The sequence below is a fragment of the Vigna angularis genome, chromosome 5 (genome assembly GCF_016808095.1).
Source record: "Vigna angularis cultivar LongXiaoDou No.4 chromosome 5, ASM1680809v1, whole genome shotgun sequence".
In the NCBI taxonomy this organism is placed as follows: domain Eukaryota; kingdom Viridiplantae; phylum Streptophyta; class Magnoliopsida; order Fabales; family Fabaceae; genus Vigna; species Vigna angularis.
This window is the reverse complement of record NC_068974.1, coordinates 32,459,006-32,531,094: the sequence shown is the minus strand read 5'-3', so window position 1 is coordinate 32,531,094 and position 72,089 is coordinate 32,459,006. Positions and strand designations below refer to the sequence as shown.

Below are 72,089 nucleotides of genomic sequence, written 5' to 3'. Positions count from 1 at the left end.
GAAACTGCAGTATTCTGAGTAAATGTTGTAAGTATGGTCAAACGTCATTCGTGATCGTTCGATTCTTCATGGAAGTGTATGGTTTTAACTGATTTCTCATACTTTAGGGATATTGTCTAAGAGTCATTCTGTAATACTCTGCAGAATTATGTAAACTGTAACCGAGAGTGAGTATTGGTCGTTCGGTTTCTACAGGGCTCGATCTTAAACCAAGCGCTCGGTCTCGTTTCAGTAATATATTATTACCATTTTTAAAATAAGAGTCTTCAGCCAAACTCAATAGCGTTCGTTTCTTCATAGTATCTCATCAGTTATTAGTATTTTGTGTCAAACAGTTTTGGTCTTTAAAAGGTGTTCGGCCTAGAGTCTTAGTACTCGGCCTAGACTTCGTGGCGTCCGGTTTGAACTCTTAAGGGTCTGTTCATTGAAGTGGATAAATTCGTAAATAGTGCTCGGTCATGTTAGTTTCTAAGAAGTGTTATTCCATTCGGACTTGTGCTATGATGAGAAAATGTGATCTTATTTCAGTTGAATATATTGATGATGAAGTATAAGAGAATTTGAAATGTGATGCGAATGAAATAGTTTGGTTATGAAAGAGTATTCTAGGGAGGAATATCTCAGAAAGTGGTTATTGATTGGTAAAGTATGAATGTGGGCAAAGCTTAGCGGGTGTTTATCCTGATATTCCGTGATTACTCATTCTCACGTAGAGAGGAGTAAGTCATGTGTGGGAATGGCAGGAGGTCCTAGTCCATAAGGTTAACTTGGACAGAACGGATTAACCTCGGGTGGCAGCTGTTGAAGGTATCCCAGTTACTACATCACCCGGGTGCACAAACGTCGTAGCTACACAGGATTCATACAGTCCGGACAGTCAGAGTCAAGTGGTCGGTCTTTGCATGCCATGATGTATGAATTATGATTTGGTTGTTGTTTAATTTAATCACGAAAATTGTATGTTTTATTGAATTAATTAAATTACATAAGCTTACCCTATTTATCATTTTGTCTGTGTTGTACGTTCGGTTGTTGTCCTGTTGCAATGATCATCCGTGTAGATGTGAGCAGAAGGAAAAGAGTTGTTGGAAGAAGTGAAGGCCGAACCTTAGTAACGTTCGGTTAGTTGTTGGCCTTTTCTGTTGTAGGACCGTTCGTTATAAGTTTATTTTGTAAATTGTTCGGTCTAGTTATAGCCATTGTACATTTTTAAATTCTGTAGGATTTTGTAAGGTCGTTCAACCATAATTGTATTTCCGATCTTTTGTAAGACTGACCTGTCATAGCGTGATTTTTAATGTGTGGATATATATTTTTAGTTTAGCTCGTATATGGTTTTTTGAGATTGTGTACTGAAATTTATTGGAATGGAAGGGTTTGATTTCCTTTCTGGGTAGTATTCTGGCTTTTCCTTTGAACTTTGTTGAAAATAAAGTGCAAAGATGTGTTCAGTATTACTACTATTCAGTAACAGTGTCAGTCATCTTTCGAATTTATTTCCCTTTCTTTTTTCATTTACATGACAGAGTACGTTTCAATTATGCTTTCCATGTTACTTTGCTGTTTGGTGGATGTTACTTTCGCACTTCCTTCTTCCTTCCCCATTTCTATTACACTTTATTCTTTTCTCCTATTAATTTATGTCCTTAAGCCTAACCTTCTCAATTAACATATTAACTCTAATCTATTCAAATTGTTTAATAGTTCCATAATATTATCTTAATACTGAGTTTATGTCCAACTAAACCAATTTATAAAGTGACTTATACTTTTCATTTATATATTATAATTTTATTTTATCTTTAATTGATACAAAATCTTTTAATAATTAAAATAAAATTAGTCAATAAAAAAAGTGTTTAAAATAATTGTGGATTTGTACAAAATGACTTAATCAATATTTTTGTTCTAATATTTCTGATTAATTTGATGTGATCCTTTATGTTTTTTTTTCTTGAATTCAGTTCTCATTTATTTAAAATAATTTAGTGTCGTGTCTAATGTTAAATTAATGTTAACAATGTTAATCCTAATTTAAGGAAATGAACCACATTAAATCATTATAAATAAAATAGAAATTGAATTGAAGGCAAAACAAATTAGGAAATCATATTGAATCAATTTGTCGAATATTATAACCAAACTACTAGCTAAACTAAAAATAAATATTACAAGCTAAAAATAAATATTAGAAAAAGTGAAGAATGTTATGAAGTATAAAACTAGATGATATTCAAAGTAAAATAGTGCATGAAACTAAATTTAAACACTAAATCTTAATTATTCAAATATTATGACTTGAATTATTAGAATTGTGTTTAATTTTATTATGAAATATACGAGAGTTGAGTATTTATCGATGAATATAATTGTGTATTGACTGAATTTTTGTTAAAGATTAATATATGTTAATCACAAACTTATAAGATGAACTACATAAAATATTGAATATGAAGCTAAATACATAGGTTTAAAATAAATATATAATACATGTGAGGTTTTTTCAATGGAAGATAGAAAGACTTGACACTATTATGATAGATATTAATAAAATGTAAACAAATTTACACAAAAAATCAAAATATTATTTCAACCAAAAACTTTAAAACAATACGTTTATGGTCATTTTACTTAGTCAACTTATTCTTTTTATTAATAACTTTGAAAACCCAAATTCCAAGCCATAGATGCATCTATGAGAAGTATGATGATAGATGTATAAAAAGAAAATAATGGAAAAGTTTCTAGCATTGAAAATAATAGGTTGGAATGAGATAATTGATGATTAGCATTGAGAATGGGGTAGGTATAGGTGGTGCTGAAGGCCAACAAGTTGGAAGGTTTAACATTAAAAAATGAGACATTGAAGCTTATTGAATCTCGCCACCATTGCCCCACCTAGTGCTTCTTCTAATATTTGGACTCCAGATAACAAAAATCTGTTAATAATCTCTTTTCTTCAACTTCATTGGTGATATGTTTCATTGGCAATGACCATACACACTAAGATGCATTGACTTTCGTGCTCTTTGTGTTAATTTAGTATTGGGAATGGAACAATCTTAGATGTTAATATGAGCTAGGTGAAGTGTTAGGCTTAAACTACTTTTGAAACGTGGAAGTCCAAATTACTCCTACAGTGTTTCTACGCCCTTTTATGTTAGTGAGATGAAAATTACTCATTCGTAAGGATGACTTTTATCGTCTCGCTGTTGTTTTTTTCTGCACTTTTTATATATTCCATTTTACCATTGAAATAGAAACAGTGACAAAAAAAATGGATAACTGTTTTTGAGTGGTTTCTACCAAACAAAATTCTTGACCACATGTATATTGTGGAGTATTTAATTTGTTTTTTTACAGCATAGATTGATTTTCAATCTATTAAATCCTAGCTTACACTTGCTTTTACAAAGATGGGGATGATTTTACAAGTTCAATTTTTCTTATTTATATGTTTAATACAGTAGAATATGTTCCTTTGTCCTAAATGTGTTCTTCTAACTTTTGTTCCTTGGGCGGGTATGCATAAGATACTTTGATATTCAATTTTTTTAAGATTGAGAATGAAGAATAAGTGTGTAATTAATGAAGGATTTATCATACTTATAGTCTCTTAATAAGCTTTTATCTTAATTGGTCCAAATTAAGTGTCCAAACTACCTTAATATACATTATTAGTGTTTAAGTGGGTGATCATCATCTTAGTTGTAGATTATATTAATAGGGATAAGATGGTAATATCCTGTATTCTTATATCATCAAGGAATTATTAATATCTTAAATAAAGTTTTTCATACTTAAAATTATTAATATACTAAGTGTAAGAAATTGAATATCTAAATATAAAATCGACATTTGAATATTGAGCTTGTAGAACTCAAGTAATCAAGATGAAGTGTGTTACGAGTAGCTAAACTTAATGGTAATTTCTTCTGATCAAGTGTATATACCCAAAAGAAGTGCATCACTTTCATTTACTGTTACAAATAATGTAGCATTAACTTGTACTGAATTTGATTACCTCCATGTAAATTTACATGTGTGCTGCAAGAAGATTCTGCTAAGGATTTCAATGTATCTACAAGTAACAAAAGATTGGTGATCACTACAAAATTATGGTTGTCAAATCATGTTGCAATGCCACAAAATTAAATGCTAGAAATTATGCCATTCAAGTGAGACATTGCAAGCGAGACAATCAAGTGAAAGGATACAAATACGAATTATACAGAAGGTTGTGCACTGCTAGACATAAAAGCATTGTTCGTAACCACTGTTTCATAGTTATACGAGGTATAAAGACATCATTTATCACTGGAGTGTATAATGACCATGTTCAACGACAAACCATGTCATACATTTCCATATAAATATATGCTTGAAAAGTGTATACAATTAAAGACAGTGATATTGGATTGTAGGGCTAAACCTTGGACCACAAAAATGAAAGAAAAAGTAAAAAATTTAACATGTAATAATCTAATTACGAAATTTGGACATCCAAATAATCACGAAGGGGCAAGTATATACATCAAAACAATACCTTTCTTTCACTCTTTGCTTGTATCCAAAAATAAGGTCTATCCAGTGATGCAAATTTTCTGAGAAAGTCTGGATCACGAGCTTCCCAATGCTTACTGATGAACTCTCGAGGGCTACCTTTGGCCCATGGAGGTAGGGCAGCATCCCCAGCCTGAAGAAACACCATAATAATTAAATTTACTATTCAACTCACCAGCATATTTGGCTCTTAGAATTTAAAAATAGAAAAAGGATACATTTTCAACAGGATGGCCTTCTTGCCGGACTGTTTTCTCTACAAATTCAAGAGTTGATTGATTCTCCAAGAACTGGGGAGTGTACAAAATTATAGAATCAATTCCTTCACATAAGAGGTGTTTCCCTTCCCAGCAACACCGGGCCAAGAATTCCTCATGCTATTTAAAAAGACAATCGGTAAGTCAAACTAGGCACCCTAATACTTTTTATTCTCCATACTAAATGAGGGCAGGTGGAGAAGATAGAATAGATCAATTCCAGAACTAGAATAATTAGATCCATACTGAAAACTTTGGGACCTCCAGATCATCCCAGCTCGTATCTAATAAAGCATGATTATGTTAATGTGCATCGTAAGGAAAAGAAACTAGCTTCTATCATCAGGTTCATGGTCAAGTTTCTCAGTTTTTTATGATTTAATTCCTATAACATCTTAGTTCCAGATAAGTGTAAAAATTTGCTGTCTCCTTGGATGTTACAATTTGTTATGTACCTGAGTACGTAAACTAGCCAAATACAACCTTTCACACTCTCTCACGTAATAGAACAATAAACGAATAACAATGGATGAATGGATCTCTTTTATTGATGGTAATATCTGAATAAACAAGGGTAAACAATAATTGGGAGCATAACCTCCTTCAACTACTTTGAGAGCATAACCTCCCTCACAAGACAATAATGTCTGTTACAAAACTCAATAATCAAAAGCATGTCTTTAACCCTAGACTCTAACTTTATTTATACTAATTATTTCCCGCCCATCTCTTATTAAATATTTCTCTAGAATATATCTGCATTTAATATAAATATCCTTATATTTAATATTTAATATAAATATCCCTATATTTAATATTTAATATAAATATCCCTATATTTAATATTTAATATAAATATCCCTATATTTAATATAAATATCTCTCCGTATATTATCCTAGCATATATCCTTAATTATAAATATCTTATATTGAATATTTCCCTAAATATATATTTATTTACTCTAATTAACTTATACTATATTTATTTACTCTAATTAACTTATACTAAATATTCTCTCTGCTCATATACTTTCCAACCCTTATTATTACCTCTACCTTATATCGTAACACAATTCTTGCAGAAACCCAATATTTCTAGTTCTCTTTTAATGGATCTAAATTTGATTGTTTGCTTTATGATGTTAAACTCATATACATTACAAGCACATCAATGTATGTTGAATATAGGTTTAACACATGAAAACCAGTAAAACATACAGCAAAAAATCCCCAAGTAATGCATGATAGCAAACAACACATATCATATATAATGAAAGAAAAATTGCAACATAAAACAAAACGACACAGCACTGAAAGAGACCAACCATTTTCTAAACTGATCTTCACCCTCAGGAGTCTGGCAGTGCACTGGTTAATAAAGCCTGTGAATTGTTTTTGGGTTGGACAAAACAAGATTTCCACTCTCATAATCAGCAAGGACTCATGGAAAGACTAGATAGACATTGGGGAAGATCACTGTATCCACGTCCTGAAAAGGTGTTTAGATGCATAAATCACTGGATATTGCTTATTTCTTTCTCCCTTATGACACCTTTTAGAAAAGGATTTGATGTTATCTTGAATGATGGGTACCCCGTTGCTTCCTTGTTTTAATGAGCCTTGTATCACAAAGAGTGAATATCAGATTCACCCAGACAGGATTTAAAATCTATACCGATGTTGCTTAGACAGAATATCATTCTTGTATGAGCAATAAATAATTGATAGACTGTACTTCTGTCAATTCCTGAATCATCTTGAGGGGAAGCAGAGGATAAACTCCTTTTAGGTTCACTAAGTAAACCAGCCACAAAAGAAGATCATCTTCCCCTATACAGACTAAGAATGATGGGAGGAAGCAGTATAAAATCGGCCAAATAGATTAGAGTTTTTGAGAACTAGCTGCCTACTTCCTCTTCAAATTGACAAGAGACTCTTTTCACCAGGAGCATCTTCTTCAACTCTACCATCTTTAATTGTCAATTACTTACATAAAATTACACCAACCATACCTGTCTCCAAGAATCAACCAAAAGCAACATATAGGAAGAGGAGGGGATCCATTTGCTTCTAAGATATCCACGTTTTAAGGGGAAGACGATGAACAAAGGAGGGATCACCCGTTAACTATTTTTTTTCAAATCTAGATTGAATACAAAATTCCTTATACGAATCAAAACTTTGTTGCCATTTAGACATCTGTCTCTTCAATAGATTATATGCCTTTAAACCTAGAGGTTCGAGCTTCTTCGCAGGAGCATCAAATCTCAATTCAACAGGGGAAAGATCATCAAATATCTCTTGGCCAACAGATTCAGTCTGCTCAGTGGACTTCTTCTCTGGGATATGAGAAATGAATGTATCATAATTTGCGTCACTATAAACAGACTTTTCACGTACATGGTCGGCTGCAGACAAGTTGAATGAAACTGGACGGTATAACAAAAAAGACTTTGGTTTCGAATATCCAGCCCAGGTTTCGTCTCTATCCTCAGCAAGGGAGACTGCATGATCATCAAGGTGTGTAGGCCCATAAGCTGAGACAGCAATCTCGCCAGCCACCTGCATAACTTCTTTGTATTTGAGGCTAAGCTCTGTTTCTACTGAAATTTCACCTTCTTCCAAGTTTGAGCACCCATTGCGATATTTATTAAGCACAAGAAGAACAGGAAAAGGAATAACTGGACCCACAATGTCATTATTGCCGTGCGGTGATGATTTCCTTGAAAAGAATGGAGGCAATTGAGGAAGTTCGGGAACAGCTAAAGACTCCAATGCCACCCTATTGTGATCCAGGTTTCCAATAACTTTATGGCATTCAGCACGACTCAAAAACGCCAACTGCAACAGTTCCATAGGTAAGTCAGCCCACATTCTTCTCCAAGCAACCTCATGTAAGCTTGCTGGTAGCTTGACATCATTAAAAACAGAAGTAACTTCAGGACAGGATCTTAGTTGACCAAATCCACAAGCATTTAATTTCTCACACAATAACTCATGCACTTCTGCGCTAAAAGGTTCTTTGTCATGAGCATCCTTAAAGTTTCTTTTTAGTTTTCTAACCAGGAAGCGAGTGAGTCCACCACTTGCATATGAGTCAAGGTAATCCAATTTTAGGTAGTTATAATTTTTTGGAAATTTGTAATCCTCATCACTCATGGGATACAATAAGTGTCTATTTAAACACAATACTTGATCAGGGCAATCTTCTAAGTTTCTGGTCGGAGCCCAAGAGGCATGATATCTCTGCAATTCAAACTTTCCCGATGAAGTAAGCCTTATCAGTGTAAAACCCCCATTTTCATCAGGTTCAGTGAGTAATGCAGCAAGTTTATTCCTTAAAATGCCAAATCCCAAAACTATCTCTTTCTTTTGCTGCCAATCAGTCCACTCAGGAAGTGCATCCTTCGAGAACTCTTTCCTTAAGAGACAACTTCCACAGTGACACTCATGACCAGACAAATTAATCTCAAGTGGAAGCTCCCAAGCACAAATGGCTGGGTTAATCGTTGAAGTAACAGACCCTTTGCGAAATGGTAATATAGACCCATAGCAGAAGATATTGAAATCACAATTCCAAACGGATCCTAACATAATACAAAACCCAGATTCAGAAGCCACCTTAAAATCATCCTCCTTCGAGTGGGACCTCAAATCTGACAACCTTAATACAGACATGAAGCTAGGCCCTTCAATCCCATGCACCCATTGCAAAATCGGCACCAAAGGCTTCCTCACATCACATAGAAGCAAAACACTAGTAGAAGCCACAGCAAAGTAAAAATTGTCCGGAGCAGCCCTTGACAACGCAAGAAACCGCTCATTCTCATCCGGAGCATACATTCGCAGTGTCTCGATATTCATCAAACAACTCACACTACACTCTTTCAGCCTCAAATCAACCAAGAAAACAGCATCCGAATGCGCAACAACCAAAATCCTGGGGTGCCAACTAAACTCACAACTCAGCCACACTTTACCCTCTGAAGAATCATTCCAGGGCACCTTCAACCTAGACCCCTTGAAACCAGCACCAGAGCCAAAACACTCCAAATCAAACAAAAACAAATGGCCACTCTCCAACAAAACCAAGCTCTCCTCCAATATATGAGGACTCCAACAAGCATGCGCCACAGGGCATGACTTAAACATCTTATCACCCAAACAGAGCACACTAGGTCTATCCAAAATTTGATTGTGCCTCACAACGAACCAATGAACGGAATACAGAGTAGTAGCCAGAAAATACCCGATAACTCCATCAACCTCGTCATAATCAGTAACAGGGTTAACAGAAATGTTCAAGATACGGTGCGAGGAGCCAGTAGACGCATAAAAAATGTCGCCATTAGTATCAAGCTGAGTATGGAAGCGAGAGTCCTCGAAGCGGAGCGTGAAAAATGCGAGCTTGTGGTCGTTGTCGCCGGTGGGAAATAAAATGAGGGCATAAGGGCGATGGGGGTAGGTGAGGAGGTGGAGGCGGTTGCGAAGGAAGGGGGAAGCGGCGTTGTTTTGTTGGGTGGAGGAGAAGAGGGAGGCGATGGAAGAAGCGGTGGATGGGAGAATGGAAGAAGGGTGGGAAGAGAGAAGAAATCGTGAAGGTAAGAGGTATGGAGTGTAGTGAAGAGAGGGTTGCAGAGAGGTGGAAGAGAAGATAAGGGAGAGCGAATTAGGGTTAGGGTTGAAGAGAAGAGGACCCAAAGGGAGAGAAGGGGAACCGGAGAGAAGAAGAGGAGCTACTGTAGAGCAACCCACTGGGAAGAATGATTTCCATTCTTCTGAGAGCTCCATTGCAATTGCACAATCCCTGTAACAGAATCATAAAAATAAGATTTTCAAAAAGAGTAAATTAATATTTTCGAAATTATTAATTCTAACTTGCATTAGGCTACATACAGAACCATTAAAACTTAAGAAAAATATATTTTCATAGACTTAAAATTTTTACCAGCTAGCCCATGGAGGCTTCAAAGTCAGTGCAAGCAAACGATGTTTTTAAATCTTTTTAATTTTACTAGCGGAAAACATGTGTGTATTTTTTTATTTTAGCAAAAATTTATTAAGTTATAAAAGCAAATAATTTGTATAACATTTTATAATTAAATAAGTTTTCATTAATAATTATTCAAATTTAAAAAGAGTATATATTAAGAGAATAAAATAATTAAATTTAGATTAGTGATTATTTGAAGGTAAAAATAAAAACATGACTATTTTAATTTAAGATAATAGTTAAAAAAAATTTATACAACAAAAAAAACTCCCCAATATACAATATAAATTACGTTAGCAAAAATTGTAATATTCTAATTTTTTTTTAACAACTACTAATAAAATAAGACGTTATAAAATTGATAAACAAAATAGATTTGTCTCCACTTAGCTATAGTATTAATAACATTATCTAAAATAAAATAACCATAATAATAATTATATTTATAAGCACTAAACTTAATCACTAGACAATCAAGAAGACATATGCAACATCATCATCCTCTACCCACAATACTTTAACACTTATCCCTCATATGCTTCCGCCAATAAAGTGATCATCATAAAAGAAACAAACAGCACACCAAGAACAACATAAGAGACAACAGGATAAGCTAGTGTTCAAAAGAAAACGTCATAAACAATTTAATACATCACATATTAGTTCAACATTAAAACATTCTATAACTTATATAAACATATAATCATTTGACCCTAGACTCAATTATCTGGATACAATGTTTTGACATAAACTTCAATAAAGGCTTGCACTCATAATAGTATTTATACTCTACAGAGTTATAAAAAAAGATAATTCGACCTATTACTCACGAGGTTAATATTTCACTCATAAGACTCAAAAGTTTAGGTAAAGACCTCCTGTCATTCTCTTTGTTACTACATTCATCTCTACATGAGTTGAATGATTGGTAAAATATCATGATACCTCATTTCAGAAATTTGTCTGTCAAACATTCACAACAAGTGTCTCAAACACAGAACTTCTCATTGAGATTCTTCTCACATTACATATAATCCATACTCACAATCACATTTATATAATTCATAAAACATCAATAATTGTAAATTTAAATATACTTTAAATTAATCAGAAAAACATAGAAAAAATAAACAAGCTAGAAATAAAAGGCGTCTAGCACCAGTTATATAGTGAAATTACAAAAAAGTAATATAAATGATTAAGTTGACTAGAAAATAATGGGACATCTTATATGATAAGAAGAGAAAACTTTTAATAGAAAAACCTATTTTATAACCATTGATGATTTTACCAAACATCAATTCAAGGATATAGCAGAAAGAAAAAACATCCATAGAAAGAAAAGAAATCTACTTATAAGAGCTTTTCCCATATCCGTGTAGATTTGACAAAGACACTATACTTAAGAAAAAGTACTTCCATTTTGACATGTTAACTTTACACTTAATCTTACAGTTCTAGTTTATGATAAGAAATGAAAACAATATTCCAAAATTTATAGACAATATCACAGTACTATCCTGCAAATAAAAACAAGTAAAACATGTTGTATATCCAATGAGAAGAGTAATATGGACAGCCAATAGGAAACTTGAATTCCCAAGATAGTCTGGATATTTTAATAAGTTAGTCGAAATAAATCATCAAGATATTTATCCTTCCTAATATTTCATCATCTCACTTAGGTGCTAGAAAACAGGGCAGATAGCATGGCAAGTTCCTTTGGCTTGGGATTTTTAATTTTATTTGACAAGGACACACAGGTGAAGGGGGAGTGATCTAGATTAGGAATTATTGGGCAATTGGAGTAGTAATGATGATGACAAAAACAAATAAACACTTGGAAGTGGTTGCTTATTTTAAACTAAATAATATTGATATGACTACTATAGAAACAGTAACTACTATAGAAACAATATCTCTTCTATCAGTAAAAGCATTCAAAAACTTTACTGACCTTAATCAGAAGCTGATTTACTACGCTGTCGTGAACTCCAGTACCATCCCGAGTTGAACCCCTTGACTGCACATGACATGAAAAGAAACAGAGTGATTATAGTACCACACAAATCATCATATACAATACTCATGAACATGACTACTCAAGAAACTACATATAAAATGCATTGAGATTATTCTGAGATGTTTGCATTGAGAACAAGCCAGCCAGTTCCAGATCCAGATATAGTCAAACTCCAAAAGATTTCCACACAAAATCAGCTGAATTATGGACTCTATTCTTGGCTTATCCTCAATAGAAAAGGTAAAAAAAGGTGAAGTTATTCAGAAAAGGCTCCCACGTTCTATACATCGCTTTCTAAACACAAAAGATTAGCTTTACTGCAAATTTCTATAACAGTTTTTTGTGTTTTTCAACTTTCTTCTCTTTTACTGCAAATTTTTTTCTGCTTTTTAAATTAAGTTTATCTTATGAAAACTGTTAACAAATAATTATTTTACTAAGGAAATATTCTTTTTTTAGTTTGAAGCAAATACATCAAAAGCCTTGAAGTGGATGTAACTTCCAAGACATTATTCATAATCATTGTTAAAAGTTTGATGCTGTTGAGAATGTCTGAATTAGTATTCGAAGGGGCTTAGCTATTGAACTTAAACTATTAAAGAGGAACTGGATCTCATTACATTGTAAATTTGCTTAAGACTCATAGATTATTTTGAACCCAAAATTCAAGATCTGCATGAATTCTAGAAAAACCATAAATTCATCTATGAATGGTTCAATGTGTTAAGTACCTGTTGGCACAGCGCCAATAATCTCTGGCTTATAAATATTGGTTATAATTGCTCCTGGATGAAGAGAATTTGCTGTAATATCTACCCTATTTTCCTGACCAATATGCAATGAGTAATATTAGATATAGCATAGACAATAATGAGGAAAAATCAAAAAGCTTTGCTTACAAACAGAAAAACATTAAAAAAAAGAGAAAATAACAGTGAGCAAAGTAAACAATGGTATGTTAGGATCAAAAATGGTCTTTGATTATCAGACGAACATTTCTGGTTATCATTAGAGCACTGTGCACAAGACAAATACAGCAAAAATTAGATCCAAGTAGTTACATAAATAGTTTGTCAGCTCATGATAACATGCTAGAATTCCTTTGAGCACTAATGAACATAGTAAGATATAAGAACAAAGTTGGTGAAATGCAAATTTCATATATGCAAGCATCCTAACAGTGCAAAACAGCAAAATTGGAAACCAGAAAGTTCAATTTAGACTTGGTTCTGCATTGAAAATCTCACACTGAATAGAAATAGAATTAATTTATAATATCCTTAAAAATAATATAATTTTTTGTTCAAAGTAAACCAATAAAATATAGGATAAGAAAACAGAAAACATATATAAAAGAACAGTTTGATTGAAAAAAAAAAAGCTATCAAAACATTTGTGAAAACCCAAAAATCAATATGAAAGTTCAGAATCTGTTCCTAAAAAGTTTAGAGAAATTAATTGAAGATAATAATGCCAAGCCAAATCTTAATGCCCATCAATAACATAATCAGCTACAAGATAGCATTATGGTAAAAACAATACTCCATATTAATCATTTTACAAAACATATTTTATGTAATGTGGGGATACCACGGTCACTATAAGCTTCAAAAGTTTGCTTTCATTATCTGATACGACCAGAATAATCCACAACCTCTACTTAGCTACCCAATTTGATGTTTCATTTAGCATTCGCTTAACCAAATATAACAGTATCAACAGGAGAATTAATGCAAAACACTAATCTGTGCCTCTGTGTGTATAGAGGAAGTGTGTATACACATTGCTATTAAGAAGACATCAAAGTTATTGGCAGAAGAAGTTGTTGCCTACCTCAGAGAGTAATTACGAAACAAAAACCCTTACTTCGAAAGGGGAACGAACACGCAGCTACACTTGCAGCATCAACCACATCTACCTCGGTTAGCTCCTACCTCCACGGGTCGAATCACTGTTTGGCCGGAACAAAAACTGAGGAAACCGAATTCAATCGGTGAAAAATGAAGAAAAAGGTAAAACAATCGGTCAAAAGGTGAGAAGATGAAGATACGAAGAAACCCTAGCAGTTGAGGGTGAAAGATGCTTACCGCTTGAACTGTGGCGAGAGCCTTCGATGATGGAGACGAGAGAAACCCTCTTGTGAGGGTACGCGAATGAGAAAATTTTTAAAGTGAGTGCAATGCAAGTGAACGGCGGAACGACAGTGAATGGTTCAGTGAACGGCGGATGATGGAGAGTGAAGAAGAGAGGAAGTGAGGAAGAATCGTTTAAAATTAAAATATAATTATTTTATTTTAAAAATAACAGTTACTTAAAAAAATAGAAAAAAAATATATGTATACGAAAAGCAAATTTTCTTCATATATAAATATAAAGTATAGATTTTGAAATTGTGATTTCAAACTTGATTTCAATTTTATTTTAAATTATGTGTGGAAACACGTTTTTCTCTCTCTTTTTTTCTTTTAAATATGATTTATTTTTTTTAACTTTTTTTGTTTAATTTCATTTTTTAATGTGTTAGTTGATTTTTAGAAATGGTTTTAACCGGCATTGGAAATTAAATTTGTGTTTTTGGTTTTTTTAATTAACTTATAATAGTTATAACTGTAAATAAAGGTAGTATGTTTTATTCTCTTTTTTTTTCAAGGTTTAATTATGTTTTGAATATGATAAATTTGAGAAATTTTAAATTGAGTTTCTATTAAACTTTTGTAACATATTGAATCTTTAAAATTTTAATTTTTTTAATTAAATCTTTCTAGATAAATATTCATAGTAATTATTTGATGTAAACCCTCTTGCTTGATCATATTATTTAGAAGTAGTTACATAGTATTTAATTAAAAGATATTATGAAGATAAGATATCCATTAAAAATTTGTTATATTTAACGAGACAATTTAAAATTTAATTAAAATTATAGTTTATGAAATTATAAAATATAATATAAAAAACTAAAAATATAAAATATTTAATTATAAAATTATAAAATATAAACAGTAATGTCAAGGTTGTATGTTTATTGTTCATGAATCTGTTTTTTATATGCGAGAGTCAAGAGACTTTAACTCCACCACAACTTCTACTCTATCATCACAAATTCACACAAGTCCTTTAAACCTTAATATCGCATTGTGGAGGACTGAAGTAAGATTGACATGATGAATGATCCAACAATCAAACTTGGAAGATTGCTCTGATTTGGCTAACTTTTGATCTAGTGTCTGTGTTAGTTCGGGGTCAAAACTCACAAGATCGTGCAATCTTGTCATCTTACTCGCGATCTTAACAACATTGTTCTCGATAATACATTGATCAATTTCAAGTATTTCACCAATACAATACAAGTTACACATAATTATGCATACTACACAATTTCAAAACTCAAATCAACAATTCACACATATAATTCCATGTAATTCATCATAATAGAGCATATAAATGATCATTCACAACTTAAAACACCAATATCACGTTTTAACAACATCAATTTATTAACTTAACATGAAAGTACTAATTTATCTCCTCTCACCTTTAAAAGATAACCCAACAATTCTAATAATCTAAAATTCTTTTAACTTCACATAATATTCTCTCTACATATAGAAATATCACAAGAATTATCAGGACATATGCAAGAAAATAAAAAATTAAAAAGACACATGCAACATAAATAAGAAATAAATCAAGAAAATGACTTAAATTAAACCTAAAAAATTAATCGATCCAAAGTAAAAAAACTTATTATGAGAATCAATCATACCATCTTGATTTTACAATCAGATATGCAAAAAGGAAAGTAGGCTTGATAAAAGCCATAAAATTCTAAAAAAATATTTATAAAGATTGTATTTTAAAATAATAAAACTCATATATAACAAAACTATTTATATTTAATTATTTTAATATTAAAATTATCAAGTCTAACTTTTTTTAAAATTATATCAATTTTAAAATATTATTTTCTATATCTTTATAATAATTATAACAATAATTAAGTTTTATTATAAAATGATATTATTGTATATGAAATCAAATGTTTACAGTTTATAGAATCCTATTAAATGATAATAAAAATTCACAATATTATTATTATAGTTATTATGAATATTATATTTTATTAATATTGGATTTATTAATATTAATTATAGTTATAATAATTGTTTCGGTTATGGAGGTGAGTTCACTAAAGTCCTTCACAATTTTGCCTTTTTGCCGTCTGGTCTCGTTTCAAGCTCCGCTGGCTTGCTCTTCGAGGGAACCTGTCAAAGATCCTACAAGCAACTTATCTACCACTTACCTTTAACATGTATTTATAGTTTTCGTCATGGGCTTGAAATTAGTGAAGAGTTAATCACGACCCAATTTTAGCCCAATGACTCTAATCGTTGTTTACCTTAATCATGATCTTAATGATCTAGAGAACTTACCGGCCGGTCTTAGTATATCCGTCCGGTTAGGTTGATTCAGCTATGTCTTTTTTGGATCGTTCGGTCTGTATGTTACAATAATAATAATTATTATTATTATAATTTCAACTAATTCAATGTACAAACAAGAAAAATCCTTTTATTAATGTTATAAGAAAATCCTCAATACTGTTATGCATACAACCAGCACAAGGGCTACCTCTAATACTAGGACGAGTGCACGTGAAAACTACCACTGCACACCATTTTGCTTTCAAAAGATCATCGGTTGCATTTTCTCATCTTATCCAAAACTCTTCAAATTTTGACACAATGAACCGCAACCAAACAATATAACAATATAAGATATCTAGATATTACATTAACTCAAAATTTTAAAATAAATTATTTGTAGGTCTTATATATTACTGATCTCATTTATTTTTATTCAATATTATACTCAAACTCACTTGAATCCTGACCATAGTTAATATTTTTGAGTAAGTTTAAGCATTGTTATATGATTGATATCATAAATTGATCTCAATCCCAAGGCTTCCTTCTGGAGTATGTTCAGAAATATCTATATGTTTTTCATATGCAAAAAATATAAGTGTACCGTACGGTTCCTTAGTACTATCGGGTCGAGTGACCAACCACCCAGGCCGACCACTCCCTAGGTCGACCACCTCAGGCCGATCACTCCATGGCGACCACTTAGGGCGACCATCTAGACCGACCACATGGTTAAATTATAAACGATAATAACTCATTAAGCGCCTAATGCCCTTAATGTAGATTAAGGTGTGATTGGATCGTCATTAGGTCAGCGAAAGGTAAATGTCCATCACAACTAGTATAAATAAAGGTCTTAGGTATGACTTTACGATCACGATGCACAATATATGCATTACTTGTTGTGTCAATCACTCGGTTACATTATTAACTTGAGCGTCAGAGTGCCTTTAACAAGTATCTGTCCACCCGGCTTGGACAAAGAGAAGGGAGAATGAGCAACATAACTTAGGGGATGGAGGACAACTAGGGAGTCTGTACGGTCTTCAACACAACCTAAAGTGCTTTGAGCAAGGTCCGTCCGGTTTTCAAGACAACCTGGAGTGCTTTAAGTAAGGGACTTCAATCCTATACCCGAAAAAATAAGTAATATCATAAATCAGAATAGCATTTGCAGATATGCACTCAAATATGTAGTTGTAATTTCTTCTTGTGTGAGACCATACTACATAATTACCTCAAATACATAATATCACTCAAATATATAATATCAGTGTTGGATCGAGATTAAGTCTTTCAGTATCAAGTGTCTTTTTACTCTTAGTTTAGCTCACAACTTAGTTTTATAGATGTCTTTACAACGTTCGGTGTGTTCAGATATCACGTTTGGTGTGTTCAGATATAAGGTGAAGAAAATATTCTGATGTTCAAGTTAATATTTATCCAAATAATTTTGAAATAAATATATAATAAAAGTGATTAACTATTTGAATATAAAACCTTATTTATAAACTTTTGTAATGAATTCAAATTAGAGTTAACGTAACTAGATCTATATATCCATAACTTGTTTTAGAATTAACTTAATTAATGATCGACTGTTTTGTTGCTTGTCGTCACTGCCTACAGTCGTACAATCAGTATTATACTAGTGTTCAGTAACGTCAACACACTAAGGAAAACAAGTAGAAATATGATAACAACTCACTACTTAACATATATTACCATTCCATTATTTAGAAGAAAATATTTGTTGCTGGTTTACGTTTCCATAGGATATACATGAACTGAGAAACGATGAAACAAAATGGTGCTGCAGAAAGCCATAACATGAATAACTAAGACATCAACAGTGCAAATCAGTCCTTGCATTAGATGAAACCATTAAAATCTAATATCTGTTAAATTAATCCTCACATAGTAACCTAGATTATTCTTAATAGGTAACCTAGATTTTGCTTTTTCGGCAATGTTCCAGCTCCATGCAGTCACTACTCGAGATTCCCATTTGTAGCTTCATCACATTTGCTGGTATCATTTCCAAGTACGATTACATAATATTGATTAGATAATATTATTATAGTTTTGAAATATTGTTCGCTTTAGAATTAAAAATTTCATTATAATTTTATCTTTAAATATTTTAAAAAATTAAAGAAGAAAGAAATATTTAAATTTTTATTAATTTTGAGTGTTAAATATTGGGTATATCCGAATAGCTTGTATTCCATCATAGTGGTAGTAATAAGTACATTAATGACTGCAATTTATTAATTACATGATGCTTGGAGTAAAGTGTGGACAAGTGAAATGAAAGCAAAATTAAATACATTTGAATGAACATTGAAATATATTAAATTTCTTCAGTTGTATAGTTAAAAGTAATGTTGAGAAGTAATTATGACAAACCTGTGACAAGTAGGAAAAATAGCTTGGTTTGATTTTAAATTCTGTGGCAGTTAGAATTTACTTCTGCATAAATAGTTGGAGATGTTATTATTCAGGACCATTCTCATATCAAAATCATAAATGTGCTTGGGTGAGGACCATTTTCACGTGTGATGCTCCAAGAACATGCAATAATTATTTTTCATTGTGTTTGGTAAGAATGAAATGAAAAAAAGTATTGCAGTGTAACTTTTTTATTAAGAATTTTGGAGGGAAAAGAGGGATTGTGGCAAACCAAAATCCAACACAATCAGCCCATAATCAAGCCGCCAAACACTGGCCCCAAGCCATCAACCACCAGTGATTCAGATAACTTAACGAGGCTTTTACTTTAAAAGGTTTAAGTAATTGATTAATTAATTATATTGGATAATCATCTTTATTACATGATGATCTAATAGTTACTTAAATCTGCCGTGGTGAATGATTATAACCAGTATCTGTTGTTGACTGATATCATGCAACTACCTTTTCATAGTTTCCTTTTTTCTTTTCTGAATGATAGAAAAAACCCTGCAATAGCAGACCAAGGCTAATGTGTTTAAAGTACATAATTATTTCCTATAAATAATGAAAAAGAAGCTTCAAAATATATGGTTGAAAGTAAACTAGATTAATTTAAAATAAAAAAAGTTGAGTATCTGTTGACCAAAATAAAATAATAAGTTTTCAAATTAATGTGTAAAGATCTTTGTATTCATTAATACTATAAGTGGATTTCTTTTACAGTCTTTCTATTGTTAAAAATAATGTAAAACCAATTAAAAAGTATATAAAAAAAAATCACTGCTCACTTTAATTTGGATATGAAAACTCAATTTTCACTCACCAAAGGGTTGTGACTTAAAATGCGGAGCCGAAAACTAAGTACATCTGCATTTGCTTGACATATGCTTATGAATTGCACAGAAAAGATGAGATGATAAGTAGATTAAGATTTCATTATTTGTAGGATTGAGTATGGTTGTGAATATACATATTTATATTATTAGTAGTAGTAGTAGAATTACATATAAAAGGCGATTTGATGGTATTAGTTGGAAAAAAATGGAAAGAAAAGAGGAACGTGGAAAATGGAGGTGTCTCCATTAATAAGAATCAACGAAAATGTCAGGTGAAGTGTGATGATCATCATCATATACAGCTTTAGCATTAGGTGAGGGAAGAAAGGGTGGAGTGGTACACCTCAGCAACGCCCAATTAACGCCGTCAAAAAAAGAGTGTTGCTTGATCGCAGAAGCACCCATCAGGGACCCTAGCCGCTTGCCGGGGTCCTTAACCAGCAGCTGCGATATAAGGTCTTTCATGGCGCCCGAACACGCCGGTTCCTTCGGGAACTCAAGGGCTCGAGCCACGATGTTCGCCAGGGTCAGCTCGTGGTCCATGCCCTTGAACGGTGTCACGCCGTAAAACAGTTCGAACATAAATATCCCCAAAGTCCACCAGTCCACCGGACTACCGTGGCCCTCACCGGACACGATCTCCGGTGCCAAGTACTCGTGGGTCCCGACGAATGACATCGACCGAACGTTCATGGGCTCCGCCACGAACGCAGGCCCGCTACGGAGCTTCTGCTTCTTCTTTCGCTTGCGTTTTGGCTGGAAACACGACGCCGTCGGGACTATGCAGTTCGGGATTATGCACGAGGACGACGACGCCACGCGCGCGCCTTCCACGTGGCAATGGTTGCGCGTGGGAAGGGGGTTTTGGTCGGAGATGATCTGAGCCGTTGATGTGGAATCGTCGCATTTTAGTGAGAGATCGAAGTCGGTGAGCATGATGTGGCCGTCTGATCTTATCAAGACGTTTTCGGGCTTCAGGTCGCGGTAGATTATCCCCAACATGTGGAGATATTCAAGTGCCAACAACACTTCCGATGCATAGAACCTGTGATTAACACCATAATTATTGAACAAGATTGGTTAAAATGACTAATCACAACTTTTGTTTGTTTGCAAGACAGGAAATGTGGCTTGGTTTTCAACTTGCCATGTGTTGTGCGACATTTTTGGGACAACATCGATAATCTCCATGCAAATGGAAGAAAATAAGAGAAGTCAACGACACAACCATATGCATGTTTAAGAAAAAAAGTCTTAATGTTTCATGTGAGAGGGAGACGTGCACATAATGACAAGAGAACAAAAGCAGTTAGTAAAGTGACTCTTCATGCAAAGGAAACATTTTCTTGTAATTTCACCCACAATAAAAATCAGGGGTAGTTGCACATGTCTCTGAAAGTTTCAGCTTTGTTTCCATTGATCTGTGCTGTGCTGTTTTCTAACACGTAAAAGCCTGCTCAATCAAAAGCAGAGAAGGAAGAACGAAGAAAATGAAAGAAACATTTTGACATGCATTGGAATCTTTTGAATCCTTGCCTAACAGACAACCTATTACCATCATTTTTTTTTTCTTTTTCTTTATCTCACCATATGGGAACATATGAGGGAACATTCAAAAAGCAAATTCCATTACATCACACAAAGATTAACAAACTAATTCATTGATTAATTAATTAATTAATTATACTCTGCACAGATATTTAATCAGGAAAATCCCATATCCCCTGGCCAAGGGGATTTATTTCCATAACAGGGACCACTGCAAGATTTTGCTCTCAATCAGTTCACTAATTTTAAGAAATAAAACGCAGAAATCCCGCAGAAATTATGAATCAAGTTTAAAATGTTTTATCTTATCCCCTAGATAGAGAAAAAAGCACGAAGATTCGTCAACAGGGGTAGATTCTCCCGTAAGAAAAAAGCTATGAACTTTTTCAGGTTAAAAAACTATGCGTAGTCCCCACAAACCTGTAAAATTTACATTAAGAAAATAAAAGATGGAGTAAAATTTATCCACGACTTCGAAGGGTGATCATGCGCACCTTATGGGTACCACAAAGTTTATGACAAAAAATTTGAACTACCAGCGTCCTTTGTCGTTTTGACTTTGAAAGTAATTTTACATAGAATGCATAGGCAATCACACCATCACGTGCCGCCATTTTCAAATCACTTCTCCAAAACGTCGTCATCATCACATTCTTAATTTCCTAAACCTACTCTAATATTACTCTAAGTGTTCTTTGTTTAAAATTAATCCACACTTCTTAACAAAACAGTTTTTGTAATAACTGTTTGGTTTGGTTGGTTAAGTTGTAAAAGTGAGACTTTAATATTTTTAATAAATGAAAAAAACACTAGATTAAAAATTAAAATGCATAATCAATTCCCTAATTCCGTGTTAATTCCTTGTGTGTCGATTGGGAAAGAAAAATTCTAATTTCACCTGAAAGCTTTCTACCATTTTCAAATGTAGTGGCCTTTTAGGAAAAGCACGTAATTTTGCTTAATTGAAGGTGGAAACCCATAATAATACTTTAATTGTATTTAGAATTTAGAATTATAATTTATATTAAATAATATTATAACTATTAATTGATATGATTGGTGAATGAATATTTTAACCCGAGGATTCTTCCCTCCAGAACAAAAAACCAAACAAAAAAAATCAGAGATTGCAATGATTTCACTGGAAGGAAACGGCGGGCGCACCTGACGGCGGATTCGAGGAAGCGTTTGTTGGGGAACCGCTGGCGGAGGACGTGCAAGTCACCGCCGGGACAGAAGGGCGTTAGGAAGCAGAGCCATTTGGGCGCGTGGATGGACGCGTACAGCGTGGGCAAGAAAGGGTGGTCCAACATTTCGAGAATTTCCCTTTCTGTCTTCGCTCTGCCTTCCTTGTTCCTCCTCGCCAAGTCCTCCTTCTCCATCACCTTAGCCGCGAACACGGCGCCGCCACCTTCTTCTTTGGGCTCCGCCAAATAGACGGCGCTCATGTCGCCGGAGCCGAGGCGGCGCGTGAAGCGGAGGTGCGAGAGGGCGAGGGGCCTCGTGCGGTGGATGAAAGAGGCGCAGGGGTCGGAGGAGGGCGCGTGAGGCTTGGCGTTCGGGATTGGCGCGTGAAGGAAGTGGGAGGAGGTGGAGGGCGTGACGGTGGTTGTTTCTGAGCTGAAACTTGTGCTGCGTTTGGTAGTGGTGGTGGTGGAAGCGAAGCTGAGACTGTGAAGGTCGTCGGCTAGATCCTCTGCGTCCATGGTTTGTGTTTGGGAATAGAAATGAAGATGAGAATGGAAGAAGAAGATGAAGTTGAAGTGTACGTGAGTGTGCGTGTGAGAGAGAGAGAGAGAGGTTGTGATCAGAGAAAGAGAGGGTAATTGTCGGTTAGATCCTTTCCTTTTTTATTTTCCAGAGCCACACGCGGCTTTCTATCTCGAAAGGGTTGGGCCGAGAATCTGGGCTTGGCCCACCTTCAAACATTATAACAAAAATACCTAAATTTTGAAAAAAGTCAAAATAAATTTCTCAAATATCAAATAAGTTTTTTTAGACTTAATAGCTTATTGTTTTAATCCTTAAAACACATGTCAAAATTATCTTTTAAGGAGTTAACTTTATAAATATTATATTAAATTTAGTTTTTTTTCTTTTTACTTCAGATATTATTATGACAGTGTATTCTCCTTGTAGAAATGTCTCCTTTAAAAGTTTAAATACGTTTCTAATTTTATTTTAAATCATTGATTTAGAATTTTGATTTTAAAAAATACTTTTATTTTTCATTTTCAAAAGAAAATCAAATTTTATTTGTTGGTTCATGTTATTGCGTAACATATGTTAATGATTTTTGTGTTTATTTAGCAGAAGTTTAGTCAGTAGTGTTTGTGGTATAATCTTAATATATGTTTTTTTTAAATCCTAATCAGAAGTTGTTTATTCACCTCGAAATCAATTTAAAGAAATGAAAATGGTAATTTTAAATTTTAAAATTTTTACAAACAAAACGATTACAAAATGGAAATTAAATTTTGTTCATTTTTAGGAACTTAGCCATTTTAGAGTTGTAGACATAAAATAAAATAAAAATACATTCATTTTATGAAAATAAAACAGAAAATCTTAAAATAAAAATTAAAAAAGATAATCTCAGTACAAGGTAATTAAAAAAAGAAGTACCTTCCTATTCTCTAACATTTAGACCATGTTTTCAGTAAACCTCTATACATGTTTATATAAAAGAATCATATATTAAAGTGAACTGTATATAATTTAAAATCCTATAATTTTAACTTAAGGATACGATAATAGTTCTTAACTAGAGTAAGAAGGAGAAGCAGTTAAGCAATTGCATAATATTAATTTACCGAGGAAGAAAAGAATGTTGTTTGTAATTAGCATAGAGGGTACATGGAGCAACAAAATAACAAATAAAACTACATGATTTAATTTGAGTTTCACTTACAACATTTAGGTGTCTTTTCTTTGTGAAGGAATGATTTGGAGAAGAGTGAGTAGATGTATTTAAGCATAAATTAATTATTGTTTATTCGAATAGATCTTGAGGCGAGTAAGAGTCAATTTAGAAATATTGTGAGAATTATGGTAGGATTTGTAAAAATTGAAGATTACCAAATACTCTTAGTTATTAAAGTAATATAAAATGATAATTGTTATTGTTATATTTAATTGTAAAAAGGTTTATAAAGAGAAAAAAATTAAAATTAATTATTAAAATTAATTTTAGAAATGTAAAAAAATTGTAATTTAGTAAAATGAAATAATTTTTTATTTTAAAAATGTATATATATTACTCTTCAATACAATACAAGGTTCAGAAATTATTTTGACATTCATAAAATGCTTTGCAATCTACATGACTAATAACAAAGGAAACGAGGTTGTATTGTCATCTAGTACATCGTTAGATAATATTCAAGCACTTGGGCTATGTATAACATCACACTCTTACCAAACTTTATAGTTAGCAAAATACATGTTATTTATATAATCATCCAACAACACTGGAAAGTTGGAACTGAATAAGCCACGCAGAAGCGAATACAACCACACACCATGGTGAACGAAAGGCTATAATCGAAGAGAGAGGGCGCCAAAGTCGAATACAAGTTGGTGTTCAATTCCTTCTACGTGCTGGAACCGGATACAAGAGCTTTGGAACCAAATACAAGAGCTCTGAATGAACCAAAATCACGCTTCTTCAACCCCTACTTCAACCTTTCTTCTTCATGTTCTCCATCTTCAACACATGTTCATGGCAGCAGCCACATATGTACGAAGGGCAAAAATGACTTTCACTCTCAATTCACTCCAAATCGCACCATATCAACGAGTGATAGAAAAAGCGTTCATCTAACAAATCCACTCAATTATGTCTTTGCAAAACTCCTACAGCGAATACAAAAAATCTCTCAAATCAATTTTTGCTTTTCGTCTTGAACAATAGAATCTGTTCAAGTGAACATAGTGTTAAGAATCACGCAAAACATCTTACATGAAAGATAAATAAATATAAAAAAATATTAAGTATAATTAAAAATAAAATGTCAAAAAAATGAGTTTAAATTTGATTTAAACACACGGATTTTAAGTGTTAAGCCGTGTTAAGTTGTAAAAGGTTCATGTTTTTATTAATATGAGTCAAACTCAATTTAGTTCATTTAATTCATCAATTAAACATATTTTAGTGTTTGAAAGTAGACTAACATTTAACTTATCTATCAACCATAACAATTTTATTATTTTAAATACTAGAATATGATTCAATAATATTTGAATTTATTTGTCAATTAAATTATTTATTTTTAAAAATTGAGTTTATTCAATCCATTCTAAATGTAATGTAATAATTATATAAGATAAATTTGAAAAATAAAACATGATTAAGTAATTTAAGTTACCAAATAAAAAAAAATTCATTAAAAATAAGTTAAAATATTATTTTTAAACTTTTTTTTTAGTTAACCGGAGATGAATCAACGTATATGAATTAGATTATTTCACTTTGACACTCTTAAATAAATCAACATATATAAACTATATTATTTCTCTTTTTGACACTCTTAACTAAAAAGTTTCACATTAAAAACAATGTCTTAATTTTTCTTTTATAAATTTATTCATGAGTAAGTTATTAGTATCAAGTTACATAACATGTATTTTTTTTTCTCACTTTTTTCTCACATTGTTATTGTTTCGGCAGGATTTAGAACCCTAATCCAAAACATTCAAAGTTGTCTGTTCCGATGTCCAGTTGTGTTTTCTTCTCTCTTCTCCTTGTCCAAGCCGCGGGAGAGGGTGCCTGCAAAAGACACTGCGACGCTCAAGTCAGTGACTTTGCGTAATAAGCTTGTAATCAAGATTTAGTTATCAGAATTCAAAGTTCAGTCAAAAGTTACCTGTGTTCTTTGTGATACAAATATTTATAAATTATAATAAGCCCGTTAGGTCTGACTCATTAATCACCCATAAATGAGATTATTAATTGTCAATAAATGACAATTATTTTCATTAACTTCCCGACAGTTATTACTATTGATTACCTTAACGACTCTTTTTACCGATCGAATCACTGATCTAAGAGATATCATCGGTCGACCGATTATTTTGCACCTTTACCGTTTAGTCGGCTATGAGCCCATAGTAACCGTTATCATAAAATCTTTTCAATAAGTTTGTTAAAAAATCTCCAACATATATGCCATCAAATTTATGTTATCAAAAGTCTGGCTATATTATAATATTACAGTATTATAATATTATAGCATACCGTATAATTGTCTAGTTAGTAACAGATCAGACAATCAACTATGAGTAAAGTGTTCGAACAAATCATCATCAAGTCCAAATGACGGTGAATCAGAACAATTAATCAAAAACAATTAATTCTAATCAAAATAACTTAAAATAAAATATGATTACTAATAATTGGACTGTTTATCAATAATTAAACTGTAATTAGGTCGTGATTGATTAAAAATCTATTTTAAAATCTATAAATAAAAATATAAGATAAAAAGGTAAGTGTTATATTTAATTCACCATTAATATTTAAACGGTTAAACTTTTATATAATTTTAACATGTATTTTGCATATACTTTCGAAATTGTTTTTGACAAACAACGACTTTGAGCAAAAGACCATCTTTGAACTACTTTAGACTTCGATCTAATCTCTAAAAACATAATATTATGAAAATGAAAAAAAATAAAGAACATTGATGTTGGATATTTCATACAACTGTAAAGGTTAGGTGAGCGTTAAAACATGAAGTAAATAAGCTCTGCATGCAATGCATTGTCATTTACTGTTCTCACGTGCATGAAGAAGCACCAGTATCTTCAGATTTAGGGTTCATTTATATTTTGTCTTTATAAGAGTTTTAATGTTAGTAACACTTAATTTTAATTTTTTTTATCTCTTATTTTAAGTTTCACGTCTCTAACATGCAAAAGTAACTGTATATGATAGTGAACACAATGGAAGAAAAAAAAAATGGCATTATTGCATTTTCATTCACAAAGCAAAATGTAGATTTAATTCATTTTACTTTGTATATTATATAAATTTTATAAATAATATATATATATATATATATATATATATATATATATATATATATATATATATACCTGTATCATTTATTTATTATTGTGTTTTTATGTTGTTTATTTATTAATCATTTATAATGCATTTGTTATGGTTTGCTAACTTTATTTTTTTGAGTGTCTTTGGAGACACGTCACCCTATGACGATAAATAAATGAAATGCAGAAAAAACATCACAAATTACTATGTACATAAGTAGAAATCAAAGTTAAAGAGTACATGATCATATATGTAAAGGAATAAATTTTAAGAATGGATTAAAATGTACGTTTGAAAACTTATATTTTTAAAATGATAAAATATAATGACTTATGGGAATGAAGTATAAATTTAGAGTGCATGTTCATGCAAAAAATAAATTTAAGGATTAATTAAGACAAAAAAAAAATTGGTGTTTATTGTTAAAAGAGGTTTTGTTTCCTAATTAAATTAGAATGACTAAGAACGCTTAACATTTTTTTTCCCGGAATTTGAAATTAAGAATGTTTTCTTTTATGTTTAGTTTATATCTTCAAAATTAATATTATCATAAAACTATTGATAATGTTTTGTAGTTAGATTTTCTCAAAATTATATGAAAATTGGAGTTAAAAAAATTTCATTGCAAAAAAAACATCGTATTATTTTATTACCAAATTTAATATGGTAAGTAATAAAATGTTTTTCGTCAAAATATTATGTTATATATATCATAATTTTATATTTAGTGAAAAAAACATTTTATTAATGAGTTCCTAGTAATTTTTGTCTTTTTATTTGTTTTATTAATATTGTTTTCTAATTTTCATTTTCATAATTCTTAAAAATAGTTTTATGATCCGTTTGAAAATAGATTGTATATTTGCTTTATTTATGTGACTTGTATACATTTACATTAGTAAAATATTAAATACAACACAACAAAATTTATAATTTAATTTTGATTCATAAATTTAGTTTGATAGATCTTAAATTCACAAACTCCTTTACGAGTCTATATCATAAATGAATGGACAAAAAAAGTAAAACAAAGTGAAGAAAAAAGGTTGCTTAGGTGAAATAATATAAAGTGAATCGAAAATAAAAATAAAAGAGATAAATCTTATTTGGTGTGAAAGAAAATAAAAGGTAACTTTTTATGCCATTTCCACAATAGCATTTTATGAGTTATGATATAACATCAATATAATTGTGAAGGTAATTTTTTGAAATAACCTTTCTTATTTTTAATCCTACAATATTACAAAAGTCTACTAAAATAATAAGAAACACTTATATTTCAATTGTGATTTTAGTGTTTCTTTGATTTTGACTTTAATTTTTATTATCAAGTGAGAGGGATTATTTCAAACGCTTTTCTGTTATTAAAGTTAATGATTTAAAAGGAATTTGAAATTAAAAGATTTCACTGAGTAAGATGATTTAATTTATATTTTTGTGTTTTTCAATATATTCTAACTATTATACATATTACTGATATTTTTTATTACTCATAAAAAAAATATAATTGTTCTTGTGGTTCGTTGTTCCTTTCTTCTTCTAGCTTCTTTAAACTTTCATATGTATAAAATGAACCTTCTAATTAATTTTTGTATCGTCTTTTGTGTAAAAATACTTTCAACATATTTATCCAATAATAATATAAATACATTTCCTTTATAGTAATTTTCTTACCATTATTCCTTCATTCTTTCTATTATCAATATTAAAAGGCATTTTTTTTTCATACATTATTATTTAACCACTATCATTTTGGTTAATTTTATCCTCAAAATTATTTTTCACACTTTTTTTTCAAGTGTTTAACGTGTTAAATTTATAATAAAGTGATTATATGTTAAAATTAAGAATACTAAATCGACATTATTGGTTGAATCTTAGTAAAACAAATGTTATTTAAATTTTATTTTATTTTTTGTGTTAAATATATTTTTAGTTTTAAAATTTGAATATAAAATTAAAACTCATTGTTTTAAACTTTAATATATTTTGATCTTTATATTTAAAAAAATGGTTAAATATGTTTTTCGTCCCTTAAGTATCACACGATTTTGGTTTTAGTCCCTACTTGAAACTTTGATGGTTTTTAGTCATCATAGTATTGAAACTATTAGTATTAGTCCTTAAAATTGGACGGCGTTAACTTTTGCACAAACGTGGCAAACGACGAGCCACTTCCCTTTTTACTCTCTGCCACGTTGCTTTTCTTTTTAAAAATTGATTGCCATGTTACCACTGACCATTCCAAGCTCGTGAACGTCCAACCCTTCGTCACCGGTTACCGCTTCGGCTTCGTCGTCGTCGCACACAATGGAAGTCCAGATAAAGAGCCAATTGCCCTGGGATGAAGTAGCTGATTGAGAAAATAGCAGAGCACCTTGCAGAGATGACATGGGAGGAAATTACAACCAAGGAACACCAATCTTACAACATCAACCCAAACGAGCAACTATTGTATGGATGGCATATATGTGTAGATAAAGGAAAGAAATCATAATTATTGATTTGATTTAAAGAAATCAATCAAAATCATATAAATTCGATTTGGTGTAATTAGGATCTGATTTAATTTCATTTTGCTTTTAGATTAGATACCACCCCAGAATCAGGAATCGCAATCACAACGGCAGAGGAGGACTTCCTCGACCTCTCTCAAGCCTTTAGCGATTTCTCCGCATGTAGCAATGACATCTCCGGTAAGCTGTACCGCCTTGCGACACTCCCATCACCGGAATGCGTGCAGAAGAACAATATATCTGGAGAAGTGGAGCCGGAGCCCTGCACAACTTTCCTACAGACGGAGAGCTTCTCCATGGAGATTATCGAGAGCATTTCGCCGGAGGATCTCCAGCCGATGGTGAAGATTTGCATCGACGGCCTCCAATTGCAGCCGGTGGCAGTAAAGCGCTCCGCGACGGCGAACCTCCGGCTGCTAGCGAAGAACCGCGCTGACAACTGGATTTTGATTGCGAAGTCCGGCGCGGTGCCTGTTCTTGTTCCTCTTCTCCGTTGTAGTGATCCTTGGTGAGTTTTTTAGTATGCTTTACTTTTTCTGTTTTCATTGATTCATTATTTAAGGAGCTATTTTGAACCACACAGATCCATCCCCTCAACTATCACCATACATTCGTTCATCTTCCCCATGCTGAGTTTCGAACAGAGAACGAAGCGACGATGTGACCAGAGGAGAAACCAACTGGGGAACAAACCCTCACATAGGGATGAAGGCGGCGATGACATGGCCAGCTGACGGTGCTTCCGGTCTCATCGTGGAAGCGAGATGCAGCGTTGGAGGAGATGAGATCCGTGAAGACGGTCGCAGTGTGGAAGTAGAGGCAAAATGGGCCTTAGCGGCGGCGCCGGAGGGACTTTTGTAGCGGCCAACGTTGCCGAAGACGGACTTTCTAATCGGATTTTCGGGGCACGGAACCTGTCAATTTTGTTAATTTTAGGAAATAATTTTTCTGGGTCGATTCTTGAGGGGATCTGTGAATTGGTTAATCTGAGATGATGAAAAGAAGAACTCAGCTTTGCCCCCAACTGAGATGACGAAGAAGTAACGTGGCAGATACTTAAGAAGAAGACGTGGCCTCGCCGTTTGCCAGATCAACTAAAAGTTGACGCCGTCCATTTTTAAGGACTAATACTAATAGTTTCAATACTATGAAGACTAAAAACCATCAAAGTTTCGAGAACTAAAACCAAAATCGTGTGATACTTAAGGGACGAAAAACATATTTAACCCTTAAAAAAATAATAAATAAGTTATTTTAACTCAATAATACTAATCCTTTTGTATGCGTTAAATTGTGTTCTAAATTAGCATACTAACGTGATAAATTATAACCACAAATATTAATCTAAAATACAATTTACCACGTAAACAAAAATTAATATAATTAAATTAAAAGAATTATATTTATATACATAAATACTTTATTATAAATTTAATTTATAAATAATTTTTTTGAAAATGAAAAATATTGATGATAAAAGATGAAAAAACAAATTCAAATGTTAAAATTCACCGATCAATAAAATAATATTACACTAAAATTGCACTAAAGCTAAAAAATTTATTCTAAGAAAAAGTAGAACTAAACAGGCAAAGATATTGTAGGAAACAAATGTTCTACCACAATTAAGCATGTTTTTACATATTAAACATCTCAGATTGTTATAATAAGAAAATAGCAAAATAGCAAAGAAAAATAGAAAAAAGAAAATAGAAAATAGATGTAGTTAGTTAAACATATAAAAAAGTTAATATAATAAGAAAATAGAAAATAGCACACTATAAAAGAAATTAATGAAAAAATATATAATTTTTATTGGAAGTTTTTTCTTTGTTGGTCTCATAAAAAAACGTCCTAGGAGAAAAAAAATTTGAAAACACTGTCATTAGGAAGAACGATGAATGTTATTAATTTACAGTTTTGCCACTCTTACTCCTCCATTCACCAAATCTCTTATGCATTGTTCCTTCTTTGCAAATCCCAAACTTCACTCTGAGAAACCCAACAACCCCATTTGCTATTTCCTTTCAAAAATCGTTTATTTTCTCCAATTTGTGCGTCGTGGCCTCCTCAGCCTCCGTCACGGAGAACGAAACAAAGCCATTTTCCGTTCTCTTGGTGTGCCTAAGCAACATCTGCAGAAGCCCCGTTACGGAAGGAGTCTTCACTGACTTAGTCAACAAAAAGAACCTCAATTTGATGTTCAAAGGTGATTCTGCTGGCAACATCAATTACCACGAGGTGGGTTTGTGTTGTGTTTATAACAAACACCTAATGTCATTTCATCCAAAAGATGATTTTTTGGACGAAAAATTGTGATGGGTTTATCTTTAGTTTAAAAGGAGTGAGCATAGTTTTTACATGGTATCTTAGAATATGAGTAAAGTTTAACTCAATCCCATCAAATTTGTTGGTGAGATGAGTGTTGTTTCACACTTGTGTATTTTCTTTGGCCTTGTTCCGGTAAATGTGTGACTTGGATACACCAACTGTTAGGGATTCAGGTAAGAAATCTAACTCACTCACACTCTTACGCTCACAGAAACAAACACCACACAGAATGGGATGAATAATGGGTGTGTATTCACAAGAAAGAAATAAGAATACATAATAGTCCAGAGCTTAACCTCCTTCACCAGGTGCTATGACCGGTCAACAAATCAACAAATGTCTAACTGCCTAACTGATACAACAAAGAGGTCCTTATATAGGCCTCTTTCCCAAACCCACTTAACTGACTAGCAGTTAAGTCCTCAGTTTTCCCTTTCTTCTCTCATAGACCCTCCATTCTCTAACACCAACTGTGTTTAGTGTGTGGATAATATGTTAGATGACCCTACAACTGATCTTGTCTATGCTTTGATATCATTTTAGCATTTGGGTTTAGCCTCATTCAACCCCACTAAATCATCTAGTAAGGTGATAGTTGTTCCCACAACTCAATGTGGACTTAAGATTTTCTCAATGTGGACTTGAGATTTTCTCAATATGGCCCACCAATCAAAATTCTCACTGCAATAATTCTTATGATGGGGATTATCATATATGTCATGTGTCATGATTGAATTTCTTTCTCTCTCACACATATATTTGAGGACTTTTGGATAAGTAGTATATGCATAATTCTGTTGAGGAACGAAATTTTCATTAATTCAAGATTGCATTTGATAAAGAATGACAGCAAATCGTTAAGCATTTTTCTATAAAATTCAAGAGGAAATTGAGAAGGCTTTGGGGGTGGAAATGACGGGATATAATATGAAGGATGTTGTTGGTTCATTCATTTATAATATATCTTCAATCACTAGTTATCATGGATGATAAGTTGGTTGATTTTTGCAATGAAATTTAAAAAGTTATACCAAGCATCTGCAGTGTAAAGATTTTCATACTACGTGGTATTTAAACTCTATAGATTGTTTAAAAAGGTTTTTAACAGATGGAAAGGAAAACATTCCTTACAGGATGATGCACATAAAAAGGTTAGTGTAAGGTCTTGCTCTTCTTTGGGGCTTTTGTTTGGTATGCTTTTTGGTCTAACCAGGATTGTGATGATGCCGGTAAGTTGATGTGTTCATATTGTAAGAAGCCTGATAAAAGTGAAACGCAAGAGTTTGAGAAGGTAATTATATTCATGTTGGTTATGGTAGTACTTGGTTAGCTTTGTATGTTGGAGTGGAGTGTTAATTCCTAGTGCTACGATAGTTTTGAATGATGGCACTACATGGTTCAATAAACTGTTATATGAATATTGCATGGTGGATCTTGTCTCAAATTTTTGATGATTCAATAAATGCATCTATTTTCAAAGATAACAAACACTAATGAACGAACTTCAGTAGAACTATTTACTCTTGGTTGATGCTTTGCTTATCATCGTCAAATTGGCACTGGCAGGTGTTCAACTTGCTAGAAGATGATTGCGGATCATTACTGGAAACCATTTTGGCAGAAAAGAAAAACATGTATAAGAATCCTAAAAACATGTACAGAAGATTCAATCTTGTGATGAAGTTATAGATCCATTTCATTTATTTCTTTATATTTTTTTTTTATAATAGCTATAGTTTATTTATGTTAGAATTTCTTATAATGGATTTGGAAAAGCACATGTCATAATATCTTCTTGTTTCAGTGGTTCATTGTCCTAAAGGCAACGATTTGTTATATATTGTTGGAAACTTCTTGCCATATTCATATAACAATCTGAGTCATAAACTGTCTTGAACGGGATGATCTCAGTTCTGCGGTTTTTTGTATGCCATTTTCAATTGATTAACCTGTGTGTAACACACTTGCTACTAAGTTGAATTTCTTCCAATTTTTTCAGGCATAATGGCATCCAAGCAACCAAAAAGGAAACGGTTTAAAGAGATGACGAATGAAACTGGTCCAGGGAGATCTTTCTCGCAAAATCCGAGCGCTACTCGCGATCCATCCCCACTTGGCCGTGCGTCCTCCTTGCGGTAAGAGACTAGAGTACTCAAGGAGATTGTCGCTCCCCTCGAAGCCGTTCATCCACCTTCTCCCGAACACATTACACCGGAGACAATTGTCATAGAAGACCCCCCACGGAAACTTCTTCCCGTTCGCTCCCCGGTCTTTGGAGCACGAACTCAGCTTTCTGTCTGAGCCACAGGATAGATTTTAATCTGGCCGAGGACGAGAAGAGTATATTCGAAAACATGTCGGAACAGCAGTTGGTCGACGCCTCTTTGGAAATGGCTTGCCGCGCGGCTGTAGTGAACCGGCACCTAGCCTATGCATCCGACCGAGGGAAATTGAGACTTCAACTGAAGGAGTCAGAAAATAAAATTGCAGCTCTAACACTGAAGTTAGGGGAGGAGACGGCTGCCCACTCCCTAAGTAAGCAAAAACATGTGGAAACTTTGACGGACCTCAGTAGGTCGGGTGAGGAACTTAAAGAAAAAAATGAGGAGCTCTCCAAATCCAACCAGGAACATGTTGCCACCATCCGATCTCTGAAGGAGGATAACCACAAACTGACAGATTACGGTAAGCATCTCGAGACCGCCTTCCTTAACATGAAAAAAGAAAAGGACGCTTTGAATGCTCAAATTCAGGCCCGAGATCTTCAAATAAAAGAGATGGGGAAGGCCATTGTCGAAGAGCACACCCTAGGATTCGAGAAAGCATTAAGGCATATTCCCCTTCTGCTGAATGTGTCGACCGAGGGGGTCGGGTTTGACATAATGAAGGATGTCTATCAGGGGCTGGTGCCCATGCCCATAAAGAATATACCTGATGAACTAGAAATAGATGATCCTGCCGTCCCTACTAAGAACGTACCCGAAGGAGCTACCGCCCCCACCGAAATCACGCCAGGAGAAACTGTTGACCTGGGAGAGAACTCTCAAGAAAAGGCTGGTGCCATGGTGACTGGTGCCATGGTGACTGGAGCACCCCCAAAGGAGGTGGAAGGTAGCAAGGAGGCTTCGCACCCATCTGCTGAAGAGAATGCTAATCCCCCTGTTAATGTAATAGACTAGATATGTTGCTTTCTTCCTGGGATGTTAATCTGAATTTTGTGGGCTCTGTTTGAACTGCTTTTGCTATCACTCTTGATACATGTTTCATTATTTTCTTGTTCTTGCCTCATGCTATGCTGTTGGCCAGCCCTTATCGTTTGAGTCCTTTGTTATAAGTAACACCTTATTACTTTGTTTTGCAATGAGCTAAGTAACCAATGCACAATTTAGTACTTACCTACCTTAAGGTTAACTCAAGTATTTATTTAGTGCATAATTTAGTACTTACCTGATGCAAAGATATCCCCTTGCCTTTTGCGTTTAACCTAGGCTTTGACCGGGGAGCTTCCAAGAGGGATTTATCTCACGGAAGGGGGATTTACCCTCGGCTGTTGTCGCGAGAGGGATTTACCTCTCGAGAGGGAGGTCGGGGACATCCCTATAATCACAAGTTGTTGATTGATGACTATTGGAAATTTAGAAATTAAAATAATGTTATGCTATTTTTTAGGAAAATAAAAGTCATGTTGACTGGTAGGATTTATTTGCTATTTTCTAGACACTAAGAGCACTCATTTGTTAGTGGTTATAGATGCCAACATTTACGTGTATTTACGTTCAGTTATTTGCTTTATAAAAGCAATAACACTCCTCAATAAAATATTAATGTAGTTTTATATTCCTGTGTTCCTCTCTCTCAACTTTTCCTTCAATAAAATAACCTACAAATTGGTATCAAGAGCTACATCATACGGGACCTATGGATGCTGAAACAAGTTTCTCTGAAGTTGCTCCTCCTATCTTTGATGGAGATAACTATGATCTCTGGGCCATAAAAATGTAGAACTTCCTAGAGGCTTTGGAACTTTGGGAAGCGGTGGAGGAGGATTACGATATTGCTCCGCTGCCCGACAACCCCACTATAGCCCAGATGAAAACCTACAAGGAGAAAAAAACCAGGAAAGCAAAGGCAAAGACATGTCTATTTTCTGGTGTTTCAAAACTAATTTTCACCAGGATCATGTCTCACAACACAACAAAAGCAATTTGGGATTACTTGAAGGAAGAATATGCAGGAGATGAGAGAATTAGAAGCATGCAAGTATTGAATTTAATGAGAGAATTTGAACTGCAAAGAATGAAAGAATCAGACACCATCAAAGAGTACTCAAATAGGTTGCTTGGCATTGCCAACAAAGTAAGATTGTTGGGCACTGTTTTTTCTGATTCAAGAATTGTTGAAAAAATTCTTGTATCAATACCAGAAAGATATGAAGCTTCTATAGCTACCTTGGAGAACACAAAGGATCTATCTAAGATCACTTTGGCAGAGGTGTTGCATGCTTTACAGGCCCAAGAGCAAAGAAGACTTATGAGGCAAAAAAGATCTGTGGAGGGTGCTTTTCAAGTCAAACTCCAGAGCAATGGCAACAAACAGAGGAAGAAGCAGAACAATGATACCAGACCTGGAAGATTAAACAAGATCAACAATAAGAGTAATAATACTCAGGTTTTTCCACCTTGTCCTCACTGTAAGAAAACCAATCATCCACAAAAAAGATGCTGGTGGAGACTGGATGTAAAGTGTCATAAGTGTGGGCAGCTAGGGCACATGGAAAAGATTTGCAAATCTCATCAACAACAAGGAGAAGTTAAAGTTGCTGAGGATCAACCACAAGAGGAACAATTGTTTGCTGTTACATGCTTTGCTACCAATAGCTCCACAGAAAGTTGGCTCATAGACAGTGGTTGCACAAATCACATGAGTTATGATCGAGAACTCTTTAAAGAACTTGACAAAACTGCACTTTCTAAAATCAGAGTAGGTAATGGAGCATATATTGCAGTAAAAGGCAAAGGAACAGTGGCAATTGAAGGTCAAACAAGTTTGGAACTGATTTCAGATGTTTTATATGTTCCAGAAATTAACCAAAACCTGTTGAGTGTTCCTCAATTGCTTGAAAAAGGTTATAAGGTGTTGTTTGAAGACAAAAACTGCATGATTAAAGATTCAGCAGGCAAGGAAGTATTTAAAGTTAGAATGAAAGGAAAAAGCTTTGCTTTGGACTTCATGAGTGAAGAACAAGCTGTAGTGCACAAAGAGGTCAGCAGTACAATACTTTGGCATAAAAGATTGGGCCATTTTCACCACAATGCTCTAATATTCATGAAGAAGAATGACATGGTCAGAGGCTTACCTGATATAGAAGAAGTATTTCCTACATGCATTGCTTGTTAATATGGAAAGCAAACAAGACTCCCATTTCCACAAAACAAGACTTAGAGGGATATACAAAATCTACAATTGATACATACAGATGTTGGAGGTCCTATGAGCACACCATCATTGAATGGCAGTAGGTATTATATTATTTTCATTGATGACATGACAAGAATGTGTTGGATATATTTTATGAAGTTTAAATATGAAGTTGCTGGCGTTTTTTGGAAGTTTAAAACTTTGGTGGAAAATCAAAGCAAGTGCAAAATGCAGATGATCAGATCCAACAAAGGAACTGAATATACTTCCAAAAAATTTAACAAGTTTTATGAAGATACAAGTGTAGAACACCAACTTACAGCCCCTTATTCACCTCAGCAAAATGACATTGCAGAAAGGAAAAATCGGACGATTATGGAGATGGCTAGGTGCTTACTTCATGACAAAGAGTTGCCTAAAAAATTCTGGGCAGAGGCTGTAAATACAGCAGTATTTTTACTCAATAGACTGCCAACAAAAGCTTTACAACAAAGAACGCCTTTTAAAGCATGAGATGTGAAATTCTTGGAGTTTGATTGTTGGAGCTGGAAAGACAACAAATTCCTTGAACAATTTGATTGTTTGAACTGGAAAGGCAACAATGAGCTTGGATTGCAGGAGGAGAATGAAGATGTGGATGATGAATCTGTCAGAGGAACAAGATTGCTTTCTGACATCTATCAAAGGTGTAATGTTGCGGTCATGGAACCTAGTGGGTATGAAGAGGCTGCGACTGACAAGAGGTGGATAAATGCTATGGAAGAGGAGCTTAAAATGATTGAAAAAAATCATACGTGGGAGTAGGTGGATAGACCTAGTCATAAAAAGGCCATTGGAGTAAAGTGGGTTTATAGAACCAAGTTCAATCCTGATGGTTCTGTGAACAAATACAAGGCAAGACTTGTTGTCAAGGGATATGCTCAGATGTTTGGGGTGGATTTCTCTGAAACATTTGTCCCAGTTGCCAGGCTAGACACAATAAGGTTGCTGCTAGCACTAGCTGCACAAAAAGGTTGGCTTATACATCAATTGGATGTAAAATCAGCATTTTTGAATGGATATTTGGAAGAAGAAATTTTTGTGGAACAGCCAAAAGGTTTTGCTCTTCAAGGACAAGAAGACAAGGTTTATCTATTGAAAAAAACATTATATGGTTTGAAACAAGCACCAAGGTCTTGGTATAGCAGAATTGATGCACATTTAATGAGCTTAGGCTTTGTGAAAAGTCTAAGTGAGTACACCTTATATATTAAAAAGGTGAATGAAGATATACTTATGATATCTCTGTATGTTGATGACTTATTTGTTACAGGAAATTGTAAGGAGATGATTGACAAGTTTAAAGAAGAAATGGAAAATATCTTTGAAATGACAGACCTTGGAAAGATGACATTTTTTCTTGGTATGCAAGTGCAACAAAAGAAAAATGAAATATTTGTGTGCCAAGAAAAGTATGCAAAGGAAGTCCTTATGAAGTTCAACATGGAAGGGTGTAAGTCAGCTGCAACTTCAATGAACCAAAAAGAAAAGTTTTACAGAGAAGACGATGCTGAAAATGTTGATGAAAAGTTGTTTAGATCCTTAATAGGATGCTTAATGTATTTAACTGCCACGGATATCATGCATTCAGTGAGTTTGTTATCAAGGTACATGCATTGTGCTAGTGAAATTCATTTTCAAGCAGCAAAAAGAATTCTTAGATATGTTAAAGGTACAATTGATTATGGTATATGGTTCAACAAAGTTGAAAGCTTAAGTTTTCATGGATATTCAGATAGTGATTGGGCAGGATGTGTTGATGATATGAGAAGCACTTCTGGTTACTGTTTCTCTCTTGGTTATGGAGTTTTTTCATGGAGTTCCAAAAAGCAAGAAATTATAGACCAATCAATAGCAGAAGCAGAGTATGTTGCTGCTGCAGCTGCTGTCAATCAAACTGTTTGGATAAGAAAGATCATGGCTGATTTACATATGGAACAAGAAGATAGCACAAAGATTTTTGTGGATAATCAAGCTGCAACTTCAATTGCAAATAATCCAGTTTTTCATGGCAAAACAAAGCATTTTAAGATAAAGCTTTTCTTTTTAAGAGAAGTTCAAAGCGAAGGACAAGTGAAACTAGTTTACTGCAAAACAGAAAATCAAGTGACTGATATCCTAACCAAGGCACTTCCAAAATCTAGATTTGAGTTCTTGAGACAAAAGCTTGGAGTTTGCAGTTCCAAAGTCAAGGAGGAGTGTTGATTGATGACTATTGGAAATTTAGAAATTAAAAATAATATGTTATGCTATTTTTTAGGAAAATAAAAGTCATGTTGACTGATAGGATTTATTTGCTATTTTCTAGGCACTAAGAGCACTAATTTGTTAATGGTTATAGATGCGAACATTTACGTGCATTTACGTTCAGTTATTTGCTTTATAAAAGCAATAACACTCCTCAATAAAATATTAATGCAGTTTTATATTCCTGTGTTCCTCTCTCTCAATTTTTCCTTCAATAAAATAACCTATAGGGAAGGCCATTGTCGAAGAGCACACCCTAGGATTCGAGAAAGCATTAAGGCAGATTCCCCTTCTACTGAATGTGTCGACCGAGGGGGTCGGGTTTGACATAATGAAGGATGTCTATCAGGGGCTGGTGCCCATGTCCATAAAGAATATACCTGATGAACTACAAATAGATGATCCTGTCGTCCCTACTAAGAACATACCCGAAGGAGCTACCGCCCCCACCGAAATCACGCTAGGAGAAATTGTTGACCCAGGAGAGAACTCTCAAGAAAAGGCTGGTGCCATGGTGACTGGAGCACCGCCAAAGGAGGTGGAAGGTAGCAAGGAGGCTTCACACCATCTGCTGAAGAGAATGCTAATCCCCTTGTTAATGTAATAGACTAGATATGTTGCTTTCCTCCTCGGATGTTAATGTGAATTTTGTGGGCTCTGTTTGAACTGCTTTTGCTATCACTCTTGATACATGTTTCATTACTTTCTCGTTCTTGCCTCATGCTATGCTGTTGGCCAGCCCTTATCGTTTGAGTCCTTTGTTATAAGTAACACCTTATTACTTTGTTTTGCAATGAGCTAAGTAACCAATGCACAATTTAGTACTTACCTACCTTAAGGTTAACTCAAGTATTTATTTGGTGCATAATTTAGTACTTACCTGATGCAAAGATATCCCCTTGCCTTTTGCGTTTAACCTAGGCTTTGACCGGGGAGCTTCCAAGAGGGATTTATCTCACGGGAGGGGGATTTACCCTCGGCTGTTGTCGCGAGAGGGATTTACCTCTCGAGAGGGAGGTCGGGGACATCCCTATATTCACAAGAAACCAGACAAGGATGCAGTTTCACCATTAACGTCAAAAAGCTTTTACTGCTTTACAGATAAATATTTTGATATAAATTCTGTACTATATGAAATATACCGATCAGAGTTAATGGTCATTCATGCGCAATTATCAGGTATTAATAGGTCAGATTACCTTACGCTCTACAAATATACAGTATTAGTTCTTGATTATTGGGTTTGATTCCCTAAAATTATACTACACTGATAACTAATCAATGGACTTGAATGCCACAAACTCTATAAATAATACAACTGATGTCACGTACCATGATCTTTCTCTATCCTAATAAAATATAGACCTCTTTATGAAACATATCTGACTTAAGTGTCAGAGTGTCTTCTGCACGTCAACAACCCATTGGAGTGGATCGCGTTCTCGGAGAGGATTGAAGATCAAAAGAGAGCAGAGCAAGGAAGGACGACCGACCCTCAGACCAATTCAACCGAAACATTTTTGGCGCCCACCGTGGGGCCGAGCGGCATCCCCATGAAGACATGAAGAACCAGACGCGCTCGGCCTCGACATCGCTACTTCGGATCAACATCACGTTTTGCAATAAGAATAAAAAATTCATAATAATTCCTAAAGGATGGTTCAAGTTGCTTTCAACCTTGCGAGGTTTATCGATTCTTAATTTTGAATTATAAAATATTATGCACAAGATGGTTCAGAGCTGCGTTCAACCTTGTCAGGTTCTACCAACTCTTAATTTTAAATTATAAAATATTATGCACAGATGGTTCAGAGCTGCGTTCAACCTTGTCAGGTTCTACCCACCCTTAATTTTAAATTATAAAATATCCTGCACAGGATAGTTCAAAGCTGCGTTCAACCTTGTCAAGTTCTACCAACTCTTAATTTTAAATTATAAAATATTATGCACAGGATGGTTCAGAACTGCGTTCAACCTTGTCAGGTTCTACCAACCCTTAATTTTAACTTATAAAATATCCTGCACAGGAAGGTACATAGCTGTGTTCAACCTTGTCAGGTTCTACCCACTCTTACTTTTAAATTATAACATATTATGAACAGGATGGTTCAGAGCTGCGTTCAACCTTGTCAGGTTCTACCAACTCTTAATTTTAAATTATAAAATATTATGCACAGGATAATTCAGAGCTGCGGTTCAACCTTGTCAGGTTCTACCAACTCTTAATTTTAAACTATAAAATATTATGCACAGATGGTTCAGAGCTGCGTTCAACCTTGTCAGGTTGTACCAACTCCTAATTCTAAATTATAAAATATTATGCCCAGAATGGTTCAGAGCTGCTTTCAACCTTTCCAGGTTCTACCAACTCTTAATTTTAAATTATAGGTTCTACCAACTCTTATTTTTAAATTATAAAATATCCTGTAGAAGGTACAGAGCTGCGTTTAACCTTGTCAGGTTCTACCCACTCTTAATTTTAAATTATAAAATATTATGCACAGCATGTTTCAAAAGCTGGGGTTCAACCTTGTCAGGTTCTACCAACTCTTAATTTTAAATTATAAATATTATGCACAGGATGGTTCAGAGCTGCGTTCAACATTGTCAGGTTCTACCAACTCCTAATTTTAAATTATAAAATATTATGCACAGGATGGTTCAGAGCTGCGTTCAACCTTGTCAGGTTCTACCAACTCTTAATTTTAAATTATAAAATATTATGCACATCATGGTTCAGAGCTGCGTTCAACTTTGTCAGGTTCTATCAACCCTTAATTTTAAATTATAAAATATCCTGCACAGGAAGGTACAAAGCTGCGTTCAACCTTGTCAGGTTCTACCAACTCTTAAATTATAAAATATTATGCACAGGATGGTTCACATCTGCGTTCAACCTTGTCAGGTTCTACCAACTCTTAATTTTAAATTATAAAATATCCTGCACAGGAAGGTACAACCTTGTCAGGTTCTACCAACTCTTAAATTGTAAAATATTATGCATAGGATGGTTCAGAGCTGCGTTCTACCTTGTCAGGTTCTAACAACTCTTAATTTTAAATTATAAAATATTTCGTGCAGGAAGGTTCAGACCTCAACTTGGTCAGGTTATAATGGCCGCTCGGGGGAAGTTAGAAAAATGACTTCAAAAATCCCCGCTCAACGCAGGAAGTCAGAAAAATACTCCTGTCTCAAACCGCTCGGGGTGAGTCAGAAAAATGACTTCAGAAATCCCCGCTCAACGCAGGAAGTCAAAAAAATGACCCATGTCTCAAGATCACTCAGGGAGAAGTCAAGAAAATGACTTCAGAAATCTTCGCTCATTGCAGGAAGTCAGAAAAATGACTCCTGCCTCACGATCGCTCGGGGGGAAGTCAAAAAAATGGCTTCAGAAATCCCCGCTCAACGCAGGAAGTCAGAAAAATGACTCCTGCCTCAGGACCGCTCGGGGGGAAGTCAGAAAAATGGCTTCAGAAATTCCCGCTCAATGCAGGAAGTCAAAAAAATGACTTCTGCCTCAAGCCGCTCGAGGAGAAGTCAGGAAAATGGCTTCAGAAATCCCCGCTCAACGCAGGAAGTCAGAAAAATGACTCCTGCCTCAAGACCGCTCGGGGGGAAGTCAGAAATCTCCGCTCAACGCAGGAAGTCAGAAAAATGACTCCTGCCTCAAGACCGCTCGGGGGGAAGTCAGAAATCCCCGCTCAACGCAGGAAGTCAGAAAAATGACTCCTGCCTCAAGCCGCTCGGGGGGAAGTCAGAAAAATGACTTCAAAAATCCCCGCTCAACGCAGGAAGTCAGAAAAATGACTTCTGCCTCGAACCGCTCGGGGGAAGTCAGGAAAATGGCTTTAGAAATCCCCGCTCAACGCAGGAAGTCAGAAAAATGACTACTGCCTCAAGCCGCTCGGGGGGAAGTCATGAAAATGGCTTCAGAAATCCCCGCTCAATGTAGGAAGTTCGAAAAAGAACTCTTATCAGTCAACTACTCAACAGGTTCAGTTTTGTCAGGTTCCAATGCCTTTTCATTATAAAAATAAATATTGAAGCGCTTACTTTATTTAAAAACATATTTTTTGGAGTGAAAAAATCTTGCAGAGGAAAAAGTTTCAAAGAGAACTCTTAGCATTTTCTGTTCAGTCTAAGGAACAGATCCAAAGAGAACTCCTACAGTTCGCCGCTCGGTACATAGAGCAAATGAAGACTTAAAACATCGAAGATAGACTCCCTAAATACAACATGAGCGACCTCTTTTAAAGCTCATAATAATCCCTACGTACCTCTTTTAATAAAGAGCTTGCTCGGACTTGGGGGGCTTATGTACTATATGAAATATAGCGATCGGAGTTAATGGTCATTCATGCGCAATTATCAGGTATTAATAGGTCAGATTACCTTACGCTCTACAAATATACAGTATTAATTATTGATTATTGGGTTTGATTCCCTAAAATTATACTGCAGTGATAACTAATCACTGGACTTGACTGCCACAAACTCTATAAATAATACAACTGATGTCAGGTACCATGGTCTTTTTCTATCCTAATAAAATATAGACCTCTTTATGAAACATATCTGACTTGAGCGTCAGAGTGTCTTCTGCAGGTCAACAACCCATTAGAGTGGATCGTGTTCTCGGAGAGGATTGAAGATCAAAAGAGAGCAAAGCAAGGAAGGACGACCGACCATCGGACCAATTCAACCGAAACAAATTCATTTTATTACTTCTAAACTGTTTCAGTATTTGGGGTCCGAGTTATATCCTTTCATAATTTCCAAAGTCTTGTACTTTGAGGTTCACTTAATCCAATCCGAGCGGGGGTGGGTACCTGTTAAGATACTCTGACGTTCAAATTAGTTCTCAATTACTGTTCGGTTAACACAATTCAGTCTTAAATGCATAATAAATATGTCCCCCTAAAGATTTTCATACCACCAAGCATCTCCAGTGTAAAGATTTTCATACTACCATGGTCTTTAAACTCTAGATTGTTTAAAAAGGTTTTTATCAGATGGAAAGGAAAGCATTCCTTACATAATGATGCACATAAAAAGGTTGTTGTAAGATCTTGCTCTTCTTTGGAGCTTTTGTTTGGTATGCTTTTTTGTCTAACCAGGATTGTGATGATGCCGGTAAGTTGATGTGCTCATATTGTAAGAAGCTTGATGGAAGTGAAGCGCAAGAGTTTGAGAAGGTAATTATATTCATGTTGGTTATGGTAGTACTTGGTTAGCTTTGTATGTTGGAGTGGAGTGTTAATTCCTAGTGCTACGATAGTTTTGAATGATGGTACTACATGGTTCAATAAACTGTTATATGAATATTGCATGGTGGATCTTGTCTCAAATTTTTGATGATTCAATAAATGCATCTATTTTCAAAGATAACAAACACTAATGAACGAACTTCAGTAGAACTATTTACTCTTGGTTGATGCTTTGCTTATCATCGTCAAGTTGGCACTGGCAGGTGTTCAACTTGTTAGAAGATGATTGCGGATCAACTGAAAACCATTTTGGCAGAAAAGAAAAACATGTATAAGAATCCTAAAAACATGTACAGAAGATTCAATCTTGTGATGAAGTTATAGATCCATTTCATTTATTTCTTTATATTTTTTTTATAATAAGTATAGTTTATCTATGTTAGAATTTCTTATAATGGATTTGGTGTGGTCCCTATGCTTTTTGTATTCTCTTATTTTTATTTTTAATAATATTTTTTATGTGATGACAAATGGTAGATGGACTCTAAGGTATTATCATAGTTGAGATGTGAAAGTTTATAGTGATACCTAACAAGAGCTTATTTGAAACGTTATAAATCCATTGATTGTTGGAAAAGCACATGTCATAATATCTTCTTGTTTCAGTGGTTCACTGTCCTAAAGGCAACTATTTGTTATATATTGTTGGAAACTTGTTGCCATATTCATATAACAATCTGAGTCATAAGTTCGATTCTCTTTGTTTTTCTTCTGGTAGTCACCTTCAATGCCGAAATTCAGCAGAATATAGCAGAGGTATGTAATGATATTGGTGGCTATTATGTTGAGGTACATGTTCTTGAATTCTTGCATGGGTGAGGACTGATTTGTGGCATGTTTGGTTCTGTGTTTACTGGTGTGCTTTGCACGTCTTTTCAGAAGCTATACTTTTGAGGCAAACACAGGTTAGTTGTGTAGGCCTTTCAAATGATGAATATTGTTATTAGCTGTTAGATGCAACCACTGAATGGAACCTAAAATTCAGATTCATTTAACTTGGTTGTTTAGTGGCATGTTATGTTACACATCTTTTCAGAAGCTATGGATCAAAACTTGTACATTTTTCACATACTGAACGTGATTTTATACGTTTAAGAAGAGTGTCCAAACAAATATTAGTTGTGTAAGCCTTTCAAATGAGTCACATTATTAGTTGTAACATGCTACAACATTCAACCCAAAAGTTCAGATTCATTTAACTTGGTTTGTCAAGGTTTACCTACTACCATTGATTGGGAGTAATGAGGTGGTGAATGCATTTAAAAGTTCAATTGAATATCATGCAGTAGGCACCAAGTTGATTTACTTTGAAGAAAATTGCAAAAATGCATTTTCAAAAATTGTCAAGGCTGTCTGCTTCGGAGGAGGGAAGATTTTATTGGTGGGTGATATTGATTAGATGTTTTGGTTGGTGTAGAGGATAAGAGTTTCCAGGAAACATTTTCAATATTCTCATTTCTTTATTACAAGAGTTTATTTAAAATTAAAATTTGTTCATTTTTTAATACTTATTCATAATGTATTTTATATTATTTATTCTGTTAATTAAGTTATACATCTCTCATAATTTATATATCTTTAATTAATTTTTTTTAATTTATTTATTTATTTGATAGTAAAAAAAATTATATTTTTTAATTGATTTTTCGTCATTAATTTTCTTTTAATTAAGTGATGTAACATTACCTTATTGTTTGTGTTCTCGTTTTCACATATTAAAATACGAAATATTTTGTTCTTGTTATTGGAGGGGAAAGACTAAATAAGCGAAAATTAGACTCTCCCCCATTTTTGTGTTCTTCCCAATAAATTGAGTCAAATATCACAGCCCCTTTCTTCCCTTCCGTTTCTTGTTGAAGATACGATCAGTTCTGTAATTAGACAAGTGCAACAATAGTGCCAACATTGTTCATGAAATGCCACCTTGTTTGAAAAAAGTACAAATAAATAATGCCATTCAGCTCGTATCAGAGTTGCTCTCATTCTATTATCATTCCACACACAAAAAAAGACATCCCGTAATACCAAGAAAGAAATCAAGAATAAGCAAACTTTCGAGCAAATATATGAAACTTTGAAACTAAAAATTCCATTAAATATACAAGGAAGAGGGTGTACAAGGAAGATTATGTTAAAAAGAGAGATTCTGGCATTCTTCATAAAACTAAAAATAAGATAAAAAGAAAATAGTCATTATATCATGACTGCACCCCTTGACTCTGAAATGTGACTGCAGTGAATCAAGGTCCAGCTAATTTCATGAAACATCCATTTGATCATTGTCATTGTCAGCTTCATAATATTCATCATCGCGCTGGATGTGCTTGTCTTGAGTGTGCTCTGAAAAGAGAATTGTCATATCCATAAACCAAGATTTGGCACAGGTAAAGAGAGGAAGGGAAATGCCGCTTTTTTACTTAATCACACTTTTAAAGTCTAAATTCAATTTTAATAATTACGGATATTTAGTCATTATGATTTTTTAATTAAGTTATTTGTCCCAAAAGTTTATCCACACTGATTAATATAATAAATAAATAAATAACAATGGAATTTTGACGCATAATAAAAAAGTGATATGTGACAATATATACAAGTTGTATACAAAATCAAATTACTCCTAGAGTAATTTTAGAGTTACTATTACGGTATAAGGTAGGGGTAATAATAAGGTTTGGAAAGGATATGAGAAAGAGAAGGAAGGTAGGAGGGAAATGAGACCGAACGGTATTGACCGTAAAGGCCAAACAGTAGCCGAACGGTATTGACCGTAAAGGTCGAACGGTAGCCGAACAGTGGAAGGCGTGGAGAAGTCTAGCGAAACAGTGGAAGGTGGTGAAGAACTGGAGCCGAATGGTAAGAGGCAAGTGGAAGCAAGCCAAACAGAGGAAGGCGAGGAGCGACCAGGCCGAACAGAGGAAGGCGAGGAGCAACCAGGCCGAACGGTGGAAGGCGAGGAGCGACCAGATCGAATGGTGGAAGGCAGATAACAAGCAGGCCGAATGGTGGAAGGCAGGGAACGAGCAGGCCGAACGATAGACAAAGGAGAGTGACCAAGCCAAACGGTAGGAAGCAGTGAATAACCTAAGCCGATCGGTTGAAGAGTGACTATCCTAACTGGGACAACAGTTAGGATAGGCGGAAAATATTTAGAAATAATTATAATAAATAAGAATATATCTTAGGGAAATATTTTATTTAGCACAATATTCAGATTTTATTCTAGGGAAAGATTTTATTCTAGGGAAATATTTTATTTAGAACAATATTCATATTTTATTCTAGGAAAATAATTTATTTAGGAAATAATTAGTATAAATAAAGGGAGAGTATAAGATTAAAGGTATGCTTTTGATTATTGAGTTTTGTGACAGACATTATTATCTTGTGAGGGAGGTTATGCTCCCAAATAATTGATGGAGGTTATGCTCCCAACTATTGTTTACTTTTGTTTATTAAGCTATTACCATCAATAAAAGAGATTCATTCGTTCAAGTCCATTTTTTCATTATTCTTTTGCTTGTTGTGAGTGTGTGAGAGGGTGATTTCGTTACGTCTCCTACTCAGGTACGTAACAATTGGTCCGACCTGCCGGATCGTTAGAAAGGAGAAAAGGACGTGAGGAAGTTATCTGTCGGATTGAAGGAGAGGAGTGTGTGGCCAGCCGGAGTAACAGAGAGGAATGAGAGACATCATAGAGGGAAGGATGAATGCAGTTGAAGGGAAACTGGAGAGCATGGGGCAGAGACTGGAGAGCATGGAGTTGTCCATAAGGAGGTTGAAGGCAGAGTTGGGTGGAATACACCATGAAGCACAACCCAGCTGGAAGAAATGGGTAGTTACCCATTTTTGACAGGGTTGATCCATTGAATTGGATCAATAAAGCTGATAAATTTTTTGAACTACAAGGGGTGTCGGAGGAAGAGAAGGTGTGCCTAACCTACATCAGTATGGAGGAAAAGGTCAGATACTGGTTCAAATTTTGGAAGGGGAAAGCCAAGACTTATTCTTGGGAAGGTTTAAAGGAGGCGATGGTGATCCGATTCGGGGTTAGTCTTCAAAAGACTCGCGGCCAGTAAGCAGTTAGGGACCGCGCAAACTCCAAATGGGAAAGGACGTCTGGAATCGAACGCAAAAGAACTGCCAAAACCGAATGGTAGCAGACTGCTAGATCCGAACGTAAGAGAATGGGCGGAACCTAAAGAGGGAGGACTTATCGAGCTGAACGGGAAGGGACTACTGAAACCGAACGGTAGCAGACTGCTGGATCCGACCGTGAGAGAACGGGCGGAACCTAAAGAGAAAGGACTTACCAAGCCGAATGGGAAGGGACTGCTGGAACCGAACAGTAGCAGACTGACGGATTCGAACGTGAAAGGACGGCCATAATCGAACGTGAGAAAACTGCCGGAATCAAACGGGCTAGTACTGGAAGGAAGAATGGAGGCTTTGGAAGGAAGGACAGATGGAAGAATCAATACCCTGGACTGAACAATGGATTCTGTAAGAAGGTGGGTCAGCGAAAAGAACAGGGGGTTTGTAGTTTTTGATACACCAGCCAAAGGGAGAGAGCGACGTGAAGTATTAAAAGACATCAAAGACCTATTCCTCAGGGCTTATGATTCTGGAAAAGTGGTGACCAGAATGTTGGATGAAGAATGGAAGACATTGGAGGGGGTTTTACCACTACCCAAACCTTCAGACCTCAATTGGAGGGCAACAGCCAGTGAGTACCCTTCATATGGTAACACGATGATGAAGAGAAGTCAGAAGATCAAGTTTCACAATACGATGGAAGGTGGTGAAGACCTGGAGCCGAACGGTAGGAGGCAAGTGGAAGCAAGCCGAACGGAGGAAGGCAAGGAGCGACCAGGCCGAACGGTGGAAGGCAGATAGCGAGCAGGCCGAATGGTGGAAGGCAGGGAGCGAGTAGGCCGAACGGTGGACAAGGGAGAGTGACCAGACCGAACGGTGGGAAGCAGTGAATGACCTGAGCCGATCGGTTGAAGAGTGACTATCCTAACTGGGACAATAGTTAGGATAGGCGCAAAATATTTAGAAATAATTATAGTAAATAAGAATATATCTTAGGGAAATATTTTATTTAGAACAATATTCATATTTTATTCTAGGGAAATATTTTATTTAAGAAATAATTAGTATAAATAAAAGGAGAGTCTAGGATTAAAGGTATGTTTTTAATTATTGAGTTTTGTGACAGACATTATTGTCTTGTGAGGGAGGTTATGCTCTCAAATAATTAATGGAGGTTATGCTCCCAATTATTGTTTACTTTTGTTTATTCAGCTATTACTATCAATAAAAGAGATTCATTCGTTCAAGTTCATTCTTTCATTATTCTTTTGCTTGTTGTGAGTGTGTGAGAGGGTGATTTCGTTACGTCTCTTTTTCAGGTACGTAACAGTTACTCTCCATTTTAACCCTCCTCTTTAATTTTATTTCAATCTAACTGATAAAATTAGTTGCTTGCAGAAAATAAAGGATTGAGATGGACAGTATCTCCTCTGCTACTCTCTCAAAATTTTTACACATTTTTCTTGGTTAATTTATATAAACCAGTGATATGTTGCATCTCTATTATTGAAGGGAAAAATTGTGGTTTACGACTTATTTGAACAATTAGAGAAATATAAAGACTAGATATGAGCAATCCAAATTAGACATTCCAAAATCACAGATCAATATAGAGATCAGAAATGCAATTAATAATTATTTTCTTTTTCCTTACGATCAATACGCTCATCAGGGTTCTGCTCATCTTCATCGAAATCTGGAATGTAGAAGTCAGGAGGGACCTGTGATCCACAAAACATTAGTTGATGCATTACTAAAAGTAGTTGGATCCGACATCATCAAATGAGTTTGAACCCAAGTCCAAAACAATTCAACAAAGAATGGAGAGCGACAAGAAACATTTTGAAGAATTAATTATTAGCGAGATTCCAAGTTTACTAACAAGGATAGCCTAAATAATAGATTTCAATAGTCCCAATGCCCAACTTCAATGGCTACCATCCTTCAGTTTAACAATTTTACAGAATCAGTTGATAAATAGTTCCTGAAATTCCACCCAACTTTAGAAACCTTCACTCTCCACAATCTACCAACGATTCTCGTCTTAATTTAGAAGCATCATAGGAAGGAATATTTTTCACTTAAAATGCTTAAAGGTCCAAGAATTGATTAGTAACCATTGGCAACAGATTATTAATACAAGAAAGTTAAAGAGCTTCTAACACAACACCTCTAAAAACAAAACATTCACAAGAAACAATTTTATGATAAAGTAATTGAGTCTGCTCACAAGATGGGGTCCTCCTATTTCAAGGATGAACTCACACTCACCTCCTGCATTTGAACACTTGGAGCATGTTGGATGCAACGAAGATTTTCCAAGACTTGCATTTTAATAGTGCTAAGATATGATTTACTATTTAGGTTTTCCTGATCAATTTAAAGGAAAGATTAGTACAAGCAATATTGTAAAGAGGAAAGATACCACTAGATGCAAATTAAACATTCTAATGAGTATTTTTTAATCCTATCCAATGAAATCAGAGACATTAAATGTCAAAAAGAAATCCAAATCATCAAACAAATTAAACTCAATAGAAGAGAAACCCCAACAAATAAATACATACTATCTGCCCATTTGGAATCTTCAAAGAGAATTCTGGTGCAAAATATTTAATATAATCATTTTCCGGAATCTCTGCAAGTCAGAACAAAGCAAGTAAGAAACATTTCCAATCTGAAAACAATAGGACAGAATTTAAATCTGGAATGCGGAATCGACTATATTGGACAACACATGTATGGTATTGTTTAGGGACTCGTAGGGTTAAGGAGGATTATACTGTCTACCAGGACATAAACCTAAAAAGCACAAACTTATAACTAAGATAGAAAGCATTTTGGGGATAAATTACTCTCCGGGCAAATGTTGCAAAACAAATATAATGCAACAGTTACTAAATGTAAAGCAAACTCTACTATGCTCCTGAGGGAAAATCGGTATTGCGTATTTTTTTCACCCATTCCAAGTGTTGTGTGCAATTACCGAAATCCTATGCTCATAGAAATTATGAGAAAGGAGCAGAGCAGGGGTTTTGGTCATAACAATAAACAACCTTGCCTATGAGACAAAGAGGGTAGAAAGGAAGGGGAAACCATTTGAAGTAACAAAGATAATAAAAGGGTGGGAAGCGCAACATAGAGGAGATTCAGTATTCGGTGAATTTGAGGGGTGGCTTTACTCAGTTAAGTTTACAGAGCCTCAAAGGTCTGTAGTGTTTAAATAACCATCACTTGACAATTCACATGACAATAGTGTTTTAGTTTCACTTTGAAGCATGAACAAAATAAATATCCAATCCCATTAACAAAAGAAAATAAAATCTTGGTATAAAATTTCATAATTCAAGACTTGAAAAGAGGCTGACTAATACCATTAGGAAGCTCTGTATCCAGAAGAACTCCTGTTTCAACAGTCCAACATCGAGCAACATTTTCTTTTGTGTATCCTCCACCTCCAGTGACCTGTGACAAGTCCATTTTAGTAAAATCATCCATTGTGCATGTGAGTGGAAGGCAAACATAAACTAATATAAACTCACCAGCAATGGCAAATTGAATCTTTTTACAAAGCTAACACATTCGGAGTGACCTATTAAAGAAACATCGAAAAATTAAATTTTCTAATCAAGCTAAACCATCCACTAAGCAATAGAGACCAATATTTGAGAAGACAGACTGAGAACATAATCAAGCTTTATCCCTAACATTGAATGGTGATATTTTCATCAGAAAGGAAATTTACAGGGAGATAAGCACCATCAATAGAGAGATTGAAGCAACCCAAGCGATCTCCAGCAAGCGAATCTGCTCCACACTGGAGAACTATTGCACCAGGTTGATATGTTTCAACTACTTTGGAAATAATCTATGGCACAAGTATTTAAAAAAGTTCAGACAAATTACCACCAAGCAGAAATAATGAAATTAGTATTGAAATGAGAAGCTTTATAATTTAGGTTGAAGTTTGGCAAAAAAAGAAAAGGAAAAAAAAATTGAACTTACAGTCTTGAAAAGTCGTGTGAAGCTAAGGTCATCTATTCCATCCTTCAGTGGGACATTTATCGCATAAAACTTTCCTTCTCTTTCTCCTATTTCCTTTAATATGGTAAAATCAGTTCAAATCATTCCAATCTATAGAGTATTTAAAAAGCTTTTCAGAAAGCATAGAGCATTCCATTCAGCAGATTACAACATGGGCAACAGTGAAATCCAGATTTAGAATATTAATATTAATGTAATAATAAGGTTGTGATAGTCTGATAGAATAGACTGATTGGCACAACCAAAGATACAAACAGAATAAAGAAAATCACCTTAGCATCACCAGTACCCGGGAAGAACAGGTCTCCATACTTATGAAAACTGACAGTCATCACCCTGTAATGAGAAAGTTTACCATTTAAAAAGGTAGAGAAGTCACAAGTATGGCTAAACTCCCTATATTCTCAATCATTAATAGCTTCACCTCATAAGCCAAACATGATATTAAACACCAACTGACCTATCAGTGAAGTAGAAGGCTTCTTCTACGCCATCACCATGGTGCACATCTATATCAATATACAAAACACGGGCATGATATTTAAGAAGCTCCAAGATTCCTAAAACCAAGTCATTGATGTAACAAAACCCAGATGCCTCGCATTTCTTTGCATGGTGAAGTCCACCAGCCCAGTTTATAGCGATATCACAAAGTTGGTTGTTCAATCGACGAGCAGCATCTGCAGGCACATGAGTCAATCAGCATACATATGACAAACTAGGCATAACAAAAATTCAGAGAAGCACTATTATAAACATATCATACCTATAGTTCCGCCAGCATAAATCTGACAAAATTCAAACAAGTTGTCAAATACAGGGCAGTCTTCTCCAAGATTATCTGACACATGATTAAAAAAATAAGAGAAACCTGATATTAGTCGGAAGCTAGACGATAAGTTAATAATATATAAGAAAAATAATTATATAACCATTGTGGTTGGAAAACATTAATTTCAAAAGTCAAATATCAATAATTTATAGAAGGGACTAGGGAGGAAACCACATATTTGATCAAAAGTAACAGGAATTATAGGTAAAACATTTACTATATTCTTCAGTACTTTCAAAATCCCTCCCTTTCCCCCTATACTTATCTGCCATGAACATTAGGGTTAGATAATGTTAATCCAAAACATTTATGGAACTATCCTCCTCTGCCCCCTCCCCCTCCTCAGGCAAATGTTTTTGGACATGGAACCCTAATTTAGTGACAGCTGCATCTAGGACAAAACACGTTCAGTATTTGGGTTTCATCGTAACTCTCTCAAAATTACATCTGAATGCATTTAAAACTGAATAGCATACATTTCGTCAGTTCATTTAAGAACAAGTGTTGAGTGTCAGGCGTAATCCTGTGCAAAAACTCAACATAATCAGCCGAGTGAAACTGGGCAAGCTCAACAGGATAAGCCTTATGTGGACGCTGGATCATACATAAAATAGAAACCATCAGAACAAAATTATGCAATCAACAACTTAGCAACAAAAAAAAACATAAATAAAATGCAGAACAGCCTATATATGTAACTAACATAAATCTCCATTTTCTTATGAAGGTCATATGAGAGAACAAGATGATGAGTCATGCAAAGCCGGTGTGGCTTCATTGGATGCTTTGCACCAAAGTAAACACTACCAACATCGCCTGCAATATGTAACATTGAAATACATGAGTAGATAAAAAACATGCAAAGAAACAAAACCTAGCAGATAACGTAAATATTAATCCGGCTGTCATGACTGTTAAGGACCCAAAAATAAACAGACAGTAAATGGAAATAAGCAAAGCTTTTCTAAGTTCTCAATGAACTAAATATTGCACTTTCATTAAATAATTTCACTTTTCAATTTATACTTTCCTAAAAAATGTGGTAAAGGAACTTCTTGACATGAGCCAAGGTTTTAAATTGAGGTTGCAGCTACCTTCAATTCGTCATATTGCAAATAAACGCGGCTGGTGTCCTCATTTGTGAAAACCACAAAAACCTTGATGTTGCAGCCACAATTGCAAATGTGCACCAAAATTTAAAACCTAGAACCCGAAAACTAATTGGTATTCAAGATCGAACAGCTCCTCACAGAACTCGACTGTCATTGCACGTGCTGATTTTCTTACTGAACAGCATGAGTAATAATAAAAAAAAAATGTAAAACTAAACTCCATAGTGACCGCCAAATAGAGTTTTTTATAGTGCAACTATCCAAAATCCTCTACATTGAATCTTTCAGAAAAAATACCGAGCAAAGCATGGAGCAGAATCAGAAACCTAAAACAGTTCTAAAGACAGATTCATATCCTTATTGTACAGGCGACTTCTTTGGAATTTAAGGTGAGTTGAAACTTCCACGTTGATAAAATCAAGTAAAATGAATAATATATAAGTAGAAAGAACTATAATCCCATATTCTTGATTTTAGGTTGAAAATAGTTCCTATACTTTTTATATAGTATTGCTCACAACTCGTTGTTACCGGTTAACGAATCTTCGGTATCTCGCCATGAAAAACCTCACATGGCTAGGGTTTCGATATTCAAGAACGAACTGAGCTAGGAATTTGAAAATCGCGTGATACGAAGAGCGTTGACGAACATCACGAGTTCAATTTCGTGAAAGAAGAATCGGACAAGAAAACAAAGAAACGAAGGAACGCAATTAGAAGAATATGAGGAAAAAACGTACCGTCATAGAAGTAAGCGATTCTGTCCTTGGAGCGCATGTTTTGTAGAGAGCGTTGAAGAGTAGTGGCGGGAATTGATGAAAGAGAATATGGCTACCATGGCAGTGTCAATGGCATTAGCTTTCCCTGTTGTGACATTTCGCCTCTTCTTTTCGGTATCTCTTCTCTCTGTCACTGAATGACCGTGTTTTTGTCTGGTTTTTTATTCTCAGATAAATAATTTAACCTTTGCTTTTAGTTTACCTTTAATAACTTGTTTTTTACAACTCCTGTTTTTTTAGTTAGATATATTTTTTCTTAAACTATTATAAAAAGTGTATTTTGTTTTTAAATTATTTTTTTTTGTCGAAAAAGATATTTTATGAGTTTTATAAAATTCTGAGACTGAATATTTTATAATTTAGTTTAAAATGAAATATAGTTTTTTTATAATATTTAGAGACGAAAAATAGTTCTTGTTTTTATAATTAATATTTTGGCAAACTTTAACATGAATATGATTAAGAAACATAAATTTTAATTCTTATTGTGTTATAAAAATATTTTTAACTGATTGTATATAAGAATAATTTAATCATACTTTTATTTAAATGTTTTAGCGAAATTTCTAATTTTTAAATAGTAAAAATATAATTTTTATGGTGACAGAGTGTGTGAATATAAAAATCAAATGATAAACTAAAAATATTAACGTAGGTGTTTGAAGTTATCAAGCTTCAAATGAAGGTAAATCGATTTATCATCTTGAGAAAAAAAACTTATCCCTTGAATAATGGTGTAACATGATAACGATAATGTAAGAATTAACTCAGTATCCTTGAAATATTATAGATTAATAAAAATATTATAGATTAATAGAAGTAGAGATGGGGATCGGTCCGGCGCGGATAATACGTACATATATTATAAATTTTAAAAATAAAATCTAACATAGATTACAAAAAATATAAGATAAAATATAAATCTAATTAAATATAAATTAAAATTTAATTTTAAATAAATAAATTATAAATTAAATTTAAGCTAATAAAATATAATTTTAATCTTAATTTTTTTGTGAAAAATGGTATTCGTAAATATGAATACGATGATAGACACCAAACGTTTTAATAAAAAATATTAAAATATTTATTATGCGTGATAAATAGATAGTCATGGTATTTACTATTGAGTGTAGATTTTATTCCCGTATATCCACATATACAAGTAAGTTCGTTATTCCTATATGAAATAAACGGTGACAAATAAAGAAGATTTAAAAAAAATTGTCCACAATCAAATATTGTTTCTACGGACATTTTATGTCAATTTGCATTCGATCTTGTTGAAATTATCCTCTTGATCATGGATCACCTTTGAACACCTTGCCCATGACGAACCTTGTGACCTCACATTATTGGTTAAAGGTCCTCGTTAACTTTTTGTAACTCTTCTGGTGACTTGATTGTTGTTAGGTACAAACAAAGTTTCATATCGGATAAAATAAGAGACGGAATTGGGTTTATATACACATAAGATACCTTCATTAGGGAGAGACATTTTGAAGTGGTACCAAAAGCAAATCTGTGAGGGCTTAGCCCAAAGCGAACAATATCTTACCAGTGTGGAGATCTATGTGTGTGTTGTCCCTCTCTACAAATGGTATCAGAGCCCATCCGCTGTAGGGGAGGTGGAGAACCGTAGTCCTTTGTTTGAGGGGAGGATTTGGAGTGGTACCAAAAGCAAATCCGTGAGGGCTTAGCCCAAGTGTTGTGACCATGGATCATGAAAGAGGGCAAGGAGATGCTCAGTGTTGACCATGGTGTACCCGAGAATAAGAAAAAGACTTCTGTTGTAGGGAAGGTGGAGAACCATAGTCCTTTGTTTGAGGGGAGGATTTGGAGTGGTACCAAAAGCAAATCCGTGAGGGCTTGGCCCAAGTGTTGTGGCCATGGATCATGAAAGAGGGCAAGGACATGCCAGTGTTGACCATGGTGTACTCGAGGATAAGAAAAAGACTTCCGCTGTAGTGGAGGTGGAGAACCATAGTCCTTTGTTTGAGGGGAGGATTTGGAGTGGTACCAAAAGCAAATTCGTGAGGGCTTGGCCCAAGTGTTGTGACCATGGATCGTGAAAGAGGGCAAGGAGATGCTCAATGTTGACTATGGTGTACTCGAGGATAAGAAAAAGACTTCCGTTGTAGGGGAGGTGAAGAACTACAGTCCTTTGTTTGAGGGGAGGATTTGGAGTGGTACCAAAAACAAATCCGTGAGGGCTTGGCCTAAGTGTTGTGACCATGGATCGTGAAAGAGATGCCCAATGTTGACTATGGTGTACTCGAGGATAAGAAAAAGACTTCCGCTGTAGGGGAGGTGGAGAACCATAGTCCTTTATATGAGGGGACGATTTGGAGTGGTACCAAAAGCAAATCCGTGAGGGATTGGCGATATGAGGTAGTTTTTGTTTCTCTTCATAGTATTTATTGTTTGGTCTGAGCTTCTCTTGATCGAATATGTGAAAGAGGTGATCATTCCATTTGGAATTATATTTAAGCATTGTAAAACAGTTAATGTGAAAGTTTCTACAAACATCTTGCATCGATTTGCATTCGATTTTGTCAAGATCATCTTCTTGATCATGGATTAGCCTTTGAAAGCCTTACCCTAACGAGCCTCGTGACATCACATTTTCGGTTAAAGGTCCTCGTTGGCTTTTTGTAACTCTTCTTGTGACTTGATTACTTTCTCCATTTGATATGAGGTAGTCTTTGTTTCTCTTCATAGTATTTCTTGTTTGGTTTCGGATCGAATATGGTTTTTTTTTATGGGTTTTATATTTTTAGGTCTCAAATCTTGGATAATCCTTAGGATTTGTTATAAAGTTGATGCATTTTCATCCTCATCTAACTACACCATATTGTAAATGTTTCTCGTAGCGATATATGATAATTTGTAGAGGTAAGATTACTTTTACTTGCTTTACAATTGATGTATTATGATTAGTATAGGGTAGATTATAAATCGAATTAGGCCTATGACCATTGCTTTTAGTTATGATTTATAAACAATATGTAAGTGCATAAAGTCATACAATCCATCATTTAGCTGATTGTACCTATGGGAGGTTGTCCAAAATCATGACGACACAATTATAAATTAAACAAACAAATAGATGATAAATTTATCATTCATTACTTGCATAAATTAACATTTTATCACTCTTTAACACCCATTTTAAGATTTGTTTCTTAACTTGTTTCAATTTTCTTTTCTATTGAAAGTGTGGACATCCCATGTCCATATTAATAACAAGAATTATTATAACTGCCTTTTATTTTTTAATTTAAACTTTGATTTTGTAATTTAATTTCAAATAAAATGTTAGTTTTGATGGATAGTATAAGATGATAAATCATTTAAGATAAGTTGTAAGGAAATCATTTTTTTCAATATCTATAAATACACTTAAAAGGGTGCTAATGGAAGAGAGAAGAAAAAATTAATCAATTAATCAAATTTATATTTTACGTTAAACTTGTCATGTTATAAACAATAACTAAGGGTAAATAAATCTTAGTTTTTTGTTTGCGTTTAAAGGTTTACAATACACAATTTTTCTATTTAACTTGTAGAAATCGTAGACCATCTTATACCAATTCAATTGAGTTTAAACCCATGTATAACCTCCTTCAAATACATGGTCAAATTAATTTTATATAAACATATTTGACTCATAAGAATATTAATGTTTGTTTTATGCAAGCTTTAGCTCATTCCACATAAATTGTCTAATCTCATTACAAATCTTTTCAATTTCTTAAACAAAGTCGTGAATTCATCTTTCCTTTAGATTTTGTTAGATGAAGCGTGTTAGACGAAATCATGAACTCGTTTTGTTCTCATAGTCCATCAAGTGAAGAGTGTTTAGTTTTGTGTCTTTTTTATTTTGTTAGATAAAGCATGACAAACAAAGTTGTGAGCTTTTTTTTGTAATTCAAAGAGCATTATGATGTGAAAAGGGCCAAAAAATATAACAACTTAGGAAAGAGTAATAACGCAGCAGAAATTCAATCCCCCTTCTTGCGAGAATCTGTGAGGAGCACCAAACAAATAGAACAAAAATAGAATCCAAAAGCACAAAGATACATCAATAATTTTTAACGTGGAAAACCCCTCAATGCAAGGGTGAAAACCACGAGTCGTCCAGACCAAAGAAAAATCTATGATCAATAATAGGGTACAAAAGAGTCTCCAATAATAACACCAAATAGTGTGTTCAATAAGCCAATTTAAATAAGCACAAATGCTTACCAATGAGAACAAAGAAGATGAAAATTCTCCAAAACAGGATTGCTGGTGCGGGACCGATTTCTCCCAATCTAGACCTCCGATTGACGATCTAAACGATCAGAATGAAGAACCATATGTCTGGAACCTATTGTCCAAAAATCAGCTCGATCCAACGATGAATGACTTCACACCGACGAAAACACCAGTGCAGGTTTAGGGTTATGCGGGAATGGCTTTCTCTCTTTCTTTTTCTCTCACTTGGCTTTTGTCTCTCTTCAAATGACTTTTATCTGCCCTACTAATCTGACCCATCTCAATTTAACCTAGTGAGACCTAAAGGTTCACATTATTTGGGCCTATTCTCCACATAGGAAGGGAGCCCAATAACCCAACAAATCTTCCCCTCACGACTATGTGGAGATATTCGCCAAATCGGCGATCTCACAACAAACTTCAAATTTTCCTCTTGGTAATGCCTTGGTCATCATATCAGCACCATTATCATCTGTATGAACCTTCGCTAATTCCAACAACTTAGCATCCAAAACATCACGTATCCAATGATACCTCACATCAATATGTTTGGATTTATCATGAAAAGTTGGATTCTTACCTAAATGAATAACACTTTGACTGTCACAATACAACAAATATTTCCCTTGCACAAAACCAAGCTCTTGCAAGAATTTCTTCACCCAAACAACTCCTTACATGCTTCAGTAAGTGCAATGAATTCGACCTCAGTAGTAGATAATGCTACACACTTTTGCAACTTTGATTGCCAAGCCAAGGCTCCCCCTGCAAACTGAATCAAATAGCTTGAAGTAGACTTTCTGGAATCAATGTCTCCAGCTATATCTGAATTTGAGTAACCCACCAAAGTAGGCTTATCACCTCCAAAACAAAGCCTCAAACCACTAGTGCCACGAAGATACCTCAAAATCCATTTCACAACATTCCAATGCTCTCTACTTGGATTTGACAGAAATCTACTGACTATACCAACAACATGTGCAATATCAGGCCTTGTACATACCATTGCATACATCAAACTACCCACCGTAGAAGCATTAGGAACTTTGCTCATCTTTATCTTCTCAACTTCATTTGAAGGACTTTGTTTAACACTCAACTTAAAATGAGTAGCAAGAGGAGTACTTACAAATTTAGCATTTTCCATTTGGAATCTTTGCAACACCTTCTGAACGTAGTGCTCCTATGATAGCCAAAGTTTCTTCTCTTTTTTATCACGAGTGATACTTATACCAAGAATCTTCTTAGCAGCTCCCATGTCTTTCATGGAAAATGACTCGCCCAGTTGCTTCTTTAACCTGTCAATTTTGGATACATCTTTCCCAACAATAAGCATGTCATCAACATATAACAACAATATAATGAAATCATTCTCAGAAAATTTCTTAACAAAAACACAATGGTCAGAAGTAGTCTTCTTGTAGCCTTACTCACACATAACAGACTCAAACTTCTTATATCACTGCCTCAGAGCTTGCTTTAAACCATATAGGCTTTTTCGTAGCCTACATACATAGTCTTCCTTGCCTTCAACAAGAAAAAAATCTGGTTGCTTCATGTAAATCTCTTCCTCCAAATCACCATGAAGGAAAGCTGTCTTCACATCCATCTACTCAACCTCCAAATCAAGAGTAGCAGCTAAACTTAACACAGTTCTGATGGATGTCATCCTCACTACAGGTGAGAAAAATCTCATTGAAGTCAACACCCTTTCTTTGTCTGAAGCCTTTCACCACTAATCTGGCTTTATATCTGGTAGATGTAGAATTGCTCTCATGCTTCACCTTGGAAATTCACCTGTTCTCTAAGGCTCTCTTACCCTTAGGCAACTGCACCAAGTCATAAGTGTGATTATCATGCAGAGATTTCATCTCATCCTGCATTGCATCCAACCACTTTTGCTTTTCTTCACTTTCAATGGTCTCCTCATAACATTCAGGTTCTCCCTCATGAGTCAACATCACATACTCATTGGTAGAGTACTTCTTAGAAGGTTGTTTTGGCCTGTCAGATCTTCTGGGTTGAGCTTCAGGTAGCTCAGGTACATCACCAAGACTCTCATCTTGTGACAAATCATGTTCCTCTTCATCAACATTATCAATAGGAACATCCAAGCTATCTCTAACCTGTTGATTATCAATATCACCATGTTGTTCATCATCATGAACATCAATATCCAAATCATTAATAGACAACTGAATTGGATCAACATCAGCCACATTACCATCTTCCTTAGGTGTAGACTTCTCCACTTTATCAATATCTTCAATGGTTTGATCTTCCATGAATTGCACATAACGACTTTTAATAACTTTCTTTTCAACGGGGTCATACAACTTGTAGCCAAATTCATCCTGACCAAAACCAATGAAGATGCATTGCCTTGTCTTCACATCCAACTTGGATCTTTCATCCTTTGAAAAATGAACAAATGCTTTACAACCGACGACACGCAAATGATCATAAGTAACATTCTTGCCAAACCAAATCTTGTTTGGTACCTCAGAGTTCAAAGCAACTGCAGGACTTAGATTAATAACATGCACTACTGTAAACAATGCCTCACCCCATAAATGCTTAGGCAATTTTGCTTCAGAAAGCATACACCTAACTCTTTCAATCAATGTCTTGTTTATCCTCTCTGCTAAACCATTCAACTGAGGAGTTTTTGGAGGAGTCTTCTCATGTGCAATACCATAATGTCTACAATAAGCATAAAATGATCCACAATATTCACCACCATTGTTAGTACGAATGCGCTTCAGCTTCTTGCCTGACTACCTATCAACGAAAGCATGGAATTCTTTAAACTTGTCCAACACTTAGTCCTTTCTCTATAGTGCATAAACCCAAAGCTTCTTGGAACAATCATCAATAAAAGTAACAAAGTAAAGTGCACCACTAAAAGACTTTACCTTCAATGGGCCACAAACATCATAATGCACCAATTCAAGCAACTCTGACTTCCTGGAAGGAAGATGCTTCTTGAAGGATACTCTGGTTTGTTTACCAGCCATGCAGTGAGAACATTTCTCCAACTCTACACTCTTCAATCCTAAGAGAACATCCTTTTTAACCAAGCAGTTAAGTCCTTTTTCACTGATATGCCCAAGCCTTCTATGCCACAAAGATGACTCCATATACACAACATTCACACTATCTTTAGCAACCAAAGCTTTTGTCCAGTAAAGCTTAGAGTTTTTCTCCCCTTTAGCCACAATCAAGTTACCTTTCGTGAGTTTCTACTTTCCAAAACCAAAGTGGTTATCAAATCCACCATCATCAAGTACCTACACAGAAATCAAGTTAAAGCGAACATCTGGAGCATGTTTAACTCCTCTAAGCAATAATTGCATTCCCATGTTGGTTTGCAAGTGAACATCACCAATACCAATAACCTTAGACACTCCATCATTACCCATCTTCAATACTCCAAAATCACCAGGTGTATAAGATGTGAAGAACTCCTTCCTGGATGTAACATGCAGTGTAGCACCACTATCAATTATCCACATGCTCTCATCAGATACAAGATTAATAGTGTCATAATCACGAAGACAAACAAGGTCACCACATGTAGTAGTAGTAACACGATCACCATCATCGATATCTTTTTCTCTTTGCTTACCCTTTTTGTCTTTGCTCTCTTTCTTCAACAAAAAACAGTTCTTCTTTATATGCCATGTTTTGTGACAATAGTGACACTCCACATTCTTATACCAAGACTTGGACTTGTTCCTGCTTTTATCTCTACCACTATTTTGTTTTTTCTTCTAGCTTCTCCCCCTATTCTCTGTAATAAGCATTTCTGAATGAGATGAAATACCCTGTGTCTTCCTTCTCATCTCCTCATTAAGAGCACACTCTTTGCCATTGGCAAAGAAATATCACCATTAGGGGTAGTACTTATCATGGAAACCCGAAATGTCTCCCATGAATCCAGTAAAGAGTTTAACAGGAATAAACCCAATAGATCATCATCAAATTTTATACCCACTCATGCTAATTGATCATAGTGTCCTTGAAATTCACTCAAGTGATTTGAAACAGGATTTCCTTCCTTGTACTTCAACTCCAAAAAATTTTTCAGCAAGTACAATTTATTAGTCCCTGACTTAAAGGCATACAAGGACTCAAGCTTATCCCATAGGATTCTCGCATGTGTCTCATTAGCAACAAAATTATAAACATTATCATCAACAAACTGCCTGATAAATCCACATACTTGTTGATGTTCAAAATCCCATTCTTCATCTGACTTAGATTTCGGCTTATTGGAAGCAAAAATAGGAAGATGAAATTTTTTCACAAATAACAAGTCCTTCATTTTGCCTTTCCATAGGTGATAATTTTCTCCATTCAAAGGAATCAATTTTTTATGTGCCTCCATCATTCATGCAAACTAAACAGTCCCTTAACCAAAGAGCTCTAATGCCACTCTGATGGGGGAAAGGGCCAAAACATATAACAACTTAGGAAAGAGTAATAACGCAGCGGAAATTCAATCTCCCTTCTTGCGAGAATCTGTGAGGAGCACCAAACAAATAGAACAAAAATAGAATCCAAAAGCATAAAGAGACAACAACAATTTTTAAGGTGGAAAACCCCTCAATGCAAGGGTAAAAACCACGAGTCGTCCAGACCAAAGAAAAATCCACTATGATCAATAATAGGGTACAAAAAAGTCTCCAATAATAACACCAAATGGTATGTTCAATAAGCCAATTTAAATAAGCACAAATGCTTACAAATGAGAACAAAGAAGATGAAAATTCTCCAAAACAAGACTGCTGGTGCGAGACCGATTTCTCCCAATCTAAACCTCCGATTGATGATCCGAACGGTTATAATGAAGAACCATATGTCTGGAACCTACTGTCCAAAAATCACCTCGATCCAACGGTGAAGGATTTCACAGCGACGAAAACACCAGTGCAAGTTTAGGGTTATGCGGAAATGACTTTTTCTCTTTCTTTTTCTCTCACTTGGCTTTTGTTTCTCTTCAAATGACTCTTATGTGCCCTACTAATCTGACCCATTTCAATTTAACCTAGTGAGACCTAAAGGTCTACATTATTTAGACTTATTTTTTACATAGGAAGGAAACCCAATAGCCCAACACGTCTTGATATTATTTGTGTTGTTTTAAATAGAACGTGCATAATAAAATATTTAAATCATTTAATGTGATTTCAAAACATTGTATTGAAAAAACATTATATTATAAGTTTTGATGTTACACCTTATCTTCATTTTTCTATAAAAAGCGGGTCAGTGGTGCAATGGACTACCTACATTCTTTTGAGTCTTGGAAGTGATTAAAGCATTGAGTGGAATTTTTTTTTTTGCAAATTTTTTAAAACATTATACAAATGGATAAATTATAAAATAATTACGGTCAGTGGATAAGTTATAAAAGATTCTAACTATTCAGAATCTAAGTGTGTGTTTAAGATTTATATTAATAAAAATAGGAAAGTAAAACATTATATAAATAAAGATCTATAAATTCATCATATTAAATTTTTAAATTGAAAATAATGTTAATATTTAAGTTTTTTATATTGATAGAAATAGAAAGTATAATAAATATCTTTATATTAAGATTTTAAATTGAAAGGACGGTCAATCTTTTATATAATAAACTCAGGTCTTATTAGTTATATTTCCTCGTTAATGATAGACTTCTTTGCTTAAAATGAATGTCTGAGAAATAGAAGAAAGAATCTAAATATCATATTAGATAAAAATAAAAAATACAATAAAAATCATAAATTAATTACTTAACAACGTATAACCTGATACAACTTTAGATTTTTTTTTTGAAACAGAAATATTGACTATTTTAAATATAAATTTATATGAAGGTTAACGATTGTTTATCATATTAAAAAGTCGCGAACCCGAAATAAATATCACAATAAATCTTGAAAGTGTATGACTTCTTAAGATGAAGTCGTTACATCCTCCGTAACTTAACCGTACTTATTTCGCAATATCCATTTACTTAAAAAGGTGAAATAATTAATTTGGGGGGTGTGCAAGGAAACTCCGGCATTTCAGATGTAAAAAGCCTGAGATTGCAGAAGCTCCCAGGTGAAGGGGGAAACGCAAACCGACCTGAGAAAGACACCACCACAGATCTGTTGGTGCAATAGGAGGACGCAGCATCGACACCCAAAACGGACGCAAACTTGCCCAGGTGCGTTCTGCATAAATCACGACCCAGAAACAAGCAAATTCAGTGTTGTTTTTTATTTTTATTTTTTTCTTGTATCAAACCGAACTCGCTGAACCGGCTCCAAAACCGTTTTTTGATCGACTTCACACGAGCCCACTGAAAATGAAACGATTATACGTGCGATATATTTAGGTTAGAGGATGTGGAGTTGGCTCGCAAGTTTGATAACTGGGCTTATGTTAACAGTTAGAAATTATCTTGGGTAGTCGTTGTAATTTGTAGAACAATGTTGTCTTGAACCCGTTTGGAGCTGATTGTTTTGAATGTTACTAGAAATGTACGATGTTGAATTGATCTTCTACTGAACGTATGCTGAAGCCATGGAAAAATGTCCAATTTGTTTACTAGTTTTATTTATTTATTTGTTTATTTTTTCTATATGACACATTTTATTCCTAGAAAACCATTATACATTTTTTTTAAAGAAATAAATTCCTATATGTTCTGTTTGGTAACTTGTTCTTTTGATCCTATTAAATTTCTAGCATATGCTGATTTATGGTGAACTCAACAGGGACACCTTGTTGAAAGAGAGGTTGCACATTACTGCAATCTGCACTGACAGTAGCACTTTCCATTATCTGAAACTAATCCTGCTGTTTGATGCTTATTCAGAAGGTAATTGATACTGTTTTTAATTTATCACAATTGGGCAGTGTTCTCCGGCAATCGTTAAACAATAACAATGATTAGTTCTGCCAGAAATGTCTTTTAAGATGATTAAATGGATGATAGATATGTTTAGAGTTAAGGCTTTCTCCTCCTGGGTATTCTTTTTGAAACGTTACAGCTACTCATGATTTCAAGCTCTTTTTTTTAGTTATTGCTCGATTCTCTTGTTGCCTGCAATATTTTGTTGCTTCACCTTTTTTTCCTGAAACCAAGGCAAACCTCGCATAATTCACCATGGCTAGCTTGAAAATGCACCCGACATTGTAGACAACTATCCATGTCTACAAAGGGTGACATGAATACTGATATGTGTGAACTGGGGGACATTGTACCCTGTACATTTTGTTATGAATAAAGATCGGGTCAATTGTTTTTTCGGCTGAAAATTTGTATATTCAGACAGCTACTATTATGTATTTTCTCTTCCATATCTCTCTCCGTCTTAGTTTGCTGTTCTGCTGCTGTTGTATGAAAATCATGTGGTGATTCTGGTAAGAGGAAAACAAATTATATTGATCTTATTTAATGAAGGCGTCTGGATTTTCCAAAAAGAAATCATACTGAGAAGTTGGGTCAAAAAGTTGAAAATTGAAATTGAAGAGCTGTATGTTGTAGAGATAACATGTGATACTGCTGCTAAAACGAGGACCCAATTAGCTGAAGGAACAAATATAGTTGTGTTGGTAGTATATATATATATATATATATATATATATATATATATATATATATATATATATATATATATATATATATATATATATATATATATATATATATATATATATATATATATATATATATATATATATATATATATATATATATATATATATTGGGCTAATCCACATAACTAGTAAAGTCATTTTCTAATTTTTTTTATTATATTTTTATATCCTGCTTTTTGCTTAGAAAAACTGGGTAGGGTTCTTATTCATAGTATGTGCCCTTTCTGTCTCCCTTTAAGGCATGATACCATAAATTATTTTGACCTTTTGGCCTTTAACTTTTACCAATAGAAATAATATTTTGAGATGGTATAATGAGTTCTATTAAAAAAAACAGTGATGGTTATTATTCCTAACGAGGACTCAAGTAGAGATCAGTGAGTACACACTACTACAGACCCATTTTTAATGTTTTCAAAATATATGTTGGGTATTGGTTATGCTTGCATGTATACCTTAATGTACTTGCAAGAAAATGGAGAAAACAAACAACTGCTTCCGCTCTTTAACATATACTGGTTCCATGATACTAATTAGCTTAAGTTACACTACACGCACAATTAACACATGAAAGTAAACAGGCTTGCAGCTTGCACTTGGTACTGTGCAACACTGCTGTACGTGAATGTATATGGTGGATTTTCATTACAAATGACATTTGCCAACTGCTTTTCATTACACAACATTATTAAATTGTACTATTTTGAATTTTCTGTAAATACTTATGAATGTAATTGTGGTTTATATTTTTAAATTTTTAACCTGATCCAAAAGAAAGCATTTTTTAATTCAAACTTATTTCTTGAGAAATGATATGTAAAATCACATTTCTAGGTAAGTTTTTTTATATGATTATAACCAAATGTAAACTTCTGCTTAACATAAAACCTCTATAAATGTGACTTTTTCTTTATATAATTTACAATCTGCTTTTGTAAGTTTAAGCAAATGAGCCCTGAATTTGTAGGCATTGCATGTTTGAAATGGCTATGTCACTGTGGAGAAGTCGCACTGCTTCATCAACACTCAACTTGTTAGCCAATACTCTTCGCGGATTCTCTTCTGGTACATTCGTTTCTCCTTTAATACTCAGCAATAAGAACATTAATTTCGTAGTATTTTGTAGCAAATGGAACAAGACGAGGAAAATATTGGAAAGAAGTCTCTGTTGCTTGGGGTTTCTTTTTATGACTGCTCTTCAGTTTAGTTCCACAGCTTTGCACAAATGACTTGATTGCTTTACACCCTAACCTTATTCTAATAAAGCCTTAGTCTTTTCAATGCTGTTTAATGGTGGCTTACGAAATCATTCATCTTAATAAACACTGTCAAATCAAGCAATGGCCTTGTTCATGCTCTACTTCAAGATAATGTTGTTTAAGGTAGCATTGGGTACACTAACCAAAGAAAATTTATATGGGTTGCGTTTTAAAATTAAAGAAAACGGAAAGTGGGGTTTGAAATTTGTACATTTTATTTGGCCTATGGGCTAAATGCTATGCAAAATGGAAACTATGGCTTCTATGCTACCCCTGATTGCTTCTTTCTCCATCGTTTAGTCACATGTACTTGTTCTGCCTTTTCTCAGAGGTGACAAACACTAGCGCTCAAAGAACGCGAGAGAGTATGATGAATCAAATGGTGTATTCTGACATAAACTCACGAATTGGGAGTTGCATGCCACTGTCTGCAATGCGAATTGGAACAATCATTCACAACATTGAGTTGAACCCAGGGCAAGGTGGCAAGCTTGTCCGAGCTGCAGGAACCAGTGCAAAGATCTTGAAAGAGCCCACATCAGCATACTGTTTGATCCAGATGCCCTCTGGTGTTAAAAAGTTAATTGATTCTAGGTGTAGGGCCACCATTGGTGTTGTGTCTAATCCAAGTCATGGAGATCGGAAGCTTAGGAAGGCTGGTCACAGCCGATGGCTTGGTCGACGACCCGTTGTTCGAGGAGTGGCAATGAATCCGGTAGATCATCCTCATGGAGGAGGAGAGGGTAAAAGCAAGAGTAGTGGAAAATGGGGGAAAGGATCTCGCACTCCTTGGGGCAAGCCAACGAAGGGTGGCTATAAGACAGGACCCTTGAAGCGCAGAAGGTAGTGGTAGTATATACAACATTCACTACCAGCTGCTTCTGATGCTTAACATGCTTGTAATAATTTTGGAAACTGTTAGAAAATTCATGGAACTGATTAGATTCAGTCAAACTGTGCATGTTATAGGTTCAAATTTTGTTGTTGCTTAAGTAAAATGTTTTTGCATTTTCTCTGAACTAGTCTTGCATTCAGCTTACACCCTCCATTGTTCACACTGAGTTTTTCTTGACTGCCTATTATGCTTTTATGAATTGGTTTGGATTAATTTTGTTGACTTGCTTAATTGAGACAGCGGTTTTTTGTTTCTTTTATATACTTCTGCTTGTGCTTGGTATTGATGAGAAAAAATTATGTTGATGCTCTTTGATATTGTTCTTGTGCATAAAGAGTCACATTCACATTACCCGCAAGGAAACTGAGTTCCCGTCTACTTTTAATTCCAATAAGAATCTATGTTAGTTTTAAATTTGTGATATTTTCTAACTGATTTTTTTTTCTCATTTTTATTGCTAATTACTGCTAGCTTTGATCTAAAAATAAAAATATTAGTTAATATAATTAAGATAGAAAAATATATTTCAAAGTAAAATAATTACAAAATTTAAATATATATAATTATTGTTTCTATTTTTTGGTTTAATAATTTACTTTTAGTATTATAGTTTATTAAAAATAATTATATTTCACTTAGAGCTTATAAATTATTTTTTATATATTAATTTTGATATTATTTATAATTCAATTAAGTAAAGTAATATTTTCATAAAAAAAATTACAATTAATTCTCATTTGCAATATATTGTGAACAATATTTTTCTATAAAATAATAATCACTTTTTTATTTAAAAGTTACTTAAATAAAAGTGTTTCATCTATAACTATAATTACAATTTGATTTTTTATATTACATGTAATTTTACTATATAATGACTAGTAATTTTACAAATATGTATAAAAATATGTATTATATTATGTGATTCTTTTTGTTTGAGATAAAATCTTATATATGATGTATACCGTATATACAATCAGTCAACAAATTATTAAAGTGAATGGTTGATTTACTTTCTAGAACCTTCAAAATGACGTAATTGATCAGGCCAAGATACAGGTGATTGCATTTAATGCTTAACTTTTAGGCTGTGTTCGCATGAGGGGAATTCACTGTTCACAGTGATTTGCGAGCGACGATGGACAGAGGTGAGCGTGTTCGTTTCAAGCGATTGTCGAAGACGGAAATGGACGGATTTGCGGGATGGCACGGTTTCAACGATCTTCGTATAATTGAGATGATTTGCGCGGATTCTTACCCGTTTACACATTTGCCCTGCCTCATTTCCGTAATATCGTTTACACATGTGGCTACGGGTGAAGGAAGTTAAAAGCGAGGGTGGTGTAATCGGTTATTGGAGGGTGTAACCGGTTACGCTGAAGAGGATGAAAACGAAGCCATATGTAATCGGTTATGCACTGAGTAACCGGTTACCAGCATTCGAAAATTGGTGGTCCTGTAATTGAAAATGTCGAATGAAGGAGACGAAGGTGGAGCATGGCGGAGCCTGGACGATGCACAGCGGATGGCCTGCAGCTTGTTGTTCTTCTTCACAGACCCGCATGAAGGTGAGGAAGGTGGAGGATGGTGGATGGTGGTGGAGGCTGGACGTAGCAGAGGATGGGATGCAGGTTGTTGTTGTTGTTGACAGACAAGAGCGAAGGTTGTGAAGGAGTTGAGGCAGGTGAAGGAGTTGTGAAGAATGTTGAGGTAGGCGAAGGTGTTGTGAAGAATGTTGAGGTAAGCAAAAACTAGTAGTAGCTAACAGAAGAAGGTGCCCTGCAACTGCAAACTGCAATGTACGTTTGCAAAAAGGCAGAAAGTGAAGATGGGAAGGGAAAAGAGGAGGTGGGCACATAGTGATTTTGGTTGTGCTGTTGTATTGAAGAAAGTAGCTAACGTGGAGAGATTAGGAATGGGGTAGGAGGTGGTAGTGGATGTGTCATAATATACAAGGTAGAAAAGAAGATGGAATATTTATTATCACCGAAGATTTGATACCATGCAAGGTTCAGATTCAACTTATTAAGCTAGTAATAACAGTAACCTTAACATAATTATAATATAATAATATAATATGAATGTTTATTCAATCTTCAGTGCTTGATTGTGTTGTTACAGTTATTGAGCTCTTTCTTTGGTCATTGCGTGAGTGGTTCATATATATAAGTTATTAAGTTCATTATATTTCCGATAAT

General features: G+C 34.4%; 5 protein-coding genes across 10 annotated transcripts; 2 read left to right on the top strand and 3 right to left on the bottom strand.

Moving 5' to 3' along the window:
- Positions 1-3,853: 3,853 nt before the first annotated feature.
- On the bottom strand, positions 3,854-14,101 carry LOC108340441 (uncharacterized). 3 transcript variants are annotated; one of them, XM_017577834.2, is made up of 8 exons: positions 13,924-14,101; positions 13,670-13,807; positions 12,568-12,661; positions 11,771-11,836; positions 6,146-9,627; positions 4,782-4,940; positions 4,547-4,696; positions 3,854-4,081 (listed from the first exon to the last, which is right to left on the bottom strand). In XM_017577834.2, exon 5 carries the CDS (start codon positions 9,609-9,611, stop codon positions 6,948-6,950), a length of 2,664 nt encoding a protein of 887 aa, XP_017433323.2. In that variant the 5' UTR covers positions 9,612-9,627; positions 11,771-11,836; positions 12,568-12,661; positions 13,670-13,807; positions 13,924-14,101; the 3' UTR covers positions 3,854-4,081; positions 4,547-4,696; positions 4,782-4,940; positions 6,146-6,947. The 3 variants fall into 3 exon arrangements, with proteins under 3 accessions (XP_017433323.2, XP_052733509.1, XP_017433322.2); XM_052877549.1 differs by having other exon boundaries at positions 4,782-4,853; XM_017577833.2 differs by lacking the exon at positions 4,782-4,940.
- Positions 14,102-19,778: 5,677 nt separating this feature from the next.
- On the bottom strand, positions 19,779-22,940 carry LOC108338997 (serine/threonine-protein kinase D6PKL2). Its single transcript, XM_017576111.2, has 2 exons — positions 22,266-22,940; positions 19,779-20,598 (listed from the first exon to the last, which is right to left on the bottom strand). The coding sequence occupies exons 1-2, from the start codon at positions 22,805-22,807 to the stop codon at positions 19,800-19,802; spliced, it is 1,341 nt and encodes a 446-aa protein (XP_017431600.1). The 5' UTR covers positions 22,808-22,940; the 3' UTR covers positions 19,779-19,799.
- Positions 22,941-31,574: 8,634 nt separating this feature from the next.
- On the top strand, positions 31,575-35,369 carry LOC108339004 (uncharacterized). 3 transcript variants are annotated; one of them, XM_052878395.1, is made up of 3 exons: positions 31,575-31,913; positions 33,570-33,637; positions 34,003-35,369. In XM_052878395.1, the coding sequence occupies exon 3, from the start codon at positions 34,358-34,360 to the stop codon at positions 35,180-35,182; it is 825 nt and encodes a 274-aa protein (XP_052734355.1). In that variant the 5' UTR covers positions 31,575-31,913; positions 33,570-33,637; positions 34,003-34,357; the 3' UTR covers positions 35,183-35,369. The 3 variants fall into 3 exon arrangements, with proteins under 3 accessions (XP_052734355.1, XP_017431614.1, XP_017431613.1); XM_017576125.2 differs by having other exon boundaries at positions 33,570-33,658; XM_017576124.2 differs by lacking the exon at positions 33,570-33,637.
- An 11,672-nt stretch (positions 35,370-47,041) lies between these two features.
- LOC108340470 (histone deacetylase 9) lies at positions 47,042-55,993 on the bottom strand. 2 transcript variants are annotated; one of them, XM_017577878.2, is made up of 14 exons: positions 55,798-55,993; positions 54,649-54,761; positions 54,422-54,539; positions 53,880-53,954; positions 53,574-53,793; positions 53,386-53,449; positions 53,075-53,167; positions 52,829-52,937; positions 52,612-52,661; positions 52,444-52,534; positions 51,637-51,707; positions 51,341-51,439; positions 50,724-50,790; positions 47,042-47,314 (listed from the first exon to the last, which is right to left on the bottom strand). In XM_017577878.2, exons 1-14 carry the CDS (start codon positions 55,832-55,834, stop codon positions 47,232-47,234), a joined length of 1,290 nt encoding a protein of 429 aa, XP_017433367.1. In that variant the 5' UTR covers positions 55,835-55,993; the 3' UTR covers positions 47,042-47,231. The 2 variants fall into 2 exon arrangements, with proteins under 2 accessions (XP_017433367.1, XP_017433368.1); XM_017577879.2 differs by lacking the exon at positions 51,341-51,439.
- Positions 55,994-66,053: 10,060 nt separating this feature from the next.
- Positions 66,054-70,015, top strand: LOC108339589 (60S ribosomal protein L2, mitochondrial). The gene is made up of 4 exons (XM_017576742.2): positions 66,054-66,298; positions 66,852-66,955; positions 68,705-68,802; positions 69,326-70,015. Exons 3-4 carry the CDS (start codon positions 68,712-68,714, stop codon positions 69,841-69,843), a joined length of 609 nt encoding a protein of 202 aa, XP_017432231.1. The 5' UTR covers positions 66,054-66,298; positions 66,852-66,955; positions 68,705-68,711; the 3' UTR covers positions 69,844-70,015.
- The last annotated feature ends 2,074 nt before the right edge of the window (positions 70,016-72,089 follow it).

What these genes read in the sequence shown, in the direction of transcription:
- LOC108339589 (XM_017576742.2), top strand. Translation starts at nt 68,712, where the DNA reads ATGTTTGAAATGGCTATGTCACTGTGGAGAAGTCGCACTGCTTCATCA. An exon ending in TCTTCGCGGATTCTCTTCTG is followed by an intron (nt 68,803 to 69,325) that starts GTACATTCGTTT and finishes GCCTTTTCTCAG; the next exon opens with AGGTGACAAACACTAGCGCT.
- LOC108338997 (XM_017576111.2), bottom strand. Translation starts at nt 22,807, where the DNA reads ATGGACGCAGAGGATCTAGCCGACGACCTTCACAGTCTCAGCTTCGCT. An exon ending in TTCCTCGAATCCGCCGTCAG is followed by an intron (nt 20,599 to 22,265) that starts GTGCGCCCGCCG and finishes TGTTAATCACAG; the next exon opens with GTTCTATGCATCGGAAGTGT.
- LOC108340470 (XM_017577878.2), bottom strand. Translation starts at nt 55,834, where the DNA reads ATGCGCTCCAAGGACAGAATCGCTTACTTCTATGACG. An exon ending in GATTCAATTTGCCATTGCTG is followed by an intron (nt 52,535 to 52,611) that starts GTGAGTTTATAT and finishes GACTTGTCACAG; the next exon opens with GTCACTGGAGGTGGAGGATA. An exon ending in AGATTCCAAATGGGCAGATA is followed by an intron (nt 51,440 to 51,636) that starts GTATGTATTTAT and finishes TAAATTGATCAG; the next exon opens with GAAAACCTAAATAGTAAATC.
- LOC108339004 (XM_017576124.2), top strand. Translation starts at nt 34,358, where the DNA reads ATGTCGGAACAGCAGTTGGTCGACGCCTCTTTGGAAATGGCTTGCCGC.
- LOC108340441 (XM_017577834.2), bottom strand. Translation starts at nt 9,611, where the DNA reads ATGGAGCTCTCAGAAGAATGGAAATCATTCTTCCCAGTGGGTTGCTCT.